The 71,238-nt window shown below is 49.9% G+C and overlaps 1 protein-coding gene and 1 non-coding gene across 2 annotated transcripts; both read right to left on the reverse strand.

Moving 5' to 3' along the window:
* Window positions 1–1,427: 1,427 nt before the first annotated feature.
* Window positions 1,428–53,723, reverse strand: Vwa5b1 (von Willebrand factor A domain containing 5B1). Its single transcript, XM_059255271.1, has 22 exons — window positions 53,554–53,723; window positions 44,993–45,160; window positions 42,940–43,083; window positions 41,091–41,361; window positions 38,378–38,523; window positions 37,407–37,538; window positions 36,760–36,884; window positions 32,057–32,233; window positions 26,996–27,106; window positions 24,842–25,044; window positions 24,236–24,350; window positions 23,698–23,883; window positions 21,259–21,430; window positions 19,732–19,922; window positions 15,118–15,319; window positions 14,445–14,759; window positions 11,124–11,261; window positions 7,428–7,562; window positions 5,161–5,235; window positions 4,474–4,543; window positions 3,554–3,671; window positions 1,428–2,015 (listed from the first exon to the last, which is right to left on the reverse strand). The coding sequence occupies exons 2-22, from the start codon at window positions 45,129–45,131 to the stop codon at window positions 1,509–1,511; spliced, it is 3,672 nt and encodes a 1,223-aa protein (XP_059111254.1). The 5' UTR covers window positions 45,132–45,160; window positions 53,554–53,723; the 3' UTR covers window positions 1,428–1,508.
* Window positions 20,369–20,476, reverse strand: LOC131905399 (U6 spliceosomal RNA). The gene has a single exon (XR_009377915.1). It is a non-coding gene; the product is annotated as a U6 spliceosomal RNA (small nuclear RNA).
* Window positions 53,724–71,238: the final 17,515 nt, after the last annotated feature.

Below are 71,238 nucleotides of genomic sequence, written 5' to 3' on the forward strand. Positions count from 1 at the left end.
GGCAAGGCAGGGCATGAGGACGGGGAGCAGAGCACCCAAGTCCTGTTGGGCCTGTCTCTTGTCCCGTCCCTCAGCTGGTGTTCTGTGGAAGCAGCCCTGCCTCTAGCTCTCCATAGAGACTGTATGTCCCTTAGAATCTTCATGGAGCTGCCACCTGGCTCAGAGCCCATAACCTGTGGGTTGGTTTAATCAAGTGTTGTCTCACCAACAAGGAAACATTGTAGGGTTTCCTATTGAGGGTCTTAGGGACTATTTTTGGAGACAAACATGAGATGTTAATACCTTAGAAATAGGGGATTTATGGGGTCCATAGATTCTGTCTAGGGTCCCAGGCTAGTGTCCTTGGTGAGATCCAGACACATTTCTGGGGAAGTGTGAGGGGGGAAGGGTGGTGCCTAGACAGTACGACACCAGTCCAGGGTTATCACATGGTGCTCCCGGATTGGGGGAGGCCCCACACAGCTCCTGCTTTAAAGGTTTGAGAGCCTTTTATTCCTTTCCATCTCCAGACACACTGCAGCCTAACCTGTTCTGCTGCAGTGAAGTTTTCTCTCTGCCTGACAATATGATATGGTCACGTTGATAGAGACTCGACTATCCCAGAGTGCAATGCACACAGAGGCACTCTAGCCCCTCCGTACAAATGGATGGAGTCACTTTATCCAACAATGGAAAGCATGTAAATTATTTAAGTCTGGTTTCTTCACCGATTCCTGTGGGCTTGCCTATTTTAAACTAGTTCTACAGACCGCAGCTACAATCTACTATTTTGGCCAGAAGAGAACCTATCCCCCACTGGTCCTGCCCTCATTTTCTTAGATAGGAAGCCAAACTTAGTGCCAGTCATGCAGTACTCAACCACTAGGAAGAACCTCTTGCAAAGTCTTGGTAGGGACTGTTCTTTGGTTGGCTTCCTAGTGGGATTTGGAGCCCCTGGACTGTTACCATGGAGACACAAACCTATCCCACAATGCAATAAACAAGAGAAGGTTTCTTGGTGCCTGGAACAAGCTTGTGGTTCTGGTTGCTTATCTTTGATGGATTTTCTTATCTACCTTTTTACTGGAGAGGGGCATTGCCCTTCCCGGTGCATGCCAACGTGGTCTTTCTCCAGGGAAAACTCCTCTCTCCTCTCTCTCTCTCTCTCTCTCTCTCTCTCTCTCTCTCTCTCTCTCTCTCTCTCTCTCTCTCTCTGTGTGTGTGTGTTTCCCTCGCCATGGCCTAGTAGCAGCAAGTCCTGAAGCTGCCTGAAGGTCTGAATGAAAAGGAAGATTGGGTCCATTTAAAGATCTAGTACATGGCCTTATCTCACCCTCTTGTTTTACAGATTGGAAACTAAGGCCCTGATGGGGCAGTGACTGGTCTAAAGTTAGTAGGTGGTAGCAAGGTTGGGATTGAAGTCAAGCCCACCACTGCCAGTCCAAGACTCTTTCTAGCAACACTATATTGTCTACAGCTTTCAAAAAGTTTCCCTACCAACCCAAATGGCCCATCCCTCTCCCCCTCCCCTACACGTAATTGGGGTTGTAACAGAGCATATTGAATTCCAGGTTCTCATCCCAGTGTCTCAGGAGCACGAACAGCTGGCGAGCGGTGGCCTTGAGTGCGCCCAGTGTGCGTCCTTCGGGTATCTTCTGCTGCTCCAGCCATGAGCTGGCCTTAGCAGCTACCAGCTCCCACTCAATGAAGTAGGAAGCTGAGTTGTGTTCCAGCCATGCGAGGGCCACCACGGTGGCCCACAGCTTTCCTGTGAACTCCAACAGTGCACTTGAGTCCAGGCCTGAGCTGCCTTCAGCTTGGGACTCCAGGGAGGTGTCCTCACAGGGTGGGGACGGAGATGACGGAACAGGGCAGTGCTGTGGACTCTGGTTCTTTGAATCATGCCGGTGGTTGACGAGGGACATTCGGAGGCAGATGAAGGGTGAGGTCCACTTGAGTTTCTCCATGTGGATCTGGATGGCATCGCAGAAGGCTTGGTTGAGCAGAAAGGCTCCTGAGGCCAGCTGCAGAGACACCTGTGGGCAGGGAAGCCATCTTCGTGGGTCTCAGACCTCTCAGGCCATGGAGCCCCAGGCCACGTGAAATCCGGATCCACATGAAATGTCTGCTTGTTCATCTCTTCCTGCCCATTCTGCCTATTTTCGGGATACCCCAAGTCAACTGGGTATGCTCTTATTTAATTTACCCTTCAGCATAGCGGGCTAATCACTCTCCAAGCCAAACTCACTCACTCTCCCGGCTCCATACCTGCCTCTTACCCTGTGCAGGCTCTGCTTGGCCACTGGGATTGTGCAGACCTGTCCTGCAGACTCTAGCCTGCTCACCTCTATCCCTGCATGGGGACTGGTCACTCTCTAAGTCCTAACAGATCACTCTCTTAGTCCACTGTCTGCCTCCTCACACGTTCCCCGCCCCCTCTCTCTTTCCTCCTCCACATCTGTTCATCTGTCTTGCACTCAGAGGGACCTCCCTCCACAAAGCCTAGATTACACGTTCTCTGAAGTCCCTGCTCAATTTCCCATTTACTTAGTTTTCTGTTAGACTAAGTCCAGTGTGTGATTTATAAAGCCTTGCACCACCTGCCTCCATTTTTTTCCTGCACTCCCCTTCCCTTCCCTTCCTTTTTCAGATGCCAAGCTGTCTCCTTTCTAGGCTTTCAGTCATGACTCCTCAAGACTCAGGTCTTAGCTCAGCCACTGCCTTCTTCAGGAAGTCATACTCCATTCTGTGAATACCCCCGACCCCTGACCTCAGGCCTCAGGGTCATACCTGTATTTCCCACCAAAGAGAACCTCCCACTGCTCTCAAAGGGTGGGATTGCCCGGTTCCTACCCTGCCTTCCACTGGGTGCTTCCTTCCAGGAACTACACTTATCTAACTCAAGGCCATCTCCTCAGGGTCTGTGCTGAGTCTGACTCAGTCAACACTGGCAGAGTGATGGCATGTGTAAGTGCTCAGTCGCCCTGGACTTCTGAGGATTCCAAATGACACCATGCACACGCCTGGGTGTGGAAGGATGGAGACATGAGGTGATGTACCCAAACCGTGCCTCTCCTTCCCACACCCCACAAACCCCAAGCTCAGGGACACTCAGCGGTGGCAGAACACTGCTTGCCCTGTTCCTTGACTCTGAGCAGCAGGCTGCAGATCCAGGCTCCTCTAGCACCATGGCACACTGGGCCACCTACAGAGCCACTTTTGGAGCAAGGGTGTGTCCTTAGGATGGGACTTTTACTCACCTGAGAGTCATTCCAAGGCTTATTTTTATGTACCGAGAACAGACATGCGGCTGTGCCCAAGTCCCATGAATTTTTAAGGCGAGGATAGCAGAGCGCAGAAAAGCATCTTGAGGCTGGCACTGGCTAATATGGACACCCCACGTGGGAATTCCTGACTGTTCCCTCTGCCTTGGTGGCTACTTGGGTGGGGAGTTCTGGGAAGCTCAGGATTTCTTTAGATAGGGGCATAGAGACAAGAGCTCCTTCCCTTGGAAGAGGGGAAGGCATGGACAGGGGATGAGCTGGGTGGGAGGGGTCTGAGGTCTGGTACTTACCAGCGGTATGTAGTCGAAGCTCTGGGTGCCCCGAGTTGGCTCTGGAGCCTTGGCCAGTGATTTGCTGAGAAAGCCTTTGGCGGCTCTGGTTAGCAACCTCGGCTTGCTGAGATTCAACCTGCGTAGATAGAAACAGGTTCTCTGGGTCATCCCAGCCCTCTCGTGCCTGCCCAGAAGCCACTGAAAGGCAAAGCCAGAAGGACCCAACAGATGGTGTTCCTCAATCTTCTCGTTTGACAGCCAGAGAAATGGAGGCCTGGAGGAAGGGGGAGTGTCCATTCCTAACTCATTTGTAAGCGACAACAGGGTAATGATCAGGTCAGTGGATACTGTCTGTGGATACTGTATCCACCCAAGGCCAGGGATGGGGAAACTCCTAAGATAGTTGTGACTGTTATTATTGTCAACCTGATAGGATCTAGGGCCAAGGAAGAGACAACTCTCTGGGCTAATGGAGGAGGGAAGACCCACCCTAAATGTGGGCAGCACTATCCCATGGACTGGAGTCGTGGACTGAATGAGAAGGGGAAAGCGAGCTGAACACCAGCATCCATCTCTCTGCGTCCTTACTGCAGATACAATGTGACCAGCCACCTCACACTCCTGCCGCCATGCCTTCCCAACCGTGATGGACTGTACCCTCAAACTAAGTAAGCACAAGACAAACCATCTGAAAATTGCTTTGCTTAGGTGATTTTTTTTCACAACAAAGAAAAAAGTAACTATTTTTGGCCTTCCCATGGGTGTTTATATTTAAAGAGACCTTGGAAATGGAGGGAATATTTAGACAGCTTGAGACCCAGCACACTGTGGCATCTTTTAGGTGGCCGGGCTTTTTAGCACCATTGAGGTAAGGCTGCCTCTGCCTTTGACAGGAAAAGGAAAGCAAGCACCATGTTCTCAGAGGAAACGCCACTTACTTGGATACAAAGAGAGTCTCGGAGGTCTTCATGGAGGACGGGGTACTGGTGGATGTGTTGTGAGGGGGACCTAGAGAGTCACAGAATAACAGACTGAGACTTGATAGGGGACCTGTCCACTGAATCACCTCCCACCTGGGGAAACAGGTTCTGAGTGGGACAGGAGCTTGCCTATGGATAGATGGTACCAGGATGTGAACTGCTGGCTGAGCAGCTACACCCCAGGGGCAGTGGATAAGGGTGACATGGGTAAGGGGCAGGGGAGCCTATAGGGTTCTTGCAGGCAGAGCCTGGCATCTTCTGGGAGGTGACTGAAGGGACTGTTACAGTTTCACACCAACCACATCATTTCTGGATTAGACACTGAGTTGGCAACTCTGCTGGAGGATGCCATGATGGTTGCCAAGGGACAATGGCCTCTCAGCTGGAACGGGGGGGGGGGGGGGTGTCCGCAACTCTAGGCCCAGCTCTATAACGAACTTGCTAAGTGACGCTGGGCAAATTGCTTCCCCCTTCCAAGCCTCAATGTCTTCATTTTTAAACTGGGGACAATCCCCTCCATCTCTTGCTAACGGTTCTGAGACATCAGTGAAGTTCTGGGCACTCTGTTGGTGACGCCTCCCTGCCCCTAGTACTTCTCACATTCCACTAACACAGAAAGAGGGCCAGCCCCAGCTGCCTACCTACCTTCCTCAGCGGTTTGCTTCTCACGGCCCGGGGACAGGGGTTTATTGAAGGTCGAAGTAGGGCTTTCTTCTAGGGCTGTAACAGAGGAGGCCAGTGGGGCCTGAGCACCCTTCACCTTGCCTTTCTTCCTACCATGCTGGTATCAAAGACTTAACACTCCCACTCCCTAAGCAGTGGGCTCTTGGTAATGTTATCAGTTTACATTGTAAACTGGGGCTAAGGGTACCTGTCTTACATTGGGAGGAGTCAGTGAGACATCATTCAGATAACGCTTAGTGCTTTAAGTACTCAGCCATGTACTCAGTGAAATCTTCAACTACAGACCCCACAGGGAATCTGAGGCAAGCCTGGGAGAGCTTTAGGATGGGAGTCAGAGTCTAGATGCAGTGGTATTTCCCCGCAGCCCCCCCCCCCCCCCCCCGTGGTCTGTGCCCACTGAGATGTTCATTTCCAGAAGGCACCAGTACATAGCCTCGACTCAACGGAAGGTTTTGAGCCTCAGTTTCCCTGTCTATAAAATAGACATGCTAGTCATAGTCCACAAACATGCTTGTGGTGGTTTGAATGAGACGTGTTCCCCATGGGCTCATGGATTTGAACACCCAGGTCCCCAGTTAGTGGGAAAGTTTGGGGGGCGGTTATGGAACCTTTTGGAGTCAGGTCTAACTGGAAGATATATGTCACTAGGGCGGGCCCCATTTCCTGTTTTCTTTCTTTTTTGCTTCCTGTGTGTGGATGAAAACGTGATCAGCCAACTTCCTGCTCCCACCACTGTTTTCCTCTGCTCTTTTCCATGCCTTTGTCACCGTGAGGGACTCTATCCCTCTGGAACTGCCAACCGCGATGAGTCCTTTCTTCCCTCAATTGCTCTGCTCAGGGTATTTTATCACAGGAACCAAGAGTAACCAATTCAGTGCTGAACCAAGTTGATGACTATTGGGATTGTCACTTCTGGAGTCAGACTGATGGGCCAAGCTGACATAAGGGAGGCTCTAAATCATAGAAAAGAGGTTCGTGTACAAACATGTCCAGTAAAGCCTCGGTCTCCCCAAATGAGAAGGGGCTCATTGCCACAGCACTCAGCACAAGAGCGAACTAGAGATGGAGTGGCTGAATGACTGAGGCAACCAGGAGGTAAACACAGTGTCACTTAATGTCACAGTTCACTGCCAAACACTGAGCCCAAGCCTTGATTCCATCACATACTGCCACCGGGAGTGAGTCACTAGCTTCCCCGAGGCCCATTTCTCTCCTCTCTTGACCAAGGAACAGAAAGTCCCTTGAGATGCTTGGGAGGGGTTCTGATTAGTGAGGATGGAGCTAAGCGCAGGGGACTTCTCAGCGCAGTACTGATAACCTTTGGTGGGGAATGAGGAGGGGTAGTGTAAGAGGTGAGGGGCTGGAGATACGGGCCTTGAACAAAGCATGGCAGGAAGGAAGGGGCTTGCGATTTCCATGGAAGCCTCTGCCTGACTAGGGCTGAGATGCAGAGAAGGAATGGTTAGACCAGAAAGTTCTAGAAACTCAGTGACTGGGCTCAGCTGGTCCCTGGTGCTTGGGACACAAAGAGACAAAGACGTTGTCCTAAATTCTGAAAAGTGGCTCTGCACATCCAATACTCTAGTCTTTCTTTACTATCTCTTTCCTCTGAGGAAACATTCTTACAGTGTGAGCGGCTGCCTGGGGTCAGGGTGTGGCTGCTGGTGTCCTCCCCATGTTCAGCAGAGGGCAGGATGTCCCCACTGTGTATAGAGGGTTGCAAGGGAAGGGGTTAGGACGAGCACAGGCTGTCTGTGGAGAGCCAGAAGACAGGCATAGGTGAAAGATGTAGGACAGCCAGACTGTCAATCAGCTCAAGGTCACACAAAGGTCATGCCACAGTTGTCGAAGGCCGAGAGGGAGATGCTAGGAACCGAGGAAACAGCAGATGGTGTGACCCAGGCAGACTGAATGGTCTCTATGATCATCACTTGCTCCTGCTCATTAGGTTTCCCAGGACTTGGTGTCGGGAGAACCCAGAGGCTGGAGAGCCGCAGCTGAGGGTGAGAGCGGATGCCGTGCAGGAAAGCCCTACAGAAAGCCCTGCCTGCTGTTTCCTGCTTCCCGCCTCTGTACAAAGCTGTGTCCTGGAGTTATACCAATCCCCTGTGTCTATGGAAGTCCTCCAGAGCCCGAGAGGCCCGGCCTTGCCCTCTCCTTGCTTAGAGGTCCCCGAGGCCTTGGATGTAGGGATGCCTGGACTTCTGAGCACACGAGATGGCGTTTACCTAGGGTCTGGAATTTGCTGTCTCCTGCAGCTGAGGCGTGTTCTCTGAGCACGGTCTGGGATCTTCCAGCACCAGCAGATGAGCTCTTCCAGTGTCGAGTCAGGTTCCGGAAGCTGACCATTTGCTGCATGGCACCTTTGTGGAGGACAAGGAAGGAAAAGCGATCAGGTGGGTGTGAGCCTGTTGGTTTCTGCCATTTTTTCCAAGGCTGTCGGCAGTGAAGGAATGGCTCTTTCGTCTTTCAATTAACCTAAGGTAGGCAAGCGTGATGTAACACAAGTCCATGGGCTTTGGGGCCAGAAAAATCTGGGTATGAAATCCAGCCCCATCTCTTACTAGCTGGAGAGGATGTGAACTTCGAGCCTCAGTTTCCCTATCTGGAGAATGGGGATAATTGTCTTACTAGGTAAATATAACTGCTGACATACTGTGAAATGTCCCAGCCCCCTCTCCTACACAAATCCTTAAAGCCTCAGGCATTGCTGTTGGAAGGCAGAAGAGTGAAGTCAACTTCTCAAAGTGTGTTTAGGAGGCCTCATTCTCAGAGGACATTAGCCTGGGAGTTGTTCCTTAAAAATAGAAGCTGTGTTTCTGGGAAGACGGCTCAGTTAGGAAAGCGTGTAAGGACGTGAGTTCGAGTCCCAGAACCCACATGAAAAAGCTTGGTGTAGTGGTCCACACCTATGATCCCAGTGCTGGAGAGGCAGAGGCAGGAGGATACCTGGGACTTACCATCCATCCAGCTAGCCTATTCACTGAGCTTCCAGCCAATGAGACTGTCTCAGCCGAACAGCACTTGAGGAGCAACAATTGAGGCTGACCTCTGGCCTCCACATGTGGGCACGCGCACACGTATGTGCACACCCACATGCACCCACCCATATGGTCACACGTCTACAAATACACGAACAAACACAGAAGAATAGTCTCATCGGGGAATACATTTGGAAAAGCTGCGGCCCATGTTCCCCTGGTGTCTTTAAGGGCTCTGAGAGTTCCTGCAGCAGAGAAAGCTCCTGGCTTTATTTAACCCAGGGTCCTTGAATGCACTTCCTGACTTGATAGTTTCTATTTTTTGCATTAGACAGCTATTTACAGGCTAAGAAATAGGAGTTTTGGTTTCTTAGCACACATGTGGGGGTGTGGGGAGGGTTGGGCTAGACTACAGGGGCTTTTGGATTTGGAGTAAGAAGGGGCCTGGGTCCTTGATCTCTAAGGCTGTGCTACACATGCCAGCCACAGGGTCAGAGCTGGGTGAGCAGAGAGAGAGAGGCTTCCCTGAAACAGGAGTGACATTACATCAGGGCCACAGCCTCTGGTCCAGCGTTGGCGGTCTGAGCTGGAAATGGGGAGGCAGGAATGAGGGATCATTTTGGTAATATGGATAAGGGAATGAAAGGGAAGGAGAGAGGAGGGGCAGCAGAAGGAGAGAGGAAGGGCATGATTGGTTTCTAAACATCTTCCTGGAGATCTGGTTAAGGAAAAAAAAAAAAAAAAAAAAAAAAAAGAACCGCAGGCCTGAGGCTGTAGCTCAGGATTACAGTGCTTACCCAGCAAGCCAAGGCCCTGGGTTCCTGTGGTGATATATTGTGTACCCTAGTAAAGCTTGCCTGAGGATCAGAGGACAGAGCCAGCCACTAGATTAAACATAGAGGCCAGGCAGTGGTGGCACATGCCTTTAATCCTAGCCCTCAAGAGGCAGAGATCCATTTGGATCTCTGTGAGTTCAAAGCCACCCTGGACTACATGAGATTGACTCAGTCTAGGAGAGAAACAGAGCCAGGCAGTGGTGACACACATCTTTAATTCCAGCACTTGAGATCTCATGCCTTTGTTTGGGAAGCACACACGCCTTTAATCCCAGGAAGTGATACGAAAGGGCAGAGAAAGGTACATGAGGCGTGAGGAGACTGGAACTAAAGTCTCTTTTTGGCTGAGGCCTTTTGGGTGAGGACTCAGAAGCTTTCAGTCTGAGGATTTGTGGAAACAGGATCAGCTGAGGAGTTGGCTAGGAGAGGTAGCTGTGGCTTATTCTGCTTCTCTGATCTTTCAGCTTTCACCCCAATATCTGGTGCAGGGTTTTTATTATAAGATCGTTTAGCATTTGAACAACAGGTTCCATCTCCAATAAGACTAGCAAACAAACACAAAACAAAACAAGCCACCAACCAACCCAGGACAAGGCTTTGCAAATGCCAAGAAAGTGGAATTCAGAAAAGAAAAACCCTAGAGTTAAACAACAAAACAAAAACAACAACAACAACAACAACCAGAACAACAAAGAACCATGAAAATTGTCCCCTCACACCGGTGGCTCTCAACCTATGGATCAAGCCTCTTTCATAGGGATCGCTTATCAGGTATCCACATCACAACTCCTATTAATAGCAAAATTAGAGTTAGGAAGTAGCAACGTAAATAATTTTATGGTTGCGGGGGTCACCACAACGTGAGGAACCGTATCAAAGGGTCACAGCATTAGGAAGGTTGAGAACCACTGATCTACACAGACAGACATCACAGATATACACAGACATCACAGACACACACAGACATCATAGATAAGACACACATGGACACAGACACCACACACACACAGCTTGCCACCGGACGCATGTGAGGGCCAGAGAACAACTTTCAGGAGTCGGTTCCTTAAACCATGTGGGTTCCAGGGATCACATTTCGCTCCTCAGGTTTGGCAGCAGGTACCTTTGCCTGCTGAGCCATCTCGCCAGTCCCAGGTTGCAATAAATATTAGGAGAAAGTATGGAGGCGTGGGGAGAACACAGACTGGACCAGGCCACTAGGATTCAAAGCTTAGCTCTGCCTGTCCTGCTTTGTGACCTCAGGCCATGTTTCTAAACCTCTTCTGCCTCCACCTCTGAGTTCCAATAATAAGTCACTTTGGGCAATAGTGGAGTCACTTCGTAGAACCTTTTCTGAAAGTTAGATCATCTAAAATATGCTTTAGAACATGGATTGGGTGTAAAAACAAAAGAAGTCAGTTCTAGGGACTGACCTCAGAGACTCCCACACTAGGCAAGCACTGCCATCGAGTTACATCCCTGACTCTCTTTTTTTATCTTGAGACAAGGTCTTGCTAAGTTGCCCAGGCTAGCCTTGGAAACTGAGTGTGTAGCCCAGATAGTTCCTGAACTGCAATCCTCTGCGTCAATCTTCTGAGTAGCTAGAATGAATGGCCTGTGTCACCAGGCTGGGCCTGATGGATCATGGGAGCTCCCTGCAGTGGAATACACTACATTATCAAAACAAACATTTAAATGTTCCTTCCAGGGATAGAGTATTTCACACCCACGTTTTGAAAAACATAGCATGTATTAGTGTGTTCTAACTCATATAACCTTATGTGTCCCTTGATTTCCCTCCAAGAATAACCCATCAAGAGAAATGAAGACAGGAACAGCAGGGAAGGACAAGCTTTCCTTCCTGGGTGACTGTCACTCTGACCCATCTGTACCTAGTTTGCATCAATCTAGACATTTTGGGACCCTCTATCACAAAGGACAGTAAAGGCGTTTGCTCTTCTTCCCTCTGGTGGCCGAGCCACCTGCTGGGAGCCTTTTGGCTTTTGCATTGCCTGGCATCCCTGTCTGCAGGGCTGTTCTTTCCTGTATCTCAGCCCCAACTCAGGCCCATGCGCTGAGGTGCTCCACCCTTGCACCGTACATGCCTTACCAGAGTTGGGGTACTTCACCACCGTGGGCAGGTACCGCCTCTTGTTTATGTCCACAGGCACGAAGGCTGTGTACTTGCTGATCACATTGCAAGCCTTGCTGGTGTGCACAGCGTTCACCTGGTATCGGCGATTGGACCCTGGGGGAGGAAGAGTGAGGGTCACTGCTGGGACTCAGAAAGTATTTTTGGAGACTCTGGAAGCTAAAAGGAGAGCTTGAGCAGCAGTCTCCCTCTTTGGGATCAAATAGGTCTTAAAAATCAAGAGTCTGTGAATGTACTAATTAAAGACATTCAGACAAGAAAATTCATCATTTTAAGATAAAGGGTATTTTAATGTAAAAAATTAAGTCATTATCTTAAAATAAAAGATAGTGAATTCCCTTAAATAACGGTTATTTAGATGGTAGTCTACGCTGTCTGTATTTTATATTTGAATTTTACAGATGACTAATGGGAACCTTGTTACAGGGCTTCATGGGTTCCCAGCCTGACAGGACCTACCACCCTGATGAGAGGACTGAACATCTGTGGCTAGGGAGATGGCTCCATAGGTAAGTGTGCTTGCTAAGAAAGCATGGAGACCCAAGTTTGTATCCCTAGCATACAACTGAAAAGCTGGGTGTGACCATGGCCACCTGTAACCCAGTGCTGGGGATGAAGGGATGGGGAGACAGGAGGACCCATGGACTTGCTGGCTAGGCAGCCTAGCCAAAAAGTCCCAAGCTTCAAGTTTGGTGAGAGACTCTTGTCTCAAGGGAATAAGGAAGAGAGTGGTCACACTCAGCATCCTCCTCTGACCTCTGTATCTACATATCCACTCCCACCACTCCCATCCAAACACACCACACACCACACCACACACACACCACACACACACACACACACCACACACACAACACACACACACAACACACACACACAACACACACACACACACCACACCACACAACACACACACACACCACACACACCCACACACACACACCACACACCACACACACACACACACCACACACCACACACACCACACCACACACACACACACCACACACACACACACACACCACACACACACACACCACACACACACACACCACACACACACACCACACACACACACACCACACACACACACCACACACACACACACCACACACACACACACACCACACACACCACACCACACACACACACACACACCACACACACACACACACCACACCACACACACACACACACACACCACACACACACCACACACACCACACCACACACACACACACACACCACACACACACCACACACACACCACACACACACACCACACACACCACACCACACACACACACACACCACACACACACACACACACACACACACACACCACACACACCACACCCCCCCACACACACATACACCACATACACACACACACACACACACACACACACACACACACACACACACACACACAGATTGAAAACCAGAGAATGAATCCATGTAGGGTCATGCGGCATGTTAACAAGGACCTGAGATTAGGATTTAGTATGACCTGACCAGGAAGCTCAGGCCCTTTCTACCAAATAGTGAGTCCTCTTTATGAGCTTGTTGCCTTCTGAGGCTGTTCAAGAAGCCCAGGGAAGGCTGGGCGGTGGTGGTGCATGCCTTTAATCCCAGCACTCAGGAGGCAGAGCTAGGTGGATCTCTCTGAGTTCGAGGCCAGCCTGGTCTATAGAGCAAGATCCAGGACAGGCACCAAAACTACGCAGAGAAACCCTGTCTCGAAAAACCAAAAAGAAGAAGAAGAAGAAGAAGAAGAAGAAGAAGAAGAAGAAGAAGAAGAAGAAGAAGAAGAAGAAAAGAAGCCGCCCAGGGAAATGAGGGGTGGAGGAGAATTCACAGGAAGAAAAGAGTATCACGCATTAACCCAAAATACAAATTAAATATAAGCCACATAGTATGTAAATGAAGCATAAACTTAGAACAAAGGATCATGTAACTCTTATTGGCTCTTATGTCTGTTCTCCAAACGTGTTTCATCCAGATCTCAATAGTCATGTTCTAGGGAAAGGCTGCCCCAGTTCCTGAGCTAAATTAGCTCCCGAACCATCCCTGTTATACATGGCTTAGATTCATGTGTCTGAACAGCACTTAATTATCTGTGTAATTGTTTGATTAATGCTGGCCTCTGTTAGCCAGTGCCAGGTGCCCCTGGGAAAAGATGGACTGGCTTTGTTCTATGCCAGCCAAGCTCCCAGGGCATCAACAGGGCCAGACACCTAGCCTGGCCCCCAGCTGGGTCCCCAGCTGACCAGGAAGTCAGTGGGGCTGATGAGAGAGTGCAGGGTCTTGGCTAGGTCTAGGGACTCTGTAGGAAAGGTTGTCTCAGAGGAGCCGCCGTCACTGCTGGGTCTCCAGAACCAGGCATGGGCCACTGCAGAAAAGTGCTGGGTATAAGGGAGCATGGGGGTGAGGGAGTACAGAAGAGGAGGCAGCAGGAAGAGAGGAGCATGGGTCACCAGCAAAGTGCGAGAGATGGAGGAGGCCAGGGCTGGAGAAGGGAGGGCACCTCCGGTTGAGGATAGAACCCCACGCACCATTAAATGTGTTGGGGAGGGGTGTAGAGTATAGAGAGCCTTGGCCACTGCAGGAGTGTGGGACAGTGGTAAGTGTTGGAGGCAGGGGAGGAAGAATTAATAGTGGGACCTCGAGCACAATGAGGATCCCTCCTTTCCGCTTTCCAAGAGTGGGCAGGGCATCGGGTGTGGCTTCCATGAAGAATGGGTAGATCTAGGAGGTGGGCAAAACCTGTGCCCAGAGGGCAGACTTCGAGGCTGTGGGAGGGGCTTTTATGAAGGGTAGGGATGAACGTTTTTTGGGGGGTATGGGTTTGGCATTGGGAGGTGCTGTGAAGAGGGGTGGGCATACACAGGCCACTGGGCAGGGCCCTGGGAAGCTAGAGAGAGGAGCATGTGGTAAGGGCAAGGCTTTGGTGACAGGTAGGGTGGACATTTAGGGATGGGAGGGGACACTGGGTGGAGTTGGTTGGTTAGGTGGCTAACCTAGAGAAGCGGTTGGGTTACTGGAACCCCAAGAGCAAAGGCTTTGAGGACTTTTGGGTGTGGGCAGGAATCTGAAGATTGGGGAGGGGATCTTGGGCAGTAGGTGGGGCACTAGGCTGCTAGAGGGCGGGCCTTGGGGTGTGGGTGGGGCTTTGGAAAGGAATGGTACAGGGCTTGGGCAGTGGGTGGGGCACTGTGCTGCTAAAGGGCTGGCTTCTGGTATGGGCACACCGCCCCTTCCTCAATCCTGGGCTCTCACCCAGCTCAATCTCGTCCTCACGCTCCGCCAGCTGCTCGAAGTCTCGGATGATGGCGCGCGCTGCCAGGTGGTGGAAGGTCTCGCTCCACATGTCGGCATCCTGCGCGTCCCTCCTCTGCAGGGCCGGCGGTTCCAGCTCAAAGCTCACCTCCCACTGCAGACGCTGGTTGTCGCACAGGCCTTTGACCAAGGCCTTGCCCAGCACAGGGCCGGGAGCGGCGGGCCTGCAGGGGCTGACTTGCTCCTCCGATTCAGCCATGGGCTCCCAGTCTGAGGATGTCTCCGTCTCCAAGGTGGAGGGGTGATGGAGTAGCTCTGTGGGTGGAGGGACAAGAGGGCTGAACCTGAGGCCAGAGACAGGGAGCCATCCATAGAGGATGCTACCCCTTCCCCGGTGCAGTCAAAGCTAGTCCTCCCCCTCCCCCCCACCCCCTTAAGGAGTAGAGGACAACTTCCCAGTGGGGGATAGATCTGCTTTTCAGGAAGCTTGTCCCTGAAGGGCTGGATTGATAGGGTGGGACAGTCAGGTTGAGTGGATAAGATGGGACTAGAGAGGTTCTCAGAGCAAGAGTTTCACGAAGGCACAGAGGAAGGCCCTGGTCCTCTGTCCCTGACATCTGAAATTGGGCCTTAGCCTTTCTGCCCCCTCAGATCTTGGACCTTGGACGCTTACCCAGGTTCTCAGAGCCTCGGCTATCAGGTGCAGACTTAGGGCTGGAGCCAGGATCCAGCTCCCTTTTAGGGCTCCAGGCCTGGGGCTCCTGGCCAGAGAACAGCGAGCGTTGGCAGCCTTGAGGCAGTAGGGACGGCCTGCGGGCTCCCGGGCCGTGCAGTCTGGGGCCCTGGCTCAGGTCATGGCCACTGTTGAGTAAGGGCTAAGGAGGACAGCAGAGAGCAGGGGGAGGGGAAAGAAGAGAAGTGAAGAAGGAGGAGGTGAAGCCTATGGTGGCTGGTGGCTAAAGCCTCCTTATTCTGACCCCCCAATGCTTCCCCTTTTTCCTCCTCCTCATCCTCTTCTTCCTCCTCCTCCTTCTCTCTCTCTCCTCTCTCCTCCTCCTCCTCCTTCTTCTCTCCTCTCTCTCTCTCTCTCTCTCTCTCTCTCTCTCTCTCTCTCTCTCTCTCTCTCTCTCTCTCTCTGCTCCGCAGCTCTTTCTCTTCTCAGAGCAGGCCCCTCAGGGACCCAGGAACTCATGACTTTGTCTCCACCACCCATGAGAAATAGAAACCAGAAAACTCCCAGGTCACGGGTCAACTCCAAGGCACAGAGAACTGTGTGCCATGGAGAATTCCACACCCGCTTTCCTTTTTGGCATAAAGCTTAAAACCTTTTTTGTGTGGAGTTAAAATTACCAACCCTTTCCCGTATGTCTTCCCATATGTCGCGCTTAAAAGGTCTTTCCCACCCAAAAAAATCTTCTAGAAGTTTTGTTATTTTTGTTTGTATGTTTTAAGTCTTTGATTCATATGCAATTTATTTTCCTGTTAGGCGATAGAAACCAGCTTTTACTTTGATTTTCCAAATGGTGTACATCTCAGCACTGTTTACTGAACACAGTGGGCTCTCTGTGGTTTATCAATTCGCTACACTATCCTTACAAAGCTTGCATGTGTTTGGTGTTGTTTACCGGCTTTGCAGTCTGTTTTGATGAGTTCATCTATCTGTTCTTAGGCTTGGTATAAACAAGCGTCTAAAAGCCAAGGGGTATATGGGAAATGCCCTTGCAACATGTATGATGGAGTTCTTTTTTTAAGAAAATGCTCTTGGTATAGCCTGGGTTTCCTGAGAATTCAGGATCCTTTGAGCCCCACCCAACCACCGACTTCTGTAAAATCATGTTGTTTGTTTAAAAATGCATTTTAATTTCCTTACCATGTGTGTTTGTGTGTAAAGCAGTGTGCCACTGAGCATGTGTGGTCAGAGGACACACACAAAAGGAGTTCTTCCACCATATGGGACTCAGGATTGTGAGGGCACTGCAGTCCAGTGCCAGGTGACTTTAGCCTTGGACCAGGGCTGCCCTGATGTGCATGGCAGGGACTGACTACGTGACTGGGTGGCACATCCATGGTGACTCATGCTAAGATCCTAGGACTTTACCTTTTACTGACCAATCTGGACTGCCCTCCTCCTCATGACACAAACTATGTGCCCAGAAGCACACACAAGGAAACATCTTCCAAGCACAGGAAGACACCCCATCCCCTTGCCTTGTGAGGCATTGTCCTAAGGGACAGGTGGCACTGTACCTACTGCCCAGCCTATTTGCCCTCTTCCAGTATACTCAATAAACAATTATTTTTATTCTGGTCTTAAAAAGAAAAGAATCTCTCCCATGTAACTGGAGAGAAAAGACAAAATCAGAATTGTGGGCACTCATCTACAAGTAGCTTGTATCGAACATACCAATAAGCTAAGCGGAAATGTTCAGAGCCACGGCAGTTAAAACAAGTCACATTTTTCCATACTGGAAATTGGTCAATATCTAAATGTTTGATGATGCTCAATATGTCAGGGTCTCTTATGGGTGGTAAATGGGAGTGGTACACACTGGGACAATGGGCTGTCTATCACCAACTGAAATCCACAGGCTACCCGAGACAGCCATTTCACTCTTACAAATTCAACCCTGTGGGAGCCATAGGGGTTCGGGGGCCTATGTGCAAGCCATGTGTGTTTGTTGTAGTATTGACAGTCTGAGTAAAGATCAGGAGACTAGCTGGGTGAGGTGGTGACGCCTTTAATCCCAGCACTTAGGAGGCAAGGGAAGCAGATCTCTGTGAGTTTGAAGCCAACTTGGTCTACACAGTGAGTTCTCAGGTCAGCCATGGCTACACAGGGACAGCTTGACTTAAAAAACTCTGGAAACTATGTCTCCATCAGTAGGGGAGAGTGAGTAGGTTATGATATATCCATGTAATGGAGTATCACACAATACTGCATAGAAGGATTTCTTCATACAGCTGCGAGAAGACAGTTGAGGAAAAATTACCTTAAATATTAAATTATGACAGATTTGTATCTCAATGATGACAAAGAGTGAACTTGGTGATCATCAGCCTCAGAGAACTGTTCATCAGGAAGAGTAATTTTACTGAATGTAAACATGAATTCAAAAGCCAGTAAGAGGGCCAGGGAGATGTCTCAGTTGGTAAAGGTACTTGCTACCAACTCTGACATCCAGAGTTTGATCCCTTGGACCCACATGGTAGAAAGAGAACTTACTCTCAGGAATGGACCTCTAACCTCCACATGAGGGTAGAAGCATGCACACCCACTCAACCACCCAAATGTGTACACAGAGGAAACAAATGCAATAAAAATTTATTTTTAAAAAGCATTAAGACACTATGCATAATTGCACAATTTACATAAGCAGCTATTAAAATGTACATGTGTTCTGTATATACGTGTATGTGCATGATATTTCTAGAAAGACATACTTGGAATCATTGGTGCATTGGTGTAGGGGAGGGAGACTTTATTTGTACTTTATACCTAACTGAACTGTTTGAAAGATTTAATTCCAAAAGCAGAGTAGTATGCATTACTTTTGTGATGGAAAATATTAGGCTAAAATGAATTTCCAGTTTCTTAGACCATACACATGACCTGGTAGGTAAATAAGATGAGAAGAAAAAACCACTTACCAAGTGTAATGGAATTGGGGGGGGGAAATCAGCAAACCTTGGGGAATCTTGTCACATTATTATGTATTGGTATGTATTGGGGTGTGCCTCCCATAGAAGGGGTGTCTTCCTGTCTCTAAATCAAGGACCTATAGCTCAAGGTATGGAAAGAAAAGGAGACTGGCCACTTTAGGGTACTTCTGGCGGGGGGCGCAGCTGCCAAGGCACGATTCTCTGACCCCCTCCACTGAGATATTCTCTGCTGACCTCACCACCACCCACAACGGGTCAGATAGAAATGGACTCTGCTACAGTTTCCATGGTAACAGAGGCATCTACAAGCGAGTTTTTCACCCAGCCAGAGTCTCTGGGGGGATCTACACACACACAGTGAAGTGCTGGGGAGAGACAGACTGCAAGAGACAGCCAGGCAGGAGAGGAGAAAGAGATGGAGCTAGATGGGAGGAAGAAAGGAGCTAGCCTGCCTCGGGCACTCAGTGAGTGGAACTGCCTTTGAAGAACACCAGCTACAGCCAGACATTGGGCCAGCACTGCATCCTGCATCCACTAAAGCCTGGAAGCCTCCCGCACCTGGAGTATGCTCCCATTCCACATCTGCTGGTGGCTGGTGGCTGATGGTGACTCACCTATCTATTTACATTCTCCCCATCTTTAGATGGGGTTCAGAAATATATGAGAAGAGTGCCTGACTCCAAGACTAGCTAACATACACCAAGAACATTGAGGGTCCCTGGAGAAACACAAAAGAAAGTCCCCAGGGGCCAGGTGGCATGTGGCCCACGCATATGTGTAGATTGGGAGAGGATGTGGTAGGGAAGTGGGAAGACACACTGGAGATGGTGGGAAGCTGCTTTGGCCCACACACTTAGGACAAATGGTTTCTGTCTAGAGGAAAATGCTTAAGTCATCATGCGGTTTAGCATAGTGGTCTCAACTGGGTTGTTTTATCCCCCTGACCTCAGAGACATTCTATCATGCTTAGGACCAACCCCTATGGCAGAGCCTTGACAGTAACAATGCTGAGGTTGTTGAGGGCTGACCTAACAGGATACTGGTGACCTTTCCTGTGGTGGCTCTGACTCCTATTCCTTTGCCTTGAGTGACTGTCCAGCCATGGAAGGACCAGCAGTGTGATGGAGGAAAAGCAAGAACCCTGAGGACCAGGGCTTCCTGGGTCAAGTCCAAGGGTGGCTGGCTATTCCGGGTAAGTCTGCTTACTTCTCTGACTTCCAACTGCCACATCTATACCAAGTGAGGACAGATGGTCTCCAAACTCCCTCTCTTTCAGGTACCATAAAACCTAATGACAAGAGTCTATACAGGTGCCCTGTGCTAGGCAAGCTCACTGACCAGTGAGCATCATGATTAGGAAGTCGTTTGGAGTTGGCAGATAAAGGTCCAGTTAAGGATGGAGGAGTGACTTACTAAGCCAGAGATGACCAGTCTGAGGGGTGATTGATAAATATATTTCCAATAAAAACCAACATCATTAGAAGGCTTGGCATTATCTGGATCTGGACTCTGCCTTCTACCTGATACTCCATGTTTGTGTGATAAACACCCCATCTTTGTGGTTACGTGTGAGCCATAGCCAAGCCAAGCTCCTCCCACCCCCTCCCACCCTACGCTGCTCGGGTACCTGCAGATCAATCTGCCACCGTTGGCTCCCTGAGCTGCTCTGATTGGCAAGGTCCTGCACCTTGGCTTTTCGGAGTGGGTGTCTCTTGGCAGTCCCAGTGGGATCGCTGGCTGTGGTGGCCCTTGGGCAGGCCTTCTGGCTGGAGATCTGGTTGGTGCTGTATGCCCTCCGTCGCCTGAAGATATCCAGACCTGGGCAAGGGCAGAAAGAGAGGAGCTGTCGGGGTGGGGGGCAGTGCAGAAAGAAAGGGGCTTACATGCTGCCCTCCTGCTTGAAATGTCTTTAGTTCCTGTTTTCTTACAGAAATATGTGCAGGTGTCTCCCTTAGCAACCAAAGCCTTGCCATGTCTGGCCCTGGTCTATCTTCTCACAACTGTCCCTCCTTCTATCCTCTCCATCGTGTGTGTGTGTGTGTGTGTGTGTGTGTGTGTGTGTGTGTGTGTGTGCATGCACACACAAAAGACCCAAAGTTGACGTCAGGAATCTTCCTCAGCATTTTAGATGGGTTGTTCTGTGGGTCCAGACTCTGGCCCTCTTGCTGGTGTGGTGAGCACTTGATTCGCAGAGCCGTTTCCCCAGCCCCAATCTTCTTATGACTTGTACTTTTATTTGCACTTATTTCATGTTGGATTTATTCAACCCTATGGAATGCTTCATGCATTTGCCTGTCATCTTTGTGCGGGGGGCCACGCTAATCTCCTCCGTACCATTCTAATTTTGGTATATGTGCTGCCGAGGTGAGCAGCCCACTGTCTTGACAGGCTCTCTCACTGACTGGAGCCCATCGATAAGCTAGATTGACCAGCATGCCCCTGGATCCTCCTGAGTCCGCCTCTCAACACCGGACTTTACACTGGGTCTTGCTTTCTCAACAAGCACTTTACCTACTGAGCCGTCTCCCCAGCCCCCTCCCAGCCCCTTTTAGAGATGCTGTGTGGTCAGAGGAAACTAGAACTACCAGATGAGTAGCCAACACCATTCCTCCACGGCTTTGCTTGAGGACTTCTGCTGGCAGGCACTTCCTCTCCCTTCCCACGACTAAGAGCCAGCCCTCAGTTGTCTATGATCTATATGCTTTTCTCTCCCTGGGGTTCCCACAACTGCGGTCTCTGTCCCTCTGCTTTATCAGAGTTAAGGTCAGTTGTGCCTTTGTGTCTAAAGGGGGGGACCTTGGAGGGCAGGTGCCAGGTGGGGGGTCGTTCTACTCCCCACCACACACACTTGGCTCTTTGTCAGATAATCAGTAAATCCTCTTTGAAAAGGGTGTCAAACTCTATGAAGGCGCCTAGGTCTAGGTTGACCCCCTCCTTAGCATCCAAGAACTTAGCCAGTTGCTGAGATTCTGCAGTCTCTGTCTCCTTGTCTGTACAGTGGGTATCATTGCATCCACACCCATAGCTGCTAACTGGTCCCAGAGATGGTTTTTTATCAAATGCTTAACGCATACTAAATGCTCACTATAAGGTAGCAATCATTATGGCATCCACGGAAAAGAGAACAAAACAGAGCAGAAAGCAGAGGCCCAACCGTGATGGGTGGGGGAGTCTCCGTTGCATGGATGGGCATCTTGGGTCGGCTCTGAGTTGAAGATTTTGGCACAGGTCTCGCTGCCTGGGTCAAGTCCCTCATCCTGAGAGTGGTAGAAAACAGAGCTGCTGGAGTCCTGAGCGTGCAGCATGCCATACTTTTGCCTTTTGTCCTGGGGACAGGAGAGGAGAGAAGGGTGAGGAGCGTGAAGCTAGATTCAGCAAGGACTTCCGTGGGCAGCAAAGGGTGTGTGGTGGGGCTTGGGGAGGAGTCCACCTCTGAGGACCTAACAGCATAAAGAAGGGATGCTTGTTTGCTTGTCTGGAGAATTGAGGTGAATTTCTGATCAAGAGATTGTGAGCATGGAGCTGGATACTGTGGCTCACATCTGTGATCCCAGAACTCGGGAACTATGGTACAAGGCTAGTCTGAGCTACACAGTGAGTTCTGGGCCAGCCTGGGCTATAAAGTACAGTTCTGTCTCAACAACGCAACATAAAAATAAAAATGAGAAAGAGAGAGGGAATAGAATCTCTCTCTCTTTCTCTCTCTCTCTCTCTCTCTCTCTCTCTCTCTCTCTCTCTCTCTCTCTCTCTCTCTCTTTGAGACAGGGTTTCTCTGTTATTTTGGTGCCTGTCCTGGATCTTGCTCTGTAGACCAGGCGGGCCTCAAACTCACAGAGATCTGCCTGGCTCTGCCTCCTGAGTTCTGGGAATAAAGACATGTGCCACCACCGCCCAGCTAGAATCTCTTCTTATATTATGGTGATATTTAATCATTGACTTCATTCACTGAAAATTAAAAAAAATATAATACTAAATTTCATTCGTGTCTCCTAATAGATGAACTATGTGTCCTTTCATTCTGTTCTTCATGACACACACACACACACACACACACACACACACACACACACAGAGCACACTCATGGAAGTCATGTTTTATTTTATAAAAACCAGACCATACACATTTATCAGCATCTTGAATTTTGTACTTAAAACATTCTGCCTGCTAACCGTTGTCTTTGGCATCTGTATATATAATATTCCACTACCTTTCAGTGTGAAGCATTTGCTTCATGGCTGTTTGTCTTTACCACCATATGATCTGTGGTCATAAATACATTCCATGGCTGTTACATCTCTGGGGCAGCATCCTAGGAGTGACATTTCTGGATTGCAAGATTTTATGTATATCTAATTTCACAAGTTATTTCTAGATTGCCTTCCAGGAGGGTAAAGGCAAGTCACACTTACATCAACAGCATATGAAGGTGCTGTTTATCCAACATCTGCCAGTAACAGTCTCATGGGTGAAGAAAACAACTTGGAAAAATAGTGTGAGCATGTGTGTGTATGTTTGTATGCCTGTTCATATACATGAGAATGAACATGTGTGGGTCTGTGTGTGGAAGTCAGAGGACAACCTTGGGTGTCATCCTTAGCAACACTCATCACTGTCTACCTCCTTGAGACTGGGTCTTTCAGTGTTCTAGAGTCCGTCATTAGGCTCAAGACCTGGCCAGAAAGTCTTAGGGATGGATCCTCCTGTCTCCACCTCCCCAGATCTGGGATTACAAGCAGCCATAATGCTTCCTGAATATGTGGGCTCTGGGGTGAAATTCGGTTCCTCACACTTGTGAGGCAGGCACTTTACCTTGCCTGAACTATTTCATCAGCCCAAGAGAATGAATCAATGACTTGGTTGAGTCCCTCTATGGGAATGTGTATTGATAATCTAGTGTCTTTCAAGGCTCCACGTTTAATTAAAATTAAATAAAACATGGACTATGAAAAAAAACATGGCCAGTGTTTTGTTTAGAATTTTCTCTGTATAGTTGAAGAGCCCACCTTCCATAACACATTCATATTGACCATTAAAAATCTGGACATTTCATACAGCATCCAATTATTCTTAGAGACACAGTCAATACATGGCCTGTGTCCCAGTACAGAAACATTTCAATACAGTGAACAGAAGCTTTCCAGTCCAGTCAAGTGAACCCCAGGCACTGGACATGTCCTCTCTGCTCCTTGTTCCTTACTAGGCATTCAGTCATGGTTGCCTTCCTTCATGGCTTCCCTCTTTCATTTTTATTATCATTATTTTAATACATATCTGCTTTACAAGCAAGTGAGCATCTGTGTTCCTATGTGCATGTGTGCACATGTGCACACACATATGTGAAGTCCAGAAGACAAGTGCATGCCACCGTACCTGGCATTTCTACACAGAGGATTGGACTCAGGTCCTCTTGTTAGCACAGCAAGCCTTCTACTGACTGAGCCACGCCCCACCTCCTGTCTTTTAATGTATCAAGTTCATGTTATACTTTAGGCCCTGAGTTTGTAACTCCTTAAAAACCCACCATGATGAGCAATGGGAGAGCGGCGAGGAGGTAGCTCCTTAGACCACCTCCCGTAGGTCTGGGGTACTTACGTATCTGGAATTGGAAATGTACAAGGAGGCATCGCACACAATGCCATATCCCATCAGCCGGTCCCCAGGGAAAAGGGAGCTGGTGCTGACAGGTGAGATCAGGACCTCTGTGGTCTCAGGGAAGACCCACTCCACAGTCACGTCACTCAGCATTGGGGCCATAGCCTTCTTCAAGGATTTGATCATCTGTTGGAGAGGGTGAGAACACAGAGTAGGCGGATGTGTGAGGAGGGTGCGGAGAGATGAGGAGATAAAAAGGTGGTGAGAATGTGAACTTGAGGGGAGGGAGGCACAGCAAACTTGGGTAGCTGACCCAGCAGCAGACACACCTCTGAACTCCTGAGACTCTTGGGATGGACCTTTGCCATCATCCCTGAGCTTAGCATTTTAAAAAGGAGAGAATCAGAGGACCAAAGTGTGGCTGTGATTAGTTCAACAGCCGGGCATAGAGCTCAGATTTGGGGCGACATCTCAACTTCACCCTCTCTGGGCTGCGGATGCTGCAGGACTGGGAGATACTGGAGGGCCCTCGGTGTACCTTTGGCTGCAGCCGCTCCCCCTCCGTCAGGAACTCCGCACTGCCCTTGGATACAGACGCCAGCCCTTTCACCAGTCTGTAGCAGACACTGGGTCCAATTCCAAAACTATAGCACCTGGAGGACAGGGACAAGGAGGAAGCTCTGTATCATTGTCCCCAGTGGGATAAGAAGACAGAGCCTGGCCCAGCAGAGGCAGCATAGAGATGGCTCTGTCTTCAGGCAAAAGCCTGGGGAGAAGGAGGAGCTATCATGAAACACACACACACACACACACACACACACACACACACACACACACACGCACGCATGCTGCACGCATGCACACTACAATCAACTCCCAGTAGGCACTGGCAGCAGTCTCTCCTTAAGCTGTACTTGGACTTGCATGCTGAGCTGTGGACAACCCACCCCTCCTCACCTTATGAGAGGTTAAAAAAAAAAAAAAAAGGAAACATGAAAAGCATCACTCAGCATCCTGGGAACAAAGCATTCTGGGAAATGTAGGTGCTATCCTCTCCCTCTGGCACAGTGCACACTTTGTTCTGATTTGGGTTCCCTGGGACAGCCTGGGGTAATCGGGCCCTAGACCTGCAGGCTGGGCTGACCTGGTAGAAGAGGCATGATTCCGCACCAGCTCCAGAACCTTCCCCGTGTTGCTCACAGCCCCATCCGTGAACAGGAAGAGGAGCCTTGGGTGACCCTGGTGCACTGGCTGCCGGAAGATCCACTTGAGAGGGGAGAGGATGTTGGTGCTGCCCATGTCAGCCCGTATTCTTTGGATGCAGTTACATGCCATGGCCAAGTTCTCCTGCAGGGAAGGACCATGGCAGGGCAGACAGCTCCTAGGTTCACCACGTGGCATGGAGCTTCCTGAGGATGAACTCTGTTCTCTGGCTCTTAGTTCAGCTACACCCCTGCCCACTCATGGGGAAATGTCAACCATTTGCAAAATAATGAAAATATTGTCGTTTGTAGATTCGTCTTTAGAAATACAAGAATTTTGAGCTCTTAATTCCTCAGCACAAATAAAGCTCCCTGCCTGGTAAGGGAAGCAGGTGACATGGAGGAAAGAACACAGTACTGGACGTCTTCAGACACGAACACTGAATCCGACTCTGGCACCGACTCCTGTGACACTTGGAGAAGACGCTTGCTTCTCCAGCTTGGGCTTCAGGTTCCTGTCCTTCTAGACCAACCTCATGGGGATAGGAATCAGACTCTGGCACCAACTCCCATGACACTTTAATTACTGGCATCAGGTAGATGGTATTACAGTAGGAGTTGATTCCCTCTGGATACTGTCTCCTGCCCCTGGCTTAGGAAGATTCTCTTCCTATAACCATGTTTGGAGGGACTTAGACAGAAGGGTCTACTGAGGTTGGCGATGTGGTTCAATTGGTAGCTCACCTAGCACACAGGCAAGCCCTGAGTCCCACTCTCAATCCCATATAAACAAGGTGTGCTGGAGTATGCCTGTAATCCACTCCGGAGGTAGAGGCAGGAGGGCCACTACATCAAGATTATCCTTAACTACATAGTGAGTTGGAATCAGCCTAGACTATGCAAAACCCTATCTTAAAAAAATAGTAGTAATGGTCAATATTGTCAATATCAAGTCTTATGATAAATATGTAGCTTTGAATTCATGCCCAGGGGACAGGCAAGATGCATAGGAAATCTATAAGCCGAATGACTAAATAGAAAAACATGGGGGCCATGGAAAGGCCAGCTTCCAGGCTTCATAAATAAATCCCACACTGTGTGTGTCCTGGGCCAGGCGGTTGTTAAAGTGATGTCACAGATGGACATTTTCTGGCATGAAAATGTGTTCCTGATAGACTAGGAAAGCAGATCCTGTCACAGTATGGAGGACCTAATCCCCGTCTTGGAAATGTGCGTAAACTCACAGAAGGTGACCTGGAACTTCTTTATCAGTTTTGTTTTTGTCTGACTGACATCATCAAGGGAGATTTAAACATTTTTTTTCCTTTTGATTATCTAGATCTAAAAATTAACAATAAGCAGACATTCTAATTCTTGCTTGTTTGAGACAGGGCATCATGTAGCCCAGGTTAGCCTCAAACTCACTATGTAGCTGAGGCTGACCTTGAACCATTCTCCTGCTTCCACCTTTCCAGGGCTGGGATCGCAAACATGTGTCACCACCCCTGCCTCAACATGTATTTCTCTTTCATTTTAAAAATTCATCCTTTACTTTTAGTAGTAAGTAGCCAATAATGTTCCTCCCCTTCCTCCTTCCTCACTTCCGCCTCTCCTTCCCCCCCCTTCTCAGTTCTGGGTAGAGCGCCCCAGTTCTGCTGCTGGGGCCAGAGTCCTTCTGTCCCAAATAGCAGCTACGCCTTAGCCTTGTAAGGACGCCCACCGCCACTTCCACAGCCACTAGGCCATTTAATTGTTCTGTCTTTCACCCTTCATTTCTGTAGCTCAGCCTTGGAGGAACCCACAGTCTTCAAGAGATAGGGGCTGTGGTGGGTGGCAGCCCATGGGCATGACAGATGTGTCCCCTGTCCTGCTCTCCGTGCCCACTTTCTTACAGACATTATTGGGAGGGCAGATTTCTGAAGGCATTAGCAAACATGGTTTTGTTTTCATCTGCTGCCCCAGCTGTGGTCTGGGCTCTCCCTGGGTAGGCAGCATCTGAGGCATGTCCCCAGCATGACCTCTTGGCTGATCCCTCCCCCTCCCCCTGCTCACCACTGCCCATCACCCACCCAGGCCCAGACTTGCCCTCTCCTTACCTCATTGTAGATCTGACTGGAAGTAAAGACTGTCTTAAATGTGGATCCAAAACCAATGATATTGAAGAGACAGGCTGGCCTGAGGCTCTTAAGGGCCACCAACATGGCCTCCTGCTGGGCAAGAAAAAGGATTCTCAGGGTTCTGACAGGGAAGACTGCCATTTCCGGCGTGGAGCCACCTTCACAGGGACCTACCACCTTCTCTGCACCCAGCGCTCCTTCTCCATGTATCATAAAATGTGCTGCTCCTGACCAGAGGCTGACCGTCAAAGCTATCAGCATGTTTCCTCACCCATGCAGCAGGCCTGACTCATCAAAGCCACTCTGCAATGGCCTGGGAGTTCCCCATCACCTCTTGCTGACTTTGAGAGGTGAGAAGAGCAGGGTCTGCCCATGCCCCTCTGCCAAAGCAAACTTGACATTGAGGGGAGGTCACATTGTTGATCCAATGGTGTTTGGCCCCCATCCAAGGCCCCTGCATCAGCGTCATCCTGTCATTAACCAGTGACAGATCCCCAAGGAGGTCTCTTTAGCTCTCTTTTATTAGATGCAAATGATATACTTCATTTGCTTTGCTAATCAGCCTCAGCAGCAGGTCCATTGTTATCCCCATTCTACAGATGAGAAGCCCGACAATGCACAGAGCAGGCAAATGATTGGTTGAGAGCATCCAGTTAGTAAACAGTGCAGCAAGGATTCAATTTTGCCTCTTGGCCTTCTAAGTCTGAACATTAGAGATCCCTACCTTCTGTAGCTACGCACCATCTGGAGACTGTGATAAAAGTGCTAAATATAGTAGTGTGGGGCTGGAGAGATGAAGAGTATTTTCTCTGCAAATATGAGGGCCTAAGTTCAAATCCCCAGCACCAAATAATAAGCTGAGTGAGGCTGTGGGTACCTGTAACCCTAGCATTGGTGGGTGGAGACAGGGGCATCATGAGAAACAGCTGGCCAGCCAACCTAGTTGAAAAGGTGAGCTTCAGGTTCAGGGAGAGACCCTGTATTAAAGGCACAAGGTAGAGAATGATAAGGAAACAACGGACTTAATATTCTGCTCTGGTTTCTACAAGCATGAGCATGGGCGCATGAACTTGCGATCTCACATACATGCAACACACACACACAAGAAAGGAAGGAAGGAAGGAGAGAGAGAGAGAGAGAGAGACAGATATAGAGAGAGATGGGGAGAGAGACAGAGGGAGAGAAAGAGAGAAAGAGAAAATAGGGGGAAATCAATGAGGCTGGGTATGGTGGCACATGTCCCAAATCTCGGCACTGGGAATTTGAAGGCAGGGGAGTTATCAGTGCATGGCCAGCCTGGGCTATGTAGGAACTTCCAGGCCAGACTGAGCTACATATCTCAACTCTAAACCAAAATATAGAAAGGAAGCAAAGCAGTGGGTGTGACAGTGGGAAGGAAAAGTGACAATGATGACCATGCGGTGATCAGTACCCGCCGCTAGGATGTGCCACCATAGTGTTAAGCAGCTTCAACTAACAATCACACTCAATCACTATCACCTGAATTATAGCACAGAGGGGCGGTGATACCTTCCCGTTATTCACTTGACTTTGGGTCTGCCTGACCCTTGGCAGGTCACAGAGGAAACAGTAAGTGGAGTCGTTACCAAGACAATGAGTTCTGTATTAGTACTAATGGCCCTATTTTGTGGGAAGGGGATGGAGGCTCAGGAGAGCTGAGGCATTGTTCTGGGTCATAAAACCTGGGAGTCTGACTTTGGTTTTCATAAATCCAGCTCTGGGTCTGCCCAGATGGCACTTGCTGCCAATCCCTAGGACCCATCTGGTGGAAGGAGAGAAATGAATCCCACAAGTTGTCCCCTGACATCCACACCCCCCCTAGAATGTCCACAAAATAAATAAAATATAATAAAAAGAAAAAATCCCCCACTACAGCTCTGAAGTCTTCATTTGTGTTGGCTGTGCCTCAGCACAGAGGCGGAAATGAAAGGTCTCCCCTTTACTCCCATATAATATATTTATGCTCCCCATTCCCTAACATCTCAGCATAGTTTCAGGGAAACAGACCATAATACACTAAAATATAGAAGCAAACATTGCCAGTTGATTCTGGCAACTGCCACAACATACAGCCTTCTAAGCGCGACAGCCCTGCAGCCCTCCTCTGTCCCCTCTGCAAACACTCACATTAAATGCTTCCATTAATGTCCCCGCTGCCTCTCTGCACTGCCCATGTCAATACAGCCAGTGTCTCTACAAAAGAAGTCAATATCTGCTTTTTTTCATTAGCCACTAATGCATATTCCTGTTGGCAGGAGACTCTGCAGATCCGTACAGATCGTCTCGACTCACACCTATTAGAATTCTAAAGCTCTGCTTTTGGCAGCAAATGGGGGCTGAAGAATGAGAGCAGCTGCCGGAAATTAAATTGCCTGAACTTTCCCCTTTGGCGTGGGCTGTTTGGATTTCTACCCCATGCCTTCTCCCTAAGCCTTGCTTTCCCTAAAAGTTCTACCCAATGGACCATAATGAGTGACTCACACATCCCCACCCCCCACCAGCCTTTTCCTTGGCAAGGCTTTCCCCGAGTAATTTCTGTGCCTTTCTCTGAAAGGGTCATGCTTAGCTGAGTGGATTGCACCAGCACAGAGCCATTTGTGAAGGGATGACCTTGAGCCCAGAGAGTGAAACTAGAAAAAAGCAAGGGGAGACTCCACAGGGAAAGGAGACTGAAGGAGGGACCAGAGAAAGTCACTGTCAGAGATTGCTGAAGTGGTAAAGGTGGAGAGGGCTTCAGCTAATGAAGTGGATTCCTGCTCATAAACAATTTCATTTTAACGATAATAACTTTCTGGAGTGCTTGCGTGAGGAAGACACAGAGACTCAGTCCAGGCTTAGCAGGGAAAGGATGAATGAAGGCCACAATTGAGAATCAGTTTGTCCAAAACTACATAGCAATTGTGACAGAATTGATTGTGGACCCCGGGATTGCTCCTTCAACCATGCCATGCAGCAGAAATGACATATGTAAACAAGAGAGCTTTGTAAAGCCAGAGGGCATGGCTCACTCCTCATAAGCAGTGTATGAGAAACCAGCATAGATCTGGAAGGCTCAGGTCCCCCACCAGCCCTGTGATACTCAGAAAAGCATTTCACCACTTAAGAATTCAGTTTCCTTACCCTTGAAATGAGGGACAGGGTATGAAATGCTCTCCAAAGACTGTTTTAGGTTTACAATGCTAGTCTTAGGTGATCAAGGGGGTGTTTCAATGTGAGTATGGAAGGGGATGTAGAGAGCCACACTATCCGGAAGTACACTTCAGCACTCCAGAACCTTGGACAGCTCCCCACTTGCCTCCGGAAGCCTCTTGGCTCTCATCTATGATGCTTCTGCCTTACTCAAGACTAGGAGGGACTAAGAGGACTAGGAGATTGCTGGCCTCATGGATTCCACCTAAGTTCTCCTCTCCTTGCTGAGTCTGTTGCTCTGGAAACAAGAGCTTGCCCCGTGGGCAAGGTAAGGAGGAAGAATGGAATCTCCGTGGCAGGAAAGCCCACTCTTTTCTGGTTCCCCTTCTCTCATTCTCCTGAGCTACAATCCATTCCTCAAACCAATAAATAGAATGGGGGGGTGTTACGTAGAAGTGAAGAGCTAGGCCACATGGGGACAGATGAGGGCGAGACAGTTCTTTCCCTTAATGAGTTCATAACTCCAGATGGGGAGACAGACACCTGCAGAAGTCACAATAAAAGGGAACATTGGATAACTTCATAACAAGCTTAATGATTTACAAGCAGGAAAGAGGGGCTTCGTGGTGTGTGAAGAGGGTGCTATCATTTTGCTGTATTTTTTTTTTTTTTTTTTGAGCTTCCTAAGCAGGGAGACCAAACCAAACTCTCAGGCCTTCTGACTGGCTATCAAGCCAGCACGCCACACTTGACTGTGAGCTCTGGGAGGATATTGAGTATGTTAGCATCTTGGGTGTTTTTTTCTTTTCTTCCTAAGATGACTTTGCCCACCATTAGTCATTTGGGAGAAAGAATAAATGTTTTTGTTTTTGTGTGTATGCATACATGTGTGCATATGCCCATGGAAACCAGATGACAACCTTGGGCATTGTTCTCAAGGCCTGCCACTGAACTGGAGCCAGCTTGCTAGGCTGACTGGCCAGTGAGCCACACAGGTCCACCCGTCTCTGCCTCCCAGTGCCGAGATTACAAGTGTGCACCACCACAACTGGAAACTTCTTTTAGACATGAATTCTGGGAATCTAATTCAAGTCCTTCTAAGCATTTACTGAGTTGGCTACTACCCAGAGCAAATCCAATCTTTTTTCTTTTCTTTTTTTGGTTTTTCGAGAAAGAGTTTGTCTGTGTTGTTTTGGTACCTGTCCTGGATCTCGCTCTGTAGACCAGGCTGGCCTTGAACTCACTGAGATCCGCCTGGCTCTGCCTCCTGAGTGCTGGGATTAAAGGTGTGCACCACTGCCACTTGGCAAATCCAATCTTTTCTATTGGGTTCTACAAACAGGTGGCAGGGGCCAGGTCCTGTGTCTCTGTGATGTTGGACAGGGGTGGGGGTGGGGTGGTATAGTCAGGCAACCATTGGTTTATGTGAGTTGTGTGATCTTGGGTAGGTGAATACAACTCTCAAGAACCATTTTTCTCGTGTGGAAATGGTGGCAAGAGCAGTCTCTTAAGATAATTGGATTAAACACCAACAGGCACTTTGAGGGGCTAGCCCAGTATCCCACACATTCCAGGCTCCCAGCACATGTACAATTCTCCCCCATGCCCTCTTTCTGTGCCCCTTCCCACTCAGGACCTAAGAGGGTGCTTAGCCCAGGTCAGGCTTGCAGAACAAGTTTGCAGAAAGTGAAGTACCTCGCTTGTAAACGGACAGCTTCTCTACTTCTGTTCCCGTCACTTCGACGGGTTTATTTTGGGAACAAATTGAGTTAAAGTGTCTCTGCTTAAACTGATTTCGATCAAGTGGCTTCTTGGAACAGAGAGTCCTCTGGGAGCACAGCTGATGTACTTGAGCCCTGGCTCCCGGGGGCAGGGTCCCACACACAGTACCTTGACACACTGGATGCTGGTCCTGCTCACGCTGCTGCTCCTGTCGACAAGGAAGAGGAACTCCCCATGGGTCTTCCTCAGGTTGGGCTGCACAGACTGGAGGTCAGGACAGAAGTTGAGCATGATGACTGAGTGGTGGGGGATGTCTTTGTGGAGACGCTTCCGGATGACTTCTGTCTGGAGGAGAAGGGAACACTTTTGGATTTGGTAGGGTGTAGCTGTTTCCTCCTAGCTAAAACATTTCCTCCCATGGGAGGGAGGCTCCTTAAGACCCAGGAAGAAGATTAAACTTACAAGGTGTGGGAAGTCCACACAAGTCACAGGTCTCAGTGGGTTCCTGAAACCTACAGGATTCACAAGGCACCTGCCTGGGATTCTAGAAGCAGTATTAACTGCTGGGAAGAAGAGACTCTTCAATATGCCCAAGTTTTTCAGGGAGCTCCAGGGATGCAGCTTTGTGGAGTCATTACTCATGCTCAGTTGGGCTGTTTATTGAGGTAGCTTTTGAGTCGATCATGCTCCTGTAAGTAACCCCATACTCACGGGTTCACTCATTTACATGGAGTCATTTCTTTAGTCCATTGTTGGTGGCCTATCTTGGGTGCACAGACAGTTGTTCACATCACCCCAGAAGAAGTCATACAACACTTGGGCAATTGAGGGATCCTGGGGATTCATGTTGGTCCTCCCATCACTCACCAAGCATCAATGAGTTTTTACTCTATGCCAAAATCTTCCAGGCTGGCTGCCCCTGGCTCCTGTGCTTGCTACAAGATAACAGGTGGCAGCAGAAGGCGCAGCTTTTCATGCTTCTGAGTTTGAGCCCCGACTCCAACGCCATCCAACCATGTGGTATCAGGTAAGCCCTTCCTCTGGGTGTCTCCTCACATGGACAGTGGGGTGCAAACATTCACCACTCATGGTGGTTGTGAGGATGAGTTACATTAGCACATAGGAGGGGGGAACCCCCTCACTGAATAATGATCTTTCATGTTCACAGTGGATCTAAGCCCCTCTCTGGCTCTCCTTGGTCAAGAGCTTGGTTCCCTCGGCTTACTGGATCCCCTCTAGTGGTAAATTGCCCCTTCTTCACATTTTTCATGTTTGGAAAGCCTTCCCCACCCTTCCACATGGATATACTTGCTTAGTCTCCTCATGCATGAAATGAGCACATGTGCATGCCCCGTGGAGTTGTCATGTGGATGGGATGTCACACCTGTGATGATGGCCGCCTGGCAGAGTCAATGCCATTATTGTTGCTATGGCTGCTCTTGCCTGTCCTGGAAGATTCGGGCACTTCTCATACTGAATGCAGCATCTGCTCTGCTCTCTGCCTCCCCTCTAGCTACTGGGCCTCATCCTCGTCTCTTGTATGACCAGGGATTCCTGTGGTGTTCTGTTAGGTAATGGATCAGTGAATTCAGTCTTTCTTTTTCTATCTTATCTCTGTGTGTGTGTGTGTGTGTGTGTGTGTGTGTGTGTGTGTGTGTGTGTGTATGCACACGGAGGCCAGAGATCAGCTTTGAGTGACTTCCTCAATTGCCCTCCACCTTAGCTTTTGAGACAGGATCTCTCACTGAACTTGGACATCACTCATTCAAGTGGACTGACTGGTCAGAAAATCACAGGGATCCCCCTGTGTGTGCCTCCCCAGGGCTGGGATCACAGGCCTGTGACCTCTGTGTGCCTGGCTTTTATGTGGGTTCGGGTGATGGGGCTCAGGCTTCATGCTTACATGGCAGGCATTTGACTGCCAACCTTTCAGTAGCTCACTTTCTATTTTGTTTATTTGTTTCTACGTTGATGTATTGTTATTATTGTTGCATGTGTATGTGCATACAAGGGTGTACGTGTGGAGGTCAGAGGATAACTTGGAGAAATCAGTTTTCTTCTTCTGCCATGTTGGTTCTGGGGATTAAACTTAGCTTGTCAGGCAGTGCCCTTGTCCCCTGGCCTTTTATTTTTATTCGGGTTTGGGGCCTGCCCCAGCCTACCTGCCACTGCAGAACCCTTCTTCTGACTCTCCACTCATCTCTTTCTGAACTGGATGTGTTTCCGCCATCCCCACTCCCTCCACCCCAGGATGTCTGCATCCACCAGTCTCTCCGTGTCTGTTTTTCATTCCACCCTTATCCCCTCTCAATCTTAACAGTGGGCGTCAGCACTCATCCTGTGCTCACATAACACAGCATAGTGGTTGTCCCCAGTGTTCCTCTCTTCCCGACCCCTCCCAGCGGCTCACACTCCTTACCTAATGGACACCTGAACTTGTCCTGTTTGCTGTCTCTGTGGCATTGGGGGCACAAGTTTGGGGCAGGCTTTTCTCTTGCCTCCACAGACACTTCTTGCTGTCTCCTTTTTCCTCCCTGGGGTCCCTGCACACACAGCAGCCAGCAACAGCTTCCCCCAAAACTCTAAGGCATAGAGCTTAAGCTGTGCTTTTTTTGTTGTTTTGTTTTGTTTTGTTTTTTGAGACAGGGTTTCTCTGTGTAGTTTTGGTGCCTGTCCTGGATCTCACTCTGTAGACCAGGCTGACCTCGAACTCACAGAGATCTGCCTGGCTCCGCTTCCCGAGTGCTGGGATTAAAGGCGTGCACCACCTCTGCCTGGCTAAGCTATGCTTTATGAAGCCCAGGTGTCTGTCCCCTGCTGGGCTCTGAATGCTTCAGCCACACCCTGCTATTCTGTTTGCAGTTCTGGTGCATGTGCTTCCAGCCAGCTCCTCTCTCCTCGTGGGCCTTCTGCAAGCCAGATCTTGCTCTCAGATAGGCGTCTGCTTGGCACTTGCCTAAAGAGCACCTGCCATCATATTACCTCATCCTACTTCTCCCCTGGTCTCAACCCCTCTCCCAATCTTGCTCACTTGCTGGTCTTCCTGTTCTAGGATATAAGCTCCTTGAGCAAAGGAATATGTCCTTTCCAGAGCTGTTTTTCTAGTACCGAGAAAGAGCCTGGCATTGGTTGGGCATTTAGCGTTTGCTGAATGAATAAAAGAGACAATGGATCTTTCTCTCTCTCCAGCCCCCGCCCCTCTCTGTGTGTGTCTTGTCTGTTACTGACCTCTCTGTGGGTCATTTTGCTTAGCTTGTTTCAATTTCTTTTCTCTTTGGACCTCCATCTCCTCCATTCGGTGTCCTGCCCTTTCTTTGCTTAATCAGCTACGGACAGTTCATCACCCATCCTTCCCGGGTGACGCTCGCCTTCTGGATGTCCCTGACCTGATGACTTCTTTCCCACCTGTGGATCCCACTCTCCTGCCCACCTAGAGCCCCGTTTGCCAAAAGGCCACTGCCCAGCTTGGCTTTTTGGATGACAGAGCCCGGAGCAGAAACAGCCAACTCTGCCAGCCACAGGAGCTCCTTCCAGCAACCTGATTCTGCCTTTCAGAGGGACGAATGGGTGCTTGGCTCCGGATTCCCTAATGGCTCCTCCAGCTGCCATTATCCAATTACAATAAACTCATCACTTCTGAGCAGCTGCGTCCTGATCACTGTCCTCCTCAGAGCTCCGTGAGAATACAGGCTATTTGCATAACTAACCCAAGGTGGTAAATTAATTCTCATTTGCACAGGGGTCCCAGAGCTAATTGATTTAAGGTCTGATAGCTAGGACAGCCATTTCCAGGCTTGGGTGTGTGTGTGTGTGTGACCCTCTCCACACCATCATTTGTTCTGGGAGCTCGGTGGCCCCTCTGGCATGCCATGTTTGCCCTCATCTTTGGGACCTAGCTCAACTTCCCCTTCTAGCAAATTCATCTGCAAGAAAGTGTCCGCCTCCCTCTGTAAGCACACTGATGACATTAAGCCCCTACATCTCCCCAGCAGGGGTTTCCACTGGGTCTCCCACAGTGGGCTTGGCGCAAGCAGTTAGGTGACGCATGTTTTCCTGTCCATTTCCCTTCTCACTGCCCTGTACCAGCAAGGGCAGAGAGAAAGTGAGGAACAGTTCGTCACCACTGCACTGTACCCCACTCCAGGAGCCTTACCAGTCCTCTAGCCCTGATACCCCCAGATCTAACTCTAGAGGTAACATTGGACACTAGACCTCAGGCTACTTAGCAGCAAATGAGCTGATAGAAAGAGACGTGCCATCACACTGAAACTTGACATTCAGGGTATGCGCTGTGTGGGGGACCATGTGTGGAGGAGAGATCACTAGGCTCAGCATGCTGCTGTGGGTTCAGCACCCTCTCCCCTGCCCTCCTACAGTCAGTACCTCTTTAACCCTTCAGTGTCGGGGCTGGGGAAGGGCAAAGGGAAAGGACCTTTGACCTGCTTTCCTGGCCCTCTTCCATCCATTTTGTAGCAGATAGTGAGGACTCCAGGCAGAGGAAGAACAGGGAGCCTGTTTAGCAGACTGAGGCCCAGGAGGTGAAGAGGGAGCTGTAGGGCCAGAGTGGCCTGGAGGAATACGGCCAAGAGGGCATCTGTAGCTGTGAGTTCTGCTAGGCTAAGGAATGCTGGAGGGTGCTAGAAGAAGCAGACCTGGCTGGGATGACTGCTGCGTTGGGGAGTCTACTCCTGCCTCCCTTGTGGTGTCTGGGACCCCGGAAGGAAACACCTCTCACTTCTTGTCCAGATCCTGCCACCAACCTAGGGTATGACCTCGGAGGAGTCATGCCCTCCACTTCAGGCTCAGAGGCCTCAACGGCTCAGTGAGACCAAGCCCCCAGTACCACCCAGCTCTGCCGCCTGTGGCTTCACCTTCCGCTCGGCGCTGCTGTCCTTCTTGGTCCCCCTGATGAAATCTGCTTTGCCTTTCAAGTGCTGGTCGAACTCCCCCAGGGTCATGTCCCCTTTCTCCACCAGGACATGTGGCATGTGGGGCTCTGCACAAACGAGATCAACACTTAGCATCTGTCTGGGTGAGAGGGGCGCGGCAGGGACTGGAGTCTAGGGACCATTTCTTCATGGGGGGTGGGGTGGGTTCTGAATTGGAGAAGAGGGTGACATCCCTGAATGTGTGAAGCAGCAGGGGCCAGGGGAAGACTCTTCAGCAGAGGAAGCCCTAGCACCACCTTCTTTCCATGGACCTCAGTTACAGAAAATGGACTGAGGCTGAGCCAATGCCTATGGCATCTTTTCAGGGCGTCTTTTCATGTTATGAGTTTTTAAGGAGGCAAAGAATTACTTGAAGAGTTTCTAGAAAGTGTCACAGCACTCTGCTCAGCCAGCCTAAGGGTTCAAGGCCTCTCAGGCAGGTGATACCTGGGGCTGGGAATTTTCTGGATAGAGACAGATTTCCCTGGGGGCAAGCATCTGGTCTCTTCCCCATCTCCCACACACCCCAGTTCTTGCCCTAACTAGATGTCTTCCACAGGGGCAGCAGAGCCCCTTGTGGGGTACCATACCACTGGGGTGGAGAAGGATCTCCACGGGCCGGTCAAAGGTGTGTTTGTTGGCCAAGGTGATGATGATGCTCTTGGCTGAATGTGCAGATGGGGCAGCATCTGCACGGATTTCATGCGTGGGACTCTCCACCCCTGAGTGACACGGAGAGACAGGACAGAGGAGGGACAGGCTTAGGAGCACAAGAGAGAAAGGAGCTCAGAGGGGGACATGAGACCTAGGCTGGAGGTGATTGGCAGCCCAGCCCTAACATGGACTCTTGTCTTGGAATGTGAGCATGGATACCTTCCTCAGCTTCCCCACAGTGTAGACTGTCGTAGATGGTGCCCCGTGGTCCTTCCTTTCCTGACCACAGGATCTAGCTTGCTCTTGGGGCACAGGGTGTTCCCCAAATGCTGCTAAGCAACTTGAAAGAGCTCAATGCTCCATGGGTGGAACACTTTCGGTGGGTGCTCTTCGAGTGTATCTTGCATTACAATAAACACCCACTGATAAGAAACCACACCCTGTGCCCTTTAAAGCCCCAAGCTGGCTGGGAGAACCACCATCCAATCCAGTTCCTAGTCTTGGTTGCTTGTTGGAATTACACAGAGAATCTTACAATGGCCCATAACTGGGATGCCCCCCAGAACCTCTGGGGTGGGGGCGAGGCTGTAGTGGGGGTTTGAATATCCCCCAGAAGGGAAACAGAGCTCAGCTTTGCAGCCACGGCCTTCTGGAGAAGGCTGGGCTACCTCCCACTCTCTGAAAGGTATTTCCCCAGGGAAGTCACAGGGTAGGTAGGGCTGAGTTAACTCAAAAGCTGTCCTAGGAAAAGCTTGTCTATCCCTCTCTGAGTGGTTCAGCTTGACTTCTATCTGGGTTAGGTGGTCTCCATGACCTCTGCCTTGCCTCCCCCCAATCTCTCTGGAGGCTTTGGGCCCAAAGCCCCATTTCCTCTTAGTCTCTCTGTGCCTGGGTAGCTCCCTCTCACCTGCGAGCAGGCATGGCCCACGGATCTCCAGTTGAAAGTTGAATTCATATTCCATTGGGTTGGTCACCTCTGTATCCAGGAGAGTGGCCAGACACAGCCCATTCAAGGAGTCCATGGTCTGGATGCCGAAGCAGTGTGGGTCTTTGCTAGAAAGGTGTGTGGAGGGGGAGGGAGGAGGAAGAGGAAGATTGAGGAGAAAGGAGGAGGAGGAGGAAGGAGAGAAGAGGGGGAGGAGGAAGAGGCCCGGACAGAGGCAAGCATAAGACTATGAGTCTCAATAGCTCAGCCTCCTCCCAGCCCAGGACATCTGTCATCTCATTCAACCTGACTCCAGTGAGGGCTTGGATACAGAGAGAATTTATAACTGCTGCTGGGGAGTACCTGGGATGGGTCAAGACCCAGGCATGGGTTCCCAGTGCCTCAGCCCTCATCCTTCTCACCACAAACCCAGGAGCAGGACATCGGCACCCAACACTTCCCACGTGAGATCTGAGGCCCAGCGAACAGGCCACTCACCCACACGGGCCTTTGGTTAGGATTTGGCAGAGCTGGCTCAGGTTTGCCTGGTTCCGGTATGAAGTGACTAGTCACTTGTCACACTGGCTTGTGTCTATGATCGATCATGCATCTCAGTGACCCCCTTAATGATTTCACTCATTCTGTCCCTAAGCTCGGTCCATATGGCTGTCACTCACAGTCACACAGGGCCACCATTGCCGTGCATTCATTTCTTCCCTAGACTCACAATGTCACCACCAGCACTAATATCCTGGCTGTGTCTCCTTTGGTCTTATAAGGAACATTTCTTTGGGTCCCCAGGTAAAGGGCACCTGCCGAGCATAGTCAAACTGCTTTCCCGGTTCATAGTCAAATTCCCATTTTCCTGGTAGTGAATGGGAGCCCCCTCTTTCCCATGCCCTGGCAAACACTGTGTCAGCTGACTTTTTAATTTTCCTTGTGTCCGGTTTAGGCAGCCGTGAGGTTCATGGGAGGGGGGGCGGTTGATACAGATGTCTTAAGAGCGTAACTGTCAACTCTGTCAGTTGGAATGAGGGGCGAGCTCACCAGGGGTCTCTGGTCTACTTAAGTCTGGAATGTCCCAGTAAGATGCTGCCTTTCAAACCCACACTGTAGCCCCACGGGCAGTGCTTGTAAAGTGACTCATGGGCTGATGGTACCTGCCCAGGTCAGCTTTGCCACCTGCTCCTGGCGTCTTCAAGAGCTACATGATCTGTTCCGCCACCCTGTGAGCCCGGCTCCTCCTTCCACTCTGCTATAGCCACAACTGCCAATCAAACCCGCTGCAGCCTCGGGATCTCTGTGCGCTCTCTGTGCGCTCTCTGCCCCAGCGCCCCTCTAGAATGTATTTCCATCGCTTCCTGAGCACTAGAGCATTGATATGGCGAGTGTGAGGGTCTGGGTTCCATCCCCACAGCTCAGGAGGAGGGGGGAGGCGGAGAGGGGAAGCAGGAGGAGAGGGGGAGAGAGGAAGAGGAGGAGAAAGGAGGAGGAAGGAGAAGGAGGAAGAGGAGGAAGATCATACTGCTGTCTAATCCTGGTCTCTTCTATAAGACAGCAGCCACACCATCCTGTCCTCTTTGCAAGCCCCTCCCCCCACGCCCACCCCCACAGTTGCTTTCATAGACAGTGGCCTTAGGGCAGGTATTCACAGATAGTGGTCTCAGGGCAGGTACCTCTCAGGCCTTGGCACCCCCTCCCTTCCCACACTGTAGAAGGACGCCCCCTACAGCCCGGGCTATCCTAGCCTTGCAGCCTGTCATCTGTTCCCTGTGTCAGCTCCTCCCTAGAGCCCTGTCCTCACTGTCAGGCTGTCGATGAAGCATGGTCTGATCTCTGGATACCCAGGATCAGACGACCCCTTCCTCATCGTCTTAGCCCAAAGAACTTCCCGCACACCACAGTGTTTATGAAATTATGAAATGCATTCAAGTCACAGACAGAAAGACCCCTGTGACTGCTGCATGATAGTAATGATCTCTTCCCTTCAAATTTTTGTTGTTGTTTGGGGACAGGGTCTCACTGTGTAGTTCTGGCTGTTCTGGAACTCACAATGTAGACAAGGCTGACCTTGAACTCACAAAGATTCATCTGCCTGCCTCTGCCTCATGCATGCTGGGATTGAAGGTGCATGCTTGGGATTGAAGGTGCATGCTGGGATTGAAGGTGCATGCTGGGATTGAAGGTGCATGCTGGGATTGAAGGTGCATGCCACCACACCTGGCTCCCCTCCAAGTTTGTTTCTTTTTTGTTTGTTTTTGTTTTTTGAGACAGGGTTTCTCTGTGTAGCCCTGGCTGTCTTGGAACTCTATAGACCAGGCTGGCCTCGAACTCACAGAGATATGCCTGCCTCTGTCTCCCAAGTGCTGGGATTAAAGGTGGGTGCCACCACTGCCAGGCCCCTCCACGTCTCTAAACAGCATGAATCATGTTGTTCTATCCCTTCTCTATCCCTAGCACTCAGTTCTAGGGCTTACCATATAGTAAATACTTAAAAAAAAAATCCCTCTTACGTCCATTGAAACAACCCCTGGAAATTCTAAAGCCTTACACTTCTGCCAGTACCAAAATGGGCATATCCGGTAGATTGTTCAGGGGACTCTGAAATTAAAAAGTGCCAAAAGCCTCCCCTGCCCCTCCCTGTCTCCTTCCTTCTGCCCCTGACCAGGTTCTGGTCTGAGCAGGGCCTCCTTACCCTTGAGCCTGTTGGCTGGAGGAGTCAGGTCTGTGGGAGCAGAACTGAGGTACGGTCGGGGCACAGATAGCCGGTAGCATGACGCTCACAGCCCCACTGGGCAGCGTGGGGAGTTCCGAGGAGGTGCTGATGAAGATGGTGACATTCTCCATGGGAGCAATGGTCCCCAGGTTGACCACGAACAGAATCCGCTCCAGGTCCTCGTCCAAGACCACCTTTCCCGGTGCGCAGGAATGAGGGGCGATGGGAACCCCCTCTTGTGGAACGTTCCCTAAGTGCCAGGTTGGCGTCAGGTGCTGTGCAGACCTCGTCTCTGACCCCCTCTAGTCTTACTGTAAGGTAGCTTTAAGCAGCCCCCTTTTGCTGCTGGGGAAACTGAGGCCCACTACGGAGGGTTGGCTTGTCTAAGCTGCTCAGCCAATGATTAGCTCACTGTCTGGATTCTGTGCCCTCGTGGGTCTGACTGGAGGCTGTGGATTCCCATCAGAAGACTCAGGACCACAAAGAGCACCCCGCCACGGGATCACATGCCCACCTCACAAACCCCACAGACTCCAGCTGAAACCTCCCACTTCTGCTCAGGAGCTTTGTTTTCATCTGAAAGGCTCCAAGTCCCATCCATCACCTGCCCCTGCCCCCGCCCCCATAAGAGCCTTCCCAGTCCCCAGTCAGGACTCCCCGCCTCTTCTAACACCATCCTTTCCAAGCACAGCCACTTTTGATGTCCCATCATGGCCATTCCTGGGAACACTCTAGCAATTTTCCCCAGGTCATGAAAGATCACAACACACCCACCAGAAGGTGCCGTCATGAGTGCTAATTTAAAAATCAGTGTACATCTGGATGTTCACGTCAACACCTTCAGTTTCATCTGGATCCACGACAGCCAGCGGTCTGATTGGCTTACATTATGAACTACTTGGCCTGGGCCAAGCCGCCACCGTGCTGTGTGGCCTTGAGTCTGGCACTTAGTCTCTTTCTAAGCCTCAGCTTCCTCACTCAAAGGACTCACCAGCTGTGCTGCCAGAGCTTACTGCGCCCGAAGTTCTTGGTATGCATCATTTTAGCATTGAGTCGGTCTGATTATTCCATTTTACAGGTGTGTGTGTGTGTGTGTGTGTGTGTGTGTGTGTGTGTGTGTGTGTGAGCATGCATGCATACCTGTATACAGGTGCACACACCCATGAGTACATCAAGGCCAGAGGGGATGCTGGGTGCCTTCCTCTACTTCGCTTTCCACTATTCTCTTGAGGCAGGGTCTCTCACTGAACTTGGAGCTTAAAGATTTTTAGCTAAGCTGGCTCATCAGCAAGCGCCAGGGATACTCCCGTCTCTGTCTCTATCCCCATCCAGTGCTGGGGTCCTAAGTGCAGACAGACACACCCAGCTTTTTATTTGGATACTGGGGATTTGAACTCACGTCTCCATGCCCTATGCAGCCAGCTCTCTTACTATGCAGCCATCTCCCCAGCCCTCAGACAAGTCTTTTTTTTTTTTAATCTAAGCTCACATCGCTGGTGCAAACAGGATAGGAGCTGGCCCCTAATGTGACTCATCCTACCCCGCCTCTTCTGAGCCCGAATGATCTGTAACCTGCCCTTTTTGGATCCTCATCACACCTTGAATGTGAAAACAAGGACAATGGTCTGCTTTGGAGACAATGAAGCTGAGGTCCACGGGATTTATGATTGGCCCGAGGGCACACAATTCCAGCTCAGGATTCCTGGCTCTAGCTCAGCACCCTCACCATGATAGACCTTCACCATGCTGCCTTGCCATGTGCCTGAGACTCTGGCTCAGGCGGCCTCCGTCCAGGCCAGCCTCACCATGGTCTGTGGGGACTTCTTACCCGTGACGGTGGCAGATCGGATATCCAAGTGGCTTCTGTCCAGCTTGGCTTTGTCTTTGATCTGTATGGTCACAACACGATCGGCAATGACCGCCTCAAAACCAACCACTGTGGTGTACTCATCCATCGGGTACACAAAGAGACCTGGCAGAGTGGGGCCCAGCGTCACAGAGTGCTCAGCCCCACCCAACACACCCCGCTCCCAGAAGGGGGTCAGCCTTGGATCTGCCGGGGTTGTACTTGGATCTGTGGGTTGTACTCACTGCCCCCGAGAGGACAGAGCAGCCCCGGGCGGGGGCCAGCAGGTGAGGGCAACAGCAGGCAGTGTGAAAAAGTGCATCTGTGTCCAACCCCCACCAGCTTTTACTCTTGGATGTGTGAGCTTCTGGGGCCAGAAAGTCCGGTTTCCAAGGAAAATAACTTGGGCTGTCGTGTGGGCTGTGTCTGGGCCTAACAGTACAGGTCTGGGTGGTGAATTTGGTCCACGGCCACTGACTTGTCACTGGGACCACCAATGGCTGGGGCTGTGAAAGCGCTAGAGAAGGGTTCAAATGCAGGCCTTTCTTGTTTCCTAACCCCGCTACGTTGGACAGGACACTCCAAGTCTAGTATCCCCATCTACAGCAAGCCTCATGGCGCCATTTATTAAGCTGTGCATCACATAGTAGGTGTCACACATTTTTATATCCTTATTTTTCCTGAGGTTCTAGGGATTGAACCCAGGGCCTTTTACAGGCTAAGCAAGTGATCTACCGCTGATTACGTTCCCATCTCTCTTGTTATTTTTTACTTTGAGACAGGGTCTCGCTAAGTGGCCCAGGCTAGCCTTGAACTTGCTACATAGCCCAGCTAAATCTTGAATTTTTCAATCCTTTTGCCTTAGTCTCTGGAGTATCTGGGATTGCCAGCTAGCATCAATATGCCTGGCTACCTTTTTAGATTCTTCAGTGTGAAGAATATGCTAGTCCTAGAGGTCTTGTTGGTGTTTGGATTTGAATTCATTTGGGGTGTAGCCTGAGATTCTGCATTTCTGTTCAGCTTCTAAGCAGTGCTGAGCTTGAAGCATCGCTTAGAATTCATCTCCTCTCTAACATGGAAACAGCACAAGGGACCATGGTGAGACCTCCACAGACCCTGACTTCCTGTCCTCCAGAGTCTCAGTTTCCTTATCTATAAAATGGAACACTTGTCCGTCCCTCCTGCAAGAGGAAAGCTGAGGGGGCTATCTCAAAGACTTTCAGTATTGTCTCCAGGGACCCTAGGTAGGCCGTTTTCAGTCACCAGTTCTAGGCTCCCTTGAACAGAAGAGTAAGGTCTTTTGTTCAGCAGCCCAGGTCCCTGAGAAGAAAGTTCTCACGTGGGTTTCTTTTGGATAGTGTTGGCCCCCAGGGCAGCACTGAGGGCAGCACTCAGGGCAGAGTGTGGGGACAGGGCCTGGGAGAATGAGTTAGTCATTTGGAGGCTCCATCACCCTGAATAAGAAGGGGATCCAGGTCGGATGTGGCGGCACATGCCTGTAATCCAGCAATGAGCAGGTGAGGCAGGAGGATTGCTGCGGGTATGTGGCCAGCTGGGACTACGTAGTCTGTACCAGGCTAGCTAGAGCTATACAGTAACACCCTGTCTAAAAAACAAAACACCCAGCCAACCAGTCAAATAAGGAAGCAAACCAGAAAGGAGTTAGGGAGAGAATCCCGCCCACGGTTAACCCCTGGCTTGGGGGAAGGAGAGGTGTGTGGTGGCCAGCCCCTGTCCTTTACCCAGACTACTCCCCAGTGATGAGTCATAGCTACATTTCCACCCACCCGTTTCCTCTTCAGGTATTGTTACTTCATCTGCCCCTCCTTACAGAACCCAAATCTTGACTCTCCCTGCTTTCAACTCTCCTTCACTTTCAAAGCTGTGGGGCAGAGCTGGAAATCCCACTTGATAGAGAAGGGAGCAGACCAGAAAGGTCCCACACTTGCCCAGTGTCGGCCAGCTAGTAAACCACAGGACAAGCGCGTTCACTGTGGAGGAGGCGGTTCCGGGAAATCCACATGGTGTTGGTTACCTTGGAAGGGCTGAGCCTCCAGGTTGCCATAGGTGAGGGAGGCCGTCAGGCCCAGGGCATAGCCACTGACGTAGGAGGTGACGTCGGATGCCGTGAGAGGCAGGGCTGCCCCCGTGGCGCGGTTCAGCAAGCCGGGCATTCTGTTCGTTCCTCAGCTCAGCTCAGGGCCTGCAGGAGACAGGACAGGTGGGTACTGAGGAGAGGCCCACAACCCTCCAAGCCTAATCTCATTTGAGTGCCCTAAAAACTGGAGCCTCATGATCTTCATGTACCTTGGGGGGACTTCAGAGTTAGTGAGTGTCCTGAGAGAGTGGGACTTGGTCACTGGCATCTCACGTCACAGGTAGAAAAACTAAAACCTGATGGCGCTCACCCACCATTAGGGCCAGGGCTGAAATGGCTGATCAAACAATAAGGACTTACTTATCCCCAGGGTCTGTGGGTGGGTGGGTGGGAATGAGGGACTCCCTTCTCACCCCATCTCGTAAGTCTCCTGATCTCTGGAGCATCACATTTTTTTTTTCTCTGCAAAATGAAGGTATTGATTGGGACAGCTCTCTATGTGCTCTTCCTCTGGCTACAGAAAACCAACTCACTACAGTCAACACTTGGGTTGTTATGGGGTCTAAGTCACCAAAGACACCAAAATCAGGATAGTTGCCATCCTTCCCATGGGTCTTGCTATCCCCCATACCCAACCCATGGCTAGGGCTGGGACTTCTCTCAGGGAAAGCCCTTGACTCTATCCATGATCTTCCTTCTCTGTCACCAGCACACGGGTCCCAAGATGCCACCTCTACCTGGACTTTATCTCTTATTGGCATACTCTTCCTGGTGGGTGCCAGTGGCCAGTAGGCCCATTCCAGCACTCAAAGTGAGCACTGCCCATCACCCCTGCCACCCTCTTTTACCCACCAATGGCTACCAAAGCCCTTTGAATGCAAACCAATCCCCTTACAGTAGTCCAGGGCCGGTCCTCACCTAAGCCCCACCCCTCAGCAGTGCAGTTCAAACAGGCTGGCATCTCTGCGGCTTGCCCTCCTTCCCACAGTGTTTGCCACACTACCTGGAAGTCTGGCCTCACTCCCATCTTTTATCCAGGACCTTTCTCCTCCTCATCCTTCAGGATGGTAGAGGCCAGACTATCTCTGCCCAGCATCCTTCATCCCTCTCTCCATCCCATCTTTTCTCCTGTGTTATATTTCTATCAGTTCATCGGAGCACCGTTAGTCCTGCGAGGTTATTTCGTAACTGTTCTCTGTGCTTGGGTGTGGGGAGGATCTAATTTGTTCTCCATTGGCCTCTGGATGCCAGCTGAGTGAAAAGAGTAAAAATTGCTTCACCCTTTTAACATATAGACCTTCCGGGTGCTCAGTCTTCAGGGCCGTGAATGGAGATCTGATGGGTCTCTGAGGACCTCCCACATAGCCAGATACTTCTGAATGGTGGGGAGCAAAGGGAGTGGGATCCATGGAGGTGAGGGTCTCTCTGGGTTTTCCTCTCTATGTCTGAGCCAGGCAAAGCTTCCATGGCTCGTGACCTTTTGCCATCTGATGGCACTATTAAGTGCCGATTCCTCTGCCCCTTCTCAGGGAAGGTCGTGCTTCCTGTCTCAGTCCTGTTGATGTCCCCACTGAGACTGTCAGGTGCTCCCCCATGGCCGGGCCAGCGTCATCTTTTTAATTATCTTCTCCCTTGTGGCTGGAGCCCAGACAGCTCGTCTGGGCTTATCTGCTGACAGGCTGACTGATAAGTGGAGGCTAGAGCTGGGAGCACACTGCTGGTTCCAGCGTTTTGTTGTGTGTCTTGGTGGCCAGAGCAGAGGCCGACCTCTTGCAGGAGGCAAGCAAAGATGCCAGACTTCATTTCCTGTGTGAGCCACACACCCCCCATGTGGCCCTCCCTTCTTCTCTTCCAGTTACACTACTGTTCAGAATGTGGATGGGGGAAACCAGATGTGCAGTGAACTTGGACTTAAGCTTTGGTACATTCTGGGTAGAGTTTGACAAGGGCATCTTGTCCAGCCCACTCCTCCCACACTGTACCTCACACCCAGAGAGTGGGTGTGCGTGGAAGATTCTGCTAACCAAGACCAGGCTGACACTAAAAAGACCCACTGGATGCTGGCTCACAGTAAGGCCTATGATTGACAAATGGGACCTGTGAGATTAAAAGCTTCTGTACAGCAGAGGAAATAATTACATGAAGGGTTGGCCATCCATCTGACAGAGAGGGTTAATACATAGACTATATCCAGGACTCCAAACAACAAGAAATGAAATGAGTCAATGGATAAACGACTCAAGGAAATGAACTGCACTCGAAAGGTGGACTAAAATGGCGAAAACATTTAAAAAATGTTCAACTTCACTGGCCACCAGAGAAATGTAAAACATACTGAGAGTCCATCCCACCCATCAGAATGGCAGTCATGTAGAAAATGTGGTGCGTAGCATGGTAGAAAATTTTAAATTCATCAAGAAGGAGGAAGTCACATCATTTGCAGGAGAATGGATGCAGCCAGGGATAATCACATTACAGAAACTAAGCCAGGCACAGAAAGACAGCTGCCACGTTTTCTTTCGCTTGTGGGTCGCAGGTCTTATGTTTATACACACAATCGTATATACGTATGTGCATATGCTCATTCATGTATTGTGAAAGCGAAGCAAAATTGTCAGTGGATGGCAAAGGGGACCAAGGGAAGGAAAAAAGGTGAGAAAAAGGAGGAACAGAAGTATGTAGGGTTCTCAGCAGTGTATACATGTACAAAAGCTTGAAAATAATAGATATATTTTTAAAAGAACCTCCTGGGAGAGGTAGACTTTAAGCCTCAAGGGCCCTTACTCATGCACGTTTTCCAGCGCTGATAAGTTTCTGCTATGTTCCAGATCTTCTATAGCCTCCGAGGAGCCGAAGATAAGACACGGCTTTATCTCAGAGAGTTTATAATCTTGTAACAGATGAAACTGGGGAGTCAAGAAGGCAGCAAATGACAGGGAGAATTTATTAAGCAGCGACAACGTACCAAGCATGCATATTGTCTCATCTACTCTTTGCAGAACTGATAAGGTGTTCATCTTTTGCTGACAGGACACTGAGGCCTGAAGAGAGACATGCTTGGCCCTAGGTGTAAGTCTGGTGGTATCTCAAACACATGCTGCCGCAATGGACGCCATGTCTGATGTTCTTTTGGAAGGAGCTGGGGTCATTGGAAAGCAATTATGTCGGATGTCCTTTCCCAGCCTGGGCCTGCAGTGGGCAGCAGGCTCTGGGAAATCCTGAGAGACAGGGGCAAACCCACCCACATGTCTCCAGGTCCATGTGTGAGAGACCCTGGTCCGGCCTGAAGATGGGATCCAGGATGGACTGGAAGTTCAGGGTGTGATAGTCAATTATCTTGATTAGGTTAATTTTAGGTGGGGGAAGACTCACCCTAAGAGTGGACGGCACCATTTCCCAAGTGTGGGTCTCAGAACAAACGAAAGGGAGAAAGCTGGCGTCACATGAGTACTCATGGTTTCTGTGAGTTCAAGGCCAGCCTGACCGACACAAACTTCTAGGCCAGCGAGGGCTAGTGAGGCCCTGTCTCAAAACAAAATTTTTAAGAGAGGCCGAGGAAGGCAGGAAGAAGGGTTTTAGGGAAGGGATGTTCTGAGTTATCATTTGTTTGCTGTTTCATGTTCCCTGAGAGGCAGATGGAATAATGGGAATGGCATGGGGTGCTAGACCAGTTTTCTCTGGATCTCATGCTGGATGAGATCCCTGTATGAATGCTGTGTGGTTTTCTAGGGCATCAAAAGTGGCCTTTGGTGGCTTAGAAATGCTGGAGCTCAAAGGATGGCCTTCTGCCTGGTCGGGACATGATTTGTGTTTATGCCTGGTTCAATAAATATTTATAAAGTTAAAATGAATGACGAGTGTCAGCGGCCGCAAGGACACTAAAGGACACTGGTGCTGGGTTCCTGTGGGGAACAAGGAGGTGTGACTATAGACACTAGTGCAAGAGACAGATGTAAGACTGCACATCTGGAGTCTGACTCGTTCTCGTCACCTCCACAGCCACCACGCCATGGCTCAATGGGGCAGTCAGAACAATCCTCTGAAGGTAAGGGCCCGGTCGTGTGACTGCCGTGGTTCAAATCCCCTGATGTGCTCCATGGATCTTAAGACCCTTCAGACTAGTTTTCCTTTACCCACCCACCCCCAATCCCCGACCCTGGTTTCTTCTCTTCAGCTCTTCTGTCTCAGGTCCTTTGCACCAGCTGCCTCCATACCCAGAAACAGTCTTCTCCTGGATGTCTACACGACTCGCTCCCCTTCAGGCCTCTGCTCAGGCAGGCACATACTCAGAGAAGCCCCTTTCCTGCTTCATTTAGTCTTGCAGCCCCTCTGTCTACCTTTCCCTCCAGGACTCCCTTGACTTTCTCTTTGTATTTCTGTAGCAGTCTCACAGGCACATTACAGATAAATGGTTATTCTGGCTATTATTTAGCATTCATTTCCCCTCCATAGGGCAGGGTAGAGCCTGGTTTTCTCATTGCTGAATCCCAAGCCCCTTGAACCAGCCTTGTACTGATAAGGCAGTAAGGAAATACTCATTATGAATTCATCCTCAATCCCAATCCCAAACTGGCCATTGGGTCTCCTGAGGGAGAGAAGTGGCTACCAGATTCCTCTGTGACTCCTCTGAGGAACCCTTGAGGCTTAAATCGTTAAGTTCCATTCCAGTGTGCGTCACCAAGTCCCTAAACCTCCCTTTCCTCCTGCAGCAAGGCCCCACTCTCTTGTAACAGCCTACTGTTTCCTAGAGAGGATGCTTGGTCACTCTAGGTCCCCGGACCAGCTCCCGGTCATGGCCCATCTCATTGTGTCTCTCACAGTCTCACTACAACCACTAGTCCTTGCATCCCATTCAGCTCCTGGGACTCTGCATCTTGGGTTAGGATGTACCTAACCTGTACTCTCTGCAGGATGGGCTGCTGACTCCCTGGGCTGGTACCTCAGGGGTAGCAGGAGAAGGAGGCCTTTCTTGGTCCCCCATACTGTTCTGAGAACACCACTCTTGTGTCCTGAAAAAAAAAAGCTCTCTGAGGGAGCCCTGGTGCCTTTTAGCTACCCTCTCTTTCTATCGTTTTCTGTGTCCGAGGTTCCGATCACACATTCCGTAGCCTTACACAGAGCCTCTCTTTCCAGCTCTGCTGACATCTTGGCTTCATCAGCATCTCTGGGGACAATGCATCTGCTCCTGCATTTCATCCTGACCCAGCATCCTTTGCTCCTTTCTTGCTCTCTCTCCATCTCCACTCGCACACCCTCAGCTTCAGACCCCACTGGTGATGGCTCTGTGGTACTGCTCACAACTTCCCATGTAGAGTCTCTTCCTTAGTGCACACACCTGCTCAAACGTGTATTTGGTTCATCTTGTTGAATGTGCCTCTGCGCTCTTCCGGAGTGTGATTCTATGAGGGTGGGATTTTGTTTTACCTTATTTGCTGTTGTCTCTGTTACCTAGAGAGCAGTGTCGGCACACAGCAGATGCTCGGTGAATGGATGAATCCCACTCCAAGTGCCTTCAACACATAATTTGGCAACATGTATTAGAGGCACCTACTCTTTCCATCATTCCTTAAAATCTCTTATTATGTTTCATTTTCCGTGTGTGTGCATGACGCAGCACGCCCGTGCAAGTCAGGGAACAACCTGAGGGAGTCGATTCTCTCCTCCCACCATGTGGGTTCCAGGAATCAAACTCAGGTGGTCCGGTTTGGCGGTCAACACCTTTTCCCTCTCTTGCTGGCCCCTTTCTATCCCTCCTTTATAGACAAAGCACCAAGGTTCAGAGAGGTAAGAGGACTTGTTCGAGATCCCACAGCTGGGAAGTGATGGTGCTTGGAGCTGAGCCCAAGCAGCCGGGCTGTGGAGTCCACATGCTTAACTGTGAGGTTACACTGCTCTCTGCAGTGAGCTTTCCTCTAAGCCATGATGTGTCTACATGCTTAACCGTGAGGATACACTGCTCTCTGTAGTGAGCTTTCCCCTTAGCCATGGTGTGTCTACATGCTTAACTGTGAGGTTACACTGCTCTCTGCAGTAAGCTTTCCTCTAAGCCGTGGTGTGTCCACATGCTTAACCATGAGGATACACTGCTCTCTGTAGTGAGCTTTCCCCTTAGCCATGGTGTGTCTACATGCTTAACCGTGAGGTTACACTGCTCTCTGTAGTGAGCTTTCCTCTTAGCCGTGGTGTGTCCACATGCTTAACCATGAGGATACACTGCTCTCTGCAGTGAGCTTTCCTCTAAGCCATGATGTGTCTACATGCTTAACCGTGAGATTACACTGCTCTCTGTAGTGAGCTTTCCTCTAAGTCTTGGTGTGTCTACCTGAGGGTTCTCTTGCCTCCACCTCTACCCAACCCTGCTGCTTCATTGCTGTCCTCTGGACCACCTCTATAACCTCCTAAGTGGTCCTTTAATCCAGCCATTTTCTTTTGGATCCTCGTTATCACCACACACGTGAGTGTGTGCTTACACACATGCACACGCATCTCCATTTCTCCTGAATCGGCTTCCATTGCCTTTGTCCAACCTGGAACATTCTTTAAGGCCTTCCGTCTGGGCCCACCTCTCTGACCAGTGTCACCTCCAGCCAAGTCCTGTATATCAACCTTCCTCCAGACACTCTGACCTCCCTGCAGCCCAAACAGGCTGGGATTTTTTTGCCACCCTGGAGCCTTTTTCTGGGACAATTCTCTGCCTTTCGAAGTCCCATTCATCATGCAAGGCCTATTCTCCCAACCCCTCCTCCAATGGTGTGTGTGGTGTGTGTGTGTGATGTATGTGTACGTGCATGTTCATGTATGTGTGTGTCTGTATGGAGTGTGTGTGTGTGTGTGTGTGTGTGTGTGTGTGTATCTTTATGGAATATGTGTGTGTGTGTGTCTATATATGGTGTGTGTATGTATTTATGGAGTGTATGTGTTTCTGTATGAAGTGTGTGTATCTGCATGGGTGTGTGTATGTGTGTGTGAGGGAGAGTGCAGGTGTTTGTTTGGAGCATGTGTGTATGTATTTGTGCATATCTATATTGAATATGTGTATATGTATCTATATGGTGTGTGTATGTGTGTGTGTTTGTGTCTGTGTCTGTGTGTAAGTGTGTGTGGAGTGTATTGTGCAGGTCCATGTTCATGTGTGTGGAGGCCAGAGTCAACCCCAGGTATTGTACCCAAGGCCCACCTTCTACCTTATTTTTTTGAGACAAGGTCTCTCACTGTTAACTGGAGCTAACTGATTTGACTAGATGGCTGACCAGCAAGCCCCAGGGACTCGTCTGTCTGTACTCCCTCAGCACTGGGACTGCAAATGTACACCACCATGCTTGGACATTTCCTTACACGGGTTCGAGGAATCAAAACTAGGTCCTCCTAATCACATGGCACTCTTGTCCATCTGATATTGTCTCTCCATGGCTTCCATATCCATGGTCCCTCGTCTATCACATTCCATATCAAGGCACAGCAACCATCCATCCATCATGTACAGGCTGATGAGTTATCTTGAGAGCATTGGCTGTAACCTCTTTGCCTCTGGTCCCAGTGTCCTCTGTCAAACTTGGTTCAAAGAAAGAACTCTCAGAGGGGTACCTTAAAGGCCCTCTGTGCTGACGGACACTATTAGGGTTCATATCTAGGCACCACTTTACAAGTTCAAGCCTAGTATGTCACAGCTCTCCAGAGGCCAACCTTGATGGGCACCACCTTGCCCCCTCACCCCCCACCCCCATTCTACAGCCCATTGTCCCTGTCCTAAGCTGCTTCTCAGTTTGTGCCGAGGATGGGAAAAGCAACAGGGACAGAAAGGAGCAGGTAGAAGATTTCTGGAATCTGAATTTCCAGCTCTCACAGGCAGGATGGGGAGTGCCTACATCAGGGCTCCTGGGGCCCAGGGGTGTCCACACTCTCTTGCTAGGGGACTTTGACACTTTAAAAAAGAGATTTAGAAAGGGCTGGGGCTGTAGCACTTGCCCAGCATGTGCGCAGGACCTTTTGATTCCTGGCACTGTCCAAAAAGAAAAAAAGAGAGCATGAAGGCAGGAACCTACCTGAGTGTGGCTGGGTCTGTGTTCAGAGCAGTGCTGGAGCCCTGCTGGGTGTTAGAGCCCAGGGAGCTGCTAACAAAGTAACAGGCCCAACAGCTCTGCTGTTCTGATACTGTGTGTCTTGAATATCTGACTCAACGCTCTGGGTCTTAGTTTTCTCCATACATGCAGAGTAGAGAAGTTCCCACAGATCTCTGCTGATCAGAGCTCTGATCAGGGTCTCATGTTGGGAATGAAATGTTTAACTGATAGCAGCTCAATCCATTGCTGTCTCAGATATGGCCGTTTGGCTCTATCCTGGCATTCTGGAAGCCTCACACCCCCAACCTGGCCAGATCCCCCCCACCCAGATCGTGTTCCAAAGGGGTGGAGTCCTTTGACTGAGTGGACTCAGTCGGGCTAGTACTAGACAGAGTACAAACTCATCACTTGAGTCTGGGCTTAGTGCAACCCTCTTACCTCAGTCCGGGGGCCTATTCCTTCTGTTACCCCTAGAAAGTCCTTTCACTTCTTTAGGGAGCTCAAGCCCCAACCACAGACTGGCAACCCAATCCTTCTATCAAAGTGGACCACAGTCAGTGTGTTCCCAGAGTCTGAGTCAATTGTACCAGGCTTCTAGAATTTTAGGGTTCTCACATTCTGGTTTCCAGGCTCTAAGCTTCCCTATTCCAGGATCACACATCCATGTGTCAGATCTACTGCATTTATCTCATCTTACAGCTCACCAAGACCTCCCACCATTACTCTGGGCTCCATCTTCTGGTGTTGCTGGCTTAACCTGGGCCCTAGAGGGAATCTTAGTCACTTTCAAGGCCCAGCACCAAGGCTCCTATCTACACAGAGCCCTCCAAGTCCTTCTTGCAGAGAGAACCAGCAATTCTCATGTCTTGTATTTCATTTGGATGTGCTGTGTTTTGTCAGCAGAAGCACACGCATGCCCACTGAATGCTAGAGTCTGTGCCAGGCTTAGCGGACAGCCAGTCAAGACAGACATGGCCCTTGTTCTCATACTTTGTGTCCTCTTCCTCAGTCACCCAACCAGGACCCATTCCCCTAGAACTGGAGGCAGGGACTCTGTCTACAGGCACAGGCAGGGATTTTCTGGACAGGATCCCAACAGCATGAGAAATAATTGCAAGCACTGGCCAACAGAATTATACAAAACAATCAACAGAGACAACCTACATGAAGGGAAAACGTCTTTGCCAGCTACACACCAGACAGGAAAATTAATATCTAGATATGTAAAGAACTGAAGAAATAAATGCTAAAAACTAAATGAGACAATCAGTACTCAGGCTAATGAACTGAACAGACAGTTCTCATGAGGAGAAACACAAATGGCCAATAAACAGTTGAAGACGTATTCAACACTCTTAGTTACCAGGGAAATGCAAATTAAAACTGTTCTGAGACCGACTCACTCTAGTCAGAATGGTTGTCGTCAAAAGGACAAACGACAGCAAACACTGGTGAGGATGTGAAGAGAGAAAAACCCTTCATGGCTTCTGGGAATAGAAACCCACATAGCCACCATGGAAATCAATACAGAGTGTCCTCAAAAAAAAAAAAGAAAGAAAGAAAGAAAGAAAAGGAAAGGAAAAACAGAATTATGTATCATACAACCCAGCCACGCTATTCCTGAGTATTCCCCTGAAGGACTCCGGGTTAAAACATCACAGAGACACTTGCACACCCATATTGATCACTACGCTGTTCATACCAGCTAGGAAATGACACCAGCCTGGATCTCCATCGATAGATGAATGGATAAAGAAAATGTGGTACATAGTCATAGCAGATGTTATGCAGCTATAAAGAAAAGTGAAATCATGACATCTGTAGGAAAATGGGTGGAGCAGAAAATCATGATGTTAAGTGAAGTAACCAGACTCAGAAAGACAAACACCTCATCTTCTCACATATGCAGAACCTAGATTTAAAGTTACATATAGGTGTAGGGTCTGCATGCATGTGTGGAGGTCATGAAACCAGAAAGGGGATTATGACAGGTGCGAAGAGATCTTCATGGAGGTGGGAAATGGAGTGTAATGGAATATCCATGGAATATGAAAGGACCAAGAAGCTGGATATGGGGAGAGTGCATCAGAAGCAGTGGGAGAGGGGAACTAGTGGGGGGCCTTCAAGGGCCAGCCTTAAAGACCTCTCGGGGTCCAAAGGAGAAACTACAATAGGCGAGGAAAAAACTAATATCTGATGGTGAAGGAATGAATCTGCTCACACAATGATCCTTCTCTGCATGTCTATTCTCTCTTTTCTCTCTCTCTCTCTCTCTCTCTCTCTCTCTCTCTCTCTCTCTCTCTCGCCATTTTATGATGGCTGAATTTCTCACTGCATAATCCTGCCCCCACAATAGCTGGTGATAATAGCTCCTGACAGGGAACAGTGAGGACAAAGTATACCAACACATCTGCGTGAAGAAGCCTAGATGCAGCCCATTACTTTGTATGTGAACCTACCAAATTAAATAGTAAAACGATGCCTGTCTTTCACCTCAATGTGGACCAGTAGTTGATACTGAATAGTGAGCGGGCAGGATGTGGTATCACACGCCTGTAATCCCAATTCTTTGGAGACAAAGGAGGACAGACCTTAGTTTGAGGCCAGCCTGAACCGTATACCAAGACACCATAGTGAACAAACAATAAATGGATGTCATGTACTCTCTCTGTGGATGAGTGGAGAGGATAGACTGCATTATCAAGGGATGAGACTAAGGTGTTGGCTGTGAGCTCATCTATAATAGTAGAGAACATTTTCTCTTGAAGCCCAAAGCTTAGGACCCTATCCCAGAGGCATCTGTAGACTTCCTTGGAGAAATGATCAAAACAGAAAAATGCCCAGCCTTTCTGTCCTTGGTGTCCTCCCACTTGCTTGGGAGCATGGAGTCTGGCCAGTGCTGATGTCCAGGACAGTCATCTCCAAGGAGGCAGGGGCCCAGGCTGTCCACACTTGCTGAACTTTCTGGATAAGAGGGAGTGACCTGCTGGAGAAGGGACAAACGAGCAGGCGACATCTGAAAACTCCAGAAGAAAGAGGGTCTCCATTGACTTTCTTAGCTACTTGGGGGTGTGGCTTAGGTGCAGATGTGGCTAGCTGGCAGGTGGCCTGCTCCCTGGGGCCTCAGAAAGGTGGCAGTGCTGAAGTCTTCTCAAACAAGACCACATGTTGTTAGGAAAATTGGATTCTGTCTCCACAAATCCAGCTTAAGCCGCCCTTCAGCTGTGCCTTTAAAGGTGAACTTACCCACCCCGGCCCCGCCCAGCTGCCAGCATCCCTGGAGCCCTGTGGAAAGTCACTAAATGGATTCTTACGTGGCTTCCAGCCTTGTCCCTGTCTCTAGCCCATGCCGACCTGCCTGTGGAGAAGTGCATAGGATGATGGACAGAGGAAGGGCTATTCTGAAATTGCCCTTTAGAGGTGGCCTTTTGCACTAGTATGCTAAAGAAAATAGAGTCATCACTGACCTGTGTCCCTCTCCAAACACCTCTGCATGATGTAGAAAAACAGACAAGAGAGCTGATTTCTACTCCTGGAATCTTACTTTATCTCCATGTCTACCACTCCCCAGCTGCGAGTATCTTTGAAATTCAGTATCTCTACTCCACGCAACGGTGAGGTGGCAGGGCTACGGGGAGGATGCAGGAGAGAGGCTGTGCATAGTATGCTCACTTAGCTTTGGTCCCCAGCCGTGGCTGGCTACTGCTTTATCGCTTCTTTTCTTAGGATGCTCTCTCACTCACTCACCCCCCAACTTAGACTCTACCTGGGCCCCTGAACTTCTGGCACTTCCTATGGTGACCCTGATCACCCATAGTTCCCCACCCCTGATCTGCACCCAGGCATCCCAGGGCTCCTGACTACATGTGTTGGCATCAGAACATGTTCATTGTCTTAGCTTCCCTCTGAGATCTTAGGTCAATTAGTGACAAGCTGTGAGGCCTCTCTCCACCACAGGCTGCCCGTTCAAATGGCACAGGGAGGCCATCTGGGTGTCAGAGAACACTGGACAGACAGTAAAAGCCACCAGGCCTGAGTGCCAGCTCTGCCACGCACTCAGTATAGACCCCAGACTGGGACTCCTGCTATTACACAAACGGCCTTGACCAGGCCTCTTGGGGCCACACACAGCATAGAGGGTGGGCCGTGGAGATTGGAGGGTTACAGGTTTAGGGTCTTCTTTGCCTAATATTTCTAGAAGTGTGAGACCTAGGGGTAGGAACCAGAGATGCCATTGTCTGTGTCTTTCCAGCGTACAGAATAGTGCCTGAAAAAGTTAAAAAAAATGAAACAATGATACACAGGCACGATGCCAGATGTAACCCTGAATACTTTCCATGAGGAGACGTGGGTAATCCTCAGGCCAAGCCAGGAAAGCAGGCCTGGCTACTATCCTACCACCCCCATTTTTCAGGCAAGGAAATTGAGACCTGGAGTGGTTCTATCCCCTGCCGAAGGTGGCACTCCCTTGGATGGTGGGGCTCTGGCTTGGGTGGTCACTGAACCATATCACCCTTCAGTGCTTGTTTACAGAATGAGTGAATGAGTGACGTGGACAGGATGACCCCATCGAGCTGTGCCCAGGCCAGATGACAGCTAATAGGAGAGCAAATGCCATGCTTTCTTCCTTAACGGGCAGTCCAGGGTCTGAGGGACTTTTGGAGACACAGCACAGGTCAGGCCAGAAGTCACGACCTGTGTTGCGTCCTCACCACCCTGACCTTTTGAGGAACTGCTTGTTCACTACTTAGTCTTTTTGTCAGATTGGGGGGAGTTTCGGAAGGGCCCTCTATTTTTATAAGGCAGATCATCTCTTTTCAAGGGAGGAAACGGATACCAGAGAGGTTAAGGAAGCCTCCAGGTCACACAGCCACATGGTGATAGAGGCAGGATTTGAACCCAAGTTTGGGAACCTACTGTTTGGACCATGGCCCCCTGCTGCTCGCAGCCTTCAACCAGTTCACTTCTCATGGCTCAGTAAGTGTCCCTGCAGCCAGCTTGCTCTTACTCAGATTTCACTTGATTCTGGGTGTCCCCGCGGGATTCCTTGTCACCCTGGTTCCCGTCCTTGGGGTGCAGTGAAGGTTTCTAACGTGCAGGTCAGCCTCATTGCTCTCCTCCTGCAGTCAGCACTAGGCACGTGACCTCTATGGGAGAGTGACTGAATGAAAGGGAGGGGGAAGTCTCCACATCGCTCTCCCCAGGCGCTGGCACCAAGCTGCCAGAGAACCAACCTGGGACATGGTCTGCTGTGCCCCTTGGCTCCTGTGAGCCCTCATAAAGTTAATAAGTCACAGGTGGGAGTCACTGTCTTTGGGATGCTGAGTGCCCTCCGTGCCAACTAGGCTTATAAAAACAGGATTTGTGGATTCAGAGGCCCTCCCCGCCAGATTCCAAACAGACTGCTGCTATGGGGTCAGTGTGCCTGGATTATCACCTGGTTCCTTGGGACTCTCTAAATGTGAGCATCACTTTGTTATGATTTAGAGATGATTGGAGTAAATATAAGAGAAGTTAAGAAACCCACCTGGGTCAGGGGGCTAGTAGGAGGTGATGATGTGGGAACAGAACCCTGGCAGCGCCATGTCCCTGTGTTTCCTATGATGTCATAGCAACACCCAGAGAGAGGGGATCCCTTAGCCACCTGAGAAAGCCTTCTCTTTGAGAGGCCCAGATACCAACTGAAGGTGTTAGCAATGGAAACTAAGCCAAGCAGCGTCCTAGGTGAGAGAGGAGGCAGCTGGCTCAGTCGGCCTGGAGGCCAAAAGCTCTGCCTTAGATCCCCGAAGGGTTTCAGCTTGAAGCCAGGCTCTGGTGTGTGCCATCCAGTGATGTGGCACATTACTTCACTTGGCTCAGCCTTTGTTTTCTGACCTGTGGGAAGGGCACAGTACTCAAGCCTGCTGCCCGGTGCCGTCAGGCAGAAGTGCAACAGGCCTGGGATGCACTGCACACATTGACCAGCTCACGGTTTTTTGTTTTTTGTTTTGGTATTTGCTATATAGTGCAGGCTGGCCTCGAACTCATGATCAGCCCTCCTGCCCTATTATTTTGAGTGCTGGGATGGGAGGTGTGCACCTCCACACCCAGAGTTTTGGCTGACTTTTAAAGGCATGTTGGTGGCTTCTTCCTGTGTAGGGGTCATAGGAGGACATGGCCAAGGCAGCCAAGCTCAGACCTCTAAAAGGGCTTGTGCGTGATCTCTTCAACACGGACTACCTCAGAAAAACCTCCGGTGGCTTAAAAAAGTAGAAATGATGTAATTAAAAGTTGTCCAGGGAGCTTTTACCTTGTGACCAATTAACATTTTCAAATTCAGTAGTGAGTCATCAGGGTACCGCTGTTCATTCATTCATACCTCATGCAATTTGTACTCAAGGCACTTCCTCATCCATAAATGTTAAAGTGCTATGATCCAGGAGAGAGAAAAAACAAGAGACAAAAGCCAGCAGCCCTGTGACCTATCTTAAGGGTCAGGGGACCTGGGCTCAGATGGGATGCAAAGGAGGGCTGAGTCTTCTGTTAAAGCTAATCTGCTGCCCTGCTAAGCTTAGATCTGCAAGGGGCTGGAGTTGGACTCCGCTGGAAGTCTCATTGCTGATTAGAGCTGAGAGCCAGTGGCTGGGGTTGCTATAGGGAGCTAAGATTCTGGAAACGGCTCTTCCAGGTTAATCTCTCCATTCTGCCCGATGTCCTGTGAGTGTTCTGACAGGCTTCCATGCTCTTGTGGTTAAACCTACAATGATCCGCATGCTGCTGAGCAGATCTGGACTTTCCTTGTCATAGAGACAGGGCAGGCTGCACGCCCCTGCCCCCTTGAAAACCTGAGGTATATCTTGCTTCAACCCGTGAGCTATGCAGAAGTGAACTCCTTCCCTTCTGGACTAGAGGCTTTGAAAGCCAGTGTGTGCTGAGCGGTGTCCTGTTTCCTGCCATAGCAACCTTGGAAGCACGTGTGGAGGAGTGATGGCATTCCATGATGACATGTGACCTGCTTTGGACATGTGGCATGAACATGTGCTTATTCTTACTGCAGCATAATCAAACCTGGCTAGTGAAGCCATGAATGTTCCGATCTGCAAGTGATGGTCAGGGGCAGAAGCCACAATACCAGGAGACTAAGGTGTGGCAGAAGAGGACACTGACCAGTGGGCTCACTATGATATAAACTCCACAAAGACAGAGCTTTTATTTGTTTTCAACAGTGTTCAGGAGAGTGGCTAGCACCCGGTGGGTGCTCATTAGATGCTGAATGAATGGACAGAGGACCTGAGGTGAGGTGTAGTAGTAGCCCACATGAAAGCAATCAGCCCAATAGACAAAAGTGCCTGATTCCGGGGACAGTTCACAGTTCCCTGCTCATCCATTCACTTACTCAACTCACAGGGGCTGAAACACAGACTGCAGAAGGGCTCTGTACCTCCCCCAGCCCCTCCCCCAATAACCGGATCAGACTTGAATCCACTTAAAACAGTGACCAGGTTTCACGGGAAATGGTGAAGAACGTTTTCCATTGGAATTTTATTTTGGAAAAGAAAAACAACAACTTGAAAACAGAATCCTACATTGGGTCAAAATAAGATTATAACTGTATATTAAAACTTTCAATGAAGCAGGCAGTGGTGGCACATGCCTTTAATTCCAGCACTCAGGAGGCAGAGACAAGTGGATCTCTGAGTTTGAGGCCATCCTGGTCTACAGAGCAAGTTCCAGAATAGCCAGGGCTACACAGAAAAAAACCCTGTCTCAAAAAAACAAAACAAAACAAAACAAACAAACAAACAAACAAACAAACGACTTTCAACGAACAAAGAACAAATCAGGTATTGAGTTGGGTAGGCACGAATTTTCTAGAGAATTCTCTGTTTAGCCCACTGCGACTTTTCATACTTCAATTTTCTCTTTTTCTGTCATTCATTGGCCTAGTGTCCAGGTTCTCCTTTGTCTATGGCATTATGTGGGATAAAAGATCCAACATCCCCTCTAAATCTCCTCACTGAATCTCATGGCTTCCATGAGATTTTGGTTCCATGGTATAATCCTTTGGCTTTCTATGGCCATTATTTCTCCTATACAACAGCCTCTGAGACACCGATGGACATAGGTGCCGACTGATGGGCAGGGACTGACATGGGCTTTGAGCAAGGGCAGGTGCTTATGCTGATCATTTGCATAAGCACTCAATTCACTAGTATTCTTCTGTGATGTGGATTTTGTATAAGACGTGTGTGTGTGTGTGTGTGTGTGTGTGTGTATGTGTGTGTGTGTGTGTGTGTGTGTGTGTGTGTGTGTGTTAGTTTTATGTCAACTTGGCACAAGCTATAGTCATTTGGGAAGAAGATCTCTCAACTGGGAAAATGCCTCTGTAAGATTGGCCTGTTGGGCATTTTCTTATTAATGATTGATGTTGGAGGGCTCAGGCCACTGTGGGTGGTTCCACTCCTAGGCTAGGTGCTATAAGAAAGCAGGCTGAGCAAGCCACAAGGAGCAAGCCAGTAAGCAACACTCCTCCATGGCTACTACACCAGCTCCTGCCTCCAGGTTCCTGCTTTGGGTTCCTGTCCTGACTTCCATCAGTGATGGAGAGTGACCTGAGAGTCATAAGCTGAAATAGACCCTTTCCTCCCCAAATTACTTTTGCTAACGGTGTTTTATCACTGGAATAGAAACCATAAGACACTGTGTGTGTGAGTGTGAGTGTGTATGCATATGTGTATATGTGTGTGTGCATATGCGCGTTTGAGTGTGAGTGTATGTATATAGATACCTTTTTAACATCTGCAAAATGGGAATGAAGTCTGACACCAGGGTAAGGGTCTGGCACAGCCAAGGAGCACACTAGCCACTAGCCTCCTTTCCAACTGTCCCCTCTTGCTTTTGCAAGTTCATTCCCAGGGCCAGGAGACAGTGAGGCAAGGGACTGGAGGTGAGCATCCCTCACACTCTTATCTCAAGCTGTTCCCACTTACCAACTCTCTGCTCTCTCTCTAAGTGGCTCACTCTCTCCCCGCTGCAGGGAGTGAGCAGACGATCCATGAATGCATACCATGGCTTCTGTGCCCCAGACTGTCTCGGCCCTAAGTCACTTGCTTCTTGACCTGCTCACAGAGCTCAAATTCAAGAGCCCTTCTTGTGGGCATTGGTTGACATAAGCTTAGGAAATAGATTACCACCCTCTCCAAACTGAGCCCTTATTTCCTCGAGAACAGAAACCCAACACCCAGCCAACCTGGCATCAGGTGGCATTCAATGACTCAGTGGTTTTCATTCCTGTCCCCTTTCCCATCCTGCCTTGCCTGATCTTGCAAACTGACTCGACACTCTTGAAACCAAACATTTCTTCTCCTTCTGTACCGATCCACACAGGCCAGCCCGAGAAAACACACTTCCCTGCCTCTTTTTCCACATGGCCACATGCCTCTGTTGCTTCCTCCACACCTCTGTACTAACACCGTTTCCTTTGAAAGCCTTGTTAGTCCCTCATGAGCACCCTTGACCCCAATCTTAGTCCCCCATGAGTACCCTTGACCCCAATCTTAGTCGCTCATTGATCACCTTTGACCTCAGTCTCCTTTCCATAAAGAATCCAGGCATGCAGAGAGTCCCAAATGTCAACTCTACTGCTAGGTAAGTGCCCCAGAGGCTAAGGAGAGAAGCTGGGGGGAGTTAACAAGATCAAAAGACTTGTGTACCCCGCACTATAGGCTGGAGTCATGTGTGGTCCACTGACTCAGCTGACCCATTTCTACACACACACACACACACACACACACACCCGCCGCTGCCAGAATATCAACTGACATTGCTTGGCCTTGTCAAGTTTGGCTGAAGGAAGGGAGCCTGAGACCAGGAGGGTCTACAGGGCTTAGCTATTGGGCTCTGAAGCTAAGTCCTTGTGAAGGATCGGCAGGGAGGCCCTGTGAGAAACCACAGCACCCAGCAAAACCTGAACCAAGTAGAAGTCCAAGACCTTTGGTCTTTATCCAGGACCCCCAGGTGCCCCTTTCTCTGACCCTTTTCCTCAGGCTAACTATATAGATGGCCTCCCCAGGGCTACAGTCAACACTTGTCTGGTCATGAGAGAACAGCCAGCCAGAGGAGGTACTCTCTGGGAGAACAGCTCTGAGAGGCAGAGAGCCAAAGCCCAAAGCTGGCCAGGTTAGTTCAGAAAGGCATCTCAGTGGGCACCCCAATCCCTCTAACCAGGGCATATTGCTGCCATCCAGGTGTGTCTCTCTGTAGCCTGGACAACTTGACTCATAGCCAGATGGCCAATAGCTAGAGGATATCCTGAGAGCATCATCTGGCTCAGGTTTGGGAATAGTGGTTATGATAGGAGGCCACAGGCCCCTAAGCTTCCCAACTCCTAAAGCTATAGTGGAAGGATATTCCCAGCCCAAGTCACTCCCATGCCAGGCATCTTGGCCTGTCTCAAGCCTGAAAATCAGTGGGGTCCACAGGTTACCCAGGGGGACACAGTTCCCATACTGCACTGAGCCATGGGCTATGACCTGAGCTGGGTTAGAAACAGCCCAAGCACTGCCCATGGAGATGAATAAACATCCCAAAGCTGAAGGACATTGCATTCATATGTCAGGCCTTGGGGGTCCTGCTCAGTTACCCCATGGTCAGGCTTAACCCACAGTCTTAACAATCTTAATTCACACATAAGCACGTACACACACTCATAATTCCCTTCACATCACTGGTTAAAAAGCATATTGCATGTGCACTCCTGAAATGTGAACATGTTTATAGACGTGTCCATGACCCCCCATCTACTCATGTGGCTTGCTCCATACACGTCACGTCACTACTTCCAGGGACATATCCCTCCAGAAGTGTGCTTCTATATGTCTCCCCAGGACAGAGCCCACATGCATCATGTACCCCTGGGCTCAGCCCCCAGTCTGATCCCAGTTAACCACAGAGTTCTGTGCCCTTGGGTGCCCCTCCTCCAAGCGAGTGAGAGAGCCGCAGGTCACCCCATGCCTTTTGGCCTCTGCCCAGTTTCCTTGACTTGCTTGGTTTAGATGGGTGGACACAGAAAACAGGCTTAAGTCCCAGCAGAGAAAGTAAAGAAGAGTGCAAGAGTGCTGTCTGGAAAGAGAGAGAGAGAGAGAGAGAGAGAGAGAGAGAGAGAGAGATGCCTGTTGCTTTTGAGAGTGGAGGAGGGTCTAGAGGGTTCTGGCCCCCCAACTCCCAAGCCTCCTGTGCCACTGGCTGGGACGGGAGCATCAGGATAAAATACTAGGACTTCCTAGGACCTCCGGAGCTGCAGCAGGAGATATGAAGGGACTTCCAGCAGGGGCTTGATGTGTTAGCAGAAATCACCATTCACAGTGCCAAGTCCCCCGACCCCACCAGCTCTCACTACCCAAGGATGACCTCTCTGTTCAGAACCTTCTTACCTCCAGGATCCCAGGACGTGAGAGCTCAGAGAAGAACGCACACTCAGCCAGCAGCTTTGGAGACAGTCACACGACAGGCACCCAGAGGGCAGCAGGCGCGAGCCTGGAGCTTGGCAGCGAGGGTGGGCAGCCTGCAGAGCACTGACTGCTCTGGAGCGCTAGAGGACAGATTAGAAAGGATGGGGACATGGAGATGGTGGAAAGAGGCGTCAGGGATGGGAGGCTGAGACAGAGAGATAAGGAAAGACAGAGACAGAGAGAGGAGATGCTGAGAGAATTACACACAGAAAACAGACACTAAGGAAGAAAAAGGAGAAGGGGGAGAAGAGACAGAGGGAGGGAGAGAAGGGGAAAGAGAGAGAGAGAGAGAGAGAGAGAGAGAGAGAGAGAGAGAGAGAGAGAGCGAGCACGCGCCTGGGAGCCATGGGAGCAACATGTGGTTACAATGTGGTTACATCCTCACATCCTCACTTCTGATGCTGGAACCTCCCTGAGCCCCTCCCCACAGAGTGAGCACACAGCACACAGCACACAGTCACTTTCGCACAAACTCCCCGTGCATATACACTCATGCACACCCTCTGCACTTAGGACGCATCTCCCCTTGTCCTTGCACTGCAGGCACCGGTTGCGCCAACCCTTACCTTGTCCCAGAAGCAACATGTGTGAGGGCGAACACTTCCTCTCCCCACAGTCGCAGCAGCTGCCTCCCTGGGCCCCAAGCTACTGGAGAGGGCTCCCAAGCAGGGCTCTGGTACCCAAGCCCAGTGCCTGGCTGCGCTGGCAGCGGGCTTGATCAATGCCAACATTGCGATGGCTGTTGAGGTGGCCTGCAGGAAGCCAGCCATTTGTTTTGCCGGAGCGTAACCATGACGATCACCCCAGGCTCACACGGCTGTGCAGCCTTCCCCCACCCTGCGCCCTCCCTCCCCCCTTCTCCTGAGCACAAGAGGAAGCAGGAGGCCACGGAGCAGCCTTGGCTAACCCCTGCAGGGGCTGATAGCAAATGTCTGGCTTCCAAGGACATCAGGCTTTTGGGCAGCCCCTCCCGGGGCAGAGGGGGGAATAAGTCACCTCACCTTGAGGCAATTCAGTGCTGGACAGAGCCCCCAGGGTCCCGACTCTGGACCTAACCTCCCCCACATCCCAATGCTGTTCCTCTGCAAGCCCATTTGTGAGACAACTAATACAAGCTGTCACTCCATTTCCCCCCAAGAGGCCATGATGCAGGCAAGCAGATGGCCCTGGGTACCGTGGTCCCAGGCAGTAAGCAGATCTGTCAGTGTCTTTGGTGAGTCCCAAGCCATCACTGGCTACCCAGGGCCAGGCCAGTCATGGGGGGAAAATTCTAGGCAGCTCCAGGAAGTGGGGCCTCTCAGGTAGAAATCTGGGTGACTCAGAGAACCAAGGCTTATTAAGGTCAGGCCAGGTGGATCTAGAATCCACGTGGCCAGACAGGTAGAAATACCAAATCTAAAATTCAAGCCCCAAAGGAAAGATTCCGAAGATGAGGATACAAAGGATGGCTGATAATAACAACATCAACTATCCAGAGACACGAGGGGGGGCGAATAATGGCTGTGTGCCTCAACTCACTACTCCATAAGGAAAACTCCAAGAAGAAAGTTTTCTCCCAGTGCTATTGAGAAACTGCACAGAGAGCAGAGCGACTCGCCCAAGGCACACAGCTGAGCAATGGCAGACAGAGCAGGGCTGCACGAGCTCACCCATCAGACTCTGCTGGAAACATCCCATTCTATCCGATTGCCTTTAACAGACATCATTATGTGCCAGGCACTGTATACAGAGCTGGGGAGCCCTGTGTGCAGGGCTGGGGAGCACTGAGTTCTTATCAACACTGGAGGTAGCTGCTACATTTCTTTCACGAATGAATGTAGAGAGGTGAAGGCTCTTGGTTGAAGGTGTAGAAAAGGTTGAGAGCAGCCGGGATTCACACTTAGGTCTGTCTCTCCATTTCTTTCCCCTGCCTTCCCCATCTGACACTTTACTGGACTTTGCTTGGAGAGGTTGGGTTCTGTGGGTGCTTCCGTGTAAGGGAATAGAGAGTTTACAGCTTTCTGCTTGTGGTCATAGATGATTTGGTTTTACCCAGAAGTCCTTGAGCCGGTGATTCCACAATTAGACAGACACATTAGGATTCTGAGGGACTTTCATTAGACATGCCACTTGGAGTCTCAGGTCTCGTCCATCTTGATAAATATGGGCCAGTTGAGAGTGACACCCAGCAGAACTTTGGAGAACAGTCTAGGGAGGGATTTGGAGGACTGCTGGGGAGGGGCAATGGGGGGGAGGGGGGAGGAAGAGGGGAAGGGAGCATTGCCTGGTGTGGAACACAACTATTCAGAATTGATGGCTTCACCTGGATTCTCCTTAGTCCCTTGGGTGGGGTACTGACCTCCACAGAGAAGGAAGCTGCTGTCATGGGCAAGGACAGATGGTCTGAGGCATGCCAAGCTTCCCCCTCTGAGGACAGCCTGAGGCACAAGATAAAGTTCCCTTTGGCTTCTTATACTCACCCACCGCAAACCAGTCTGGGCTGGTGTTTGGGTGATAAACACAGAGACTCCCAGGAACCTGGGAGAGGTAAATGAAGGCACTGACTACCCAGCAGGCTTCCGTGCTACTCTGCAGCTCCCTGTAGCCAACCTGTTGAACCCTCACCCTCATCCAGTGTACAGCAAGCTTGAGAAGGTGAGAGGAGAAATCTGACCCATATTCAAACTCAGTCCCCGAGACTCCCCAAGTCCAGTGTCCAGGTAGCGATGCCATATGGCTTCCAGCAGCCTGGAATGCTCATGAAACCTTTATTAGTACAAAGGATCCTGGTTCCCTAGGACCAGGGCTTAGGAAACATAGTCATCTATAACTCTAACCAACCCCCCAACCCCCAAAACTCTCCAGTTCTCAGGCCCCATGAAAGTCGAGATCACTGCTGCAGGACCCTGATTGAGTTCCTGTCCTGACTTCCTTCAGTGATGAACAATGCTGTGGAAGTGTAAGACAGATGAAGCTTTTCCTCCCCAACTTGCTTTTGGTCACAGTGTTTCGTCACAGCCATAGAAACCCTAACGGAGACACACTGTCTTATGACAGACAGCATTAGAAGAGTAACCAGGACACTGTGCGAGTGTAAGGATGTGAGTTTGGATCTCTAGACCCCACTGGACTCAATAGGGCACTTCTGTAGTTCTGGTGAACCCATGATGAAACAAGAGGCTGAGACAGAAGAATTCCACCAGCTTGCATGCCAGATAACTTGGTGTATGCATTGGTGAACAAGAGAACCTACCTCAAACAAGGAAGAAGAAATGAACCAGCCCCAGAGGTTGACCTGTGACCTCCACATGTGTGCTCTGGTACTGGTGTGTCTTCACTCACAGCCAGGGATGGACATACACAAAGATCAAAAAGAAAAAGAAGTATCTGTTTTGCAATGGGCGCTCCATTCAGCATGCACGTCCACCATCACCCAGCCTACTCAGCCACGCCAAGCTCAGAGTGCGCATCTCAGGATGGTGCTAGCCTGACTGAGTGGCTACAGGTTCATGAAAATGACACGAGATGTGGCCAGATGCGAGCTCAGAGAAGCCACTGGTTGGGGACAGCAAATGACTACCTTCAAAGTATTTTCCAGAGCCTCCTCCTCTTGAAGGCTGTACGATTTTTTTTTGCCCCTTGTAGTCTCTTCCTGGGACTCCACAGCCTGGGTGGCTCAAAACACAGACATTTATTGTTTCGGAATTCTGGGGACTGGAGGACTGAAATCAAGATGGCGGGCGTGCTCCTTCTGACAGCTTTACCAAAAACTTCTTCCTGGTTCCCACCCATTGTCTTGTGCTGGTTGGTAATCCAGCTCCTGGTTTGGCACCACACCACTCCAGTGTCTGCCTGTGTTTTCATATGACCATCTCCTCTTTGTTCCAGCATGTCTGTCTCCTCTCTCTCTCTTTTTTTTTTTTTTTTTCTTCCGAGACAGGGTTTCTCTGTGTAGTTTTGAGCCTTTCCTGGAACTCACTTGGTAGTCCAGGCTGGCCTCGAACTCACAGAGATCCGCCTGGCTCTGCCTCCCAAGTGCTGGGATTAAAGGCGTGAGCCACCACCGCCCGGCTTGTCTCCTCTCTTTTTTAAAGAAAACTTTACAGTTTATTAGTGTGTGTGTGTGTGTGTGTGTGTGTGTGTGTGTGTGTGTGTATGTGTGTGTGTGTGTGTGTTTGTGCGTGCGCGCGCGTGTGTATTGGGATTCATGTACCATGGTAAACAAGTGGAGGTCAGAGGGCACCTTGCTGGAGTCAGTTTTCTCCTTTTTGCCGTGTGGGTCCCAGGGATCGAACTTAGATCATCAGGCTTGGCAGCAAGCGCCTTTACCAACTGAACCATCTCCCCAACCCTCCTATCTCTGAAAGAGAAGCTGATCAGACTCACCCTGATGGTACAGCTTCATCATATCCGAATGATATGTGCACAGGAGCAAAGCCGCATTTCACAGGACCAGAGATTGGGACTTGAACATCCCTTTACGTGAGGCAGGTGACACAGTTCAACCCACAATATCCATTCAGAGGAATTAAAGAAAGACACAGAACAGGCAGGGCACCAAGGGGTCTTGTCACTGTACTACAGAAATCCCGAGAAGATGGGAGGCAAGGTGATATCACACACAGCAGGTTAAGTGTGGCCTGGTGCTGGACTGCTTGGGTTTAGCTTCTAACACTGACATTCTCTAGCTGTGTGCCTTAGGGAAATGGTCTACCCTCTCTGTACAGCAACCTCCCCGCTGTTAATATTTGCAAAGCACTTATGATAGCAGGACACTTAGTATGCACCATACGAGTGTTTGTTAAACACCAAATGTTCCTTCCACAAATGCTACTGTTTTATACGTGTGAAAACCAAGATGCCGAATGGGGAGGTAACTTCCCCTGGTCACCTGGGTGGACAGGGAGGGTGTGGGGAATTCACACTCCCTTCCTCCCAGTCTCCTTCCCCAACAAGCTAAGGTAGGAGCCTGGCAGGGCAGCAAGGAAGGAGGTAAGTGCAGAGGAGAAGTGGGGTTCCCCAAGGAGAATTCCTTCTGCCTGGGAACATACACCTCTTTCCCCACCCACCCTCTCCTTTCAGGACTTGAAGCCATGTGCTTGTCTCTGCCCACACAGAGGAAAGGGAGTCTGGGGAACGTGTGATCAACAGAGACTTAGTGAGAAAAACTAGTCCCTGGGGAGGCACCTTGGTGGGCCAAGGCAAGGCTGGCAGAGGATTCAGAGCAGGCCTGGAGGGCACCAGGGCCCATGATATGTGCATGTGTGTGTGTGTGTGTGTGTGTGTGTGTGTCTGTGTCTGTGTGTCTGTCTGTCTGTCTATGTGCCTGTGTTTGTGCCTGTATGTATGTGTGTGCCTGTGTGTGTGTGTGTGTGTGTGTGTGTGTGTGTGTAGTCCAAGGTAATGGTAGAGGGCTCTTCCCACACTCTGAACATGGAGCCAACAGCAAAGACAGTGTCCCGTAGAGGTTCTGTTCTGGTATTGTTACTGAGGGTCCATTGAGTGTGACTGTGGGGTCTGCAAGGCTCAAACTTGCAGGCAGTTGAACAGATAAAAGTCACTTTTAGGGGACAGAAAGAACTCATCAAATGCTTTATCTGTGTGAGGAAATTGCATAGAAAGCTCTGATTCTTCACCTTTCTCTGTAGCCAGGTTCTTTATCACGTGACTTGGCAGTTCTTCATCCAAAGGTAAAAGGTGCCTCCTACCCCTTTACCTTGAACTCAGTGAAAGTGACAACCAATGGGTTATATGACGTAGCTAATGTGAGTTCTGGTCCCATCGATGGTTATATGTGGGGATTGCTGACCCGTAATGTCGCTGCATGCCTCTGGCAAATCGCCTTTCCTCACTGGTGTGTGTCTGGCCATGTGGATGCTTTCTCAAGCTCTGCTTTCCTCACCCTCATTTTCTTCAGAACAGTTCCTGCAGCCTGCCACCTCCTGTGTTCTCCCAAGGACCTCCAATCTCTACATAGTAGCCAGAGTGAGCCTTACACAGCACCTGATGAGACCCACACATGGCTTCCTGGGGCTCAGGAGGACACGATGCCCTTGGCCTCAACTAAACAGGGACCCATAGGTCTTACACCATCGACTTCTCCAGTTCCTTTCCCTGTCTAGCTACCTACTCTGCAAACTGGGAAACAATGGATTCCTCTGTGGTCCCTGGGCTTATCCTCGACTAGATCTGTTCCTTGTGCCTAAATGCTCCTTTCTGGCTGATCTTCAGTTAGTATTTCTACTTCTTCGGGTGTCAGCTCAACCATCTATTTCCCATGGGGCCTCAAGATCACATCTTCCATTGCAGATTCCCAGGCCTCTCGGTAGCTATCTTTTGTAGATTTGATAGCATTAATTGTGACTACAAGTTAGCATTTTATTATGAGGTCATTTGATTGAAGTCTTTCTCCCTTGCCTTAGTGCAAGCTCACTGGAAGTCAACACCTTACAGTTTGGACTGCTAGGCATCTACCGTGCTTAGCTTAAATCCTGGCAGAGAGTGAGGCACCTGCCAAACAACTGAATGAGTGAAACCAAATGAACCCATGATGAAAGAGACCTTTCTCAAAAATAAAGATAGACATTCATTTAGAATTATTATTGTACCCACTTTAGAGAGAGAGGAGAAGGTCAGAAGAGTTAAGGGACTTGCC

This window comes from Peromyscus eremicus, chromosome 2, assembly GCF_949786415.1.
Source record: "Peromyscus eremicus chromosome 2, PerEre_H2_v1, whole genome shotgun sequence".
Taxonomy (NCBI): domain Eukaryota; kingdom Metazoa; phylum Chordata; class Mammalia; order Rodentia; family Cricetidae; genus Peromyscus; species Peromyscus eremicus.

Bases quoted from the DNA above. Each gene is read 5' to 3' on its own strand.
- Vwa5b1 (XM_059255271.1), bottom strand. From the start codon at position 45,131: ATGCCCGGCTTGCTGAACCGCGCCACGGGGGCAGCCCTGCCTCTCACG. The intron at 21,431-23,697 runs GTAAGTACCCCA...TCCTGTCCCCAG, and splicing joins ACATTTCCAATTCCAGATAC to GACAAAAGGCAAAAGTATGG. The intron at 7,563-11,123 runs GTAAGGCATGTA...TCCTCCACAAAG, and splicing joins GGTGAAGTACCCCAACTCTG to GTGCCATGCAGCAAATGGTC.